We start from the raw sequence: 72,089 nt of genomic DNA on the forward strand, positions 1-72,089 counted from the left end.
GTAAAATAGAGGACACTATAATTGATGCCTAGAAATAATCAATATTTTATGATTTAAGGAAAAAATATTTACAAGAAAGAGTAACAAAAATGGAGAAACCTTTGACTAATTTATAGCTAACAATAGTCAGATTGGATGATAGGATCATTTAGATAGAAAAATTCATGGAAGATGATGAATTCTTGAAGTCTAATAAATTAAAAAATTCTTGTATAGAGTGAAAAAAAGTGAGTTGGTACTAAAAATCAAACCAAGTGAGTCTGAGGAGAAGATTTAAGAATTAGTAGATAAACTATAGGAATATGATCCTAAGACTAGAAACTAAATCCTATAGAGGCCAGAGACCTTGTACAAAGGGGTGGAATGCTTTTAATACCTAGTTGGGATCTTGAGCAAGAATTTATTATGATCAGATTAGAAAATAAGAAAATACAATTTTATATGAGGCATTTGGTGCTGATGGTTTCCAAAGAGGATCAAGTTTTAATATAGACTCTAAGTCCTTGGCAATGTGGAGCATGACACCTAAAATAATTAAGCCAAAGCTAATGGAAATTCATAGCACTACTTAGGGCAACATGATAGTATGGACCATGCAGAATACTTTTGGTAAAGAAATTTGAAAGGCCTTGAAGTATTTTTCATTCATGAATGAGGCCAAGGTTGAAGGAATTGAGACTAGATTAGCCAAGAACTTCCATGATTACATTGAAATTATAAAACTGTATGAGAAAGAGCTCAAAAAGAGCTATGTCTATGGAAAAAAAGTTAGAATCAAAACCCAATGAGCTAGAATCTAAAGTGGCATCTTTTAAAGATCATCTCAAGGTAGCAGAGTAGAGTAGATTAGAAGTCAAGAGTGAGCCTCCAACAAAGATTACTCAAGATACATCAACTTAGACTATAGATCAAGTGTGAAGTGATGCTAAGCCATAAAGAATAAGTATGGATATTGAAGCTCCATAGAAAGGTGAAATAAGAACAATTGTTCTAATGGGTATGATAGGCCACATGATAGACACATTGAAGAAGATCTCTCAATAGGAACATAACCTTTTCATTTCTTTGCAAAGTGTTGAACATATATGCAATGAAGCACTATTATGGCTATCACCTATTTTTAATCAATGGGATCCACAAAATCAATTCATTAAAAGATTAATTTTGTTAATTGAAAATAAGCCAAATCTACTTGATAAAATTTTAATAGTAAAGGAAGGCTTGGAGACAGTAAAAGAGTTAATTGGTTTCTTTACTAGTAAGTTGAAAATAATACAAAATAAAATGAAGACTTTGATTGAGGGAATTGATTCTTATATCCCACCAATTTTGGATGCCAGAAATAATTTAAAATATTGGTAGGAATGGTCAAATTCTTTTGACTAAATATTATCTCTAGAAAGAGTAACAACCATTTTTCATGGTGATATAGATAATGTTGCTTTTAATGATTTGATTGATTCTCTTTTCAAAGTAGAAATTGAGATGAGCTAGTTTTTAAGTAAGTGAAGAGTCATAATAAATGCCAAGTGGAAAAAGGTAGTTAGTGATTTGGATGAAGTTAGAGGCACTGAATTGCATACAAAAAGAAAGATTTATGTGTGGGAAATAGTTGGAGAAATTAAAGATTTTCCCACAAGAAGTAGTTAGGAATCATAGTTGAATAACAAAAGAGACAAAATTCCCAATTCCTCTCTACCTTTAACTGAACCCCAGCCATTAGCAGATGATTAGGTCAAGGAAAGGACCCTCAAGCCTAGAGAAGAGGAAGTTAAGGGTGTCTCACAGAATGGTCTTCAAGAGGATGGTTTGGACCTTCCCCCTAGAGAGGAGCAGTCGGTTCTGGGCACCATGGTGGAGATCAAGGAAATAGATAATAGGGAAATTATCATCTTCCAGGATCCAGAGGAAAACTTGGTCTCCACCAATGATGCACCGACCCAAACAGGAAATAAGGAGGATAAGGAGAAAGATTAGAACCAAAGGGTTGATCTTCACAACACCCCAAGGAATGCTAATAAGGCTTCTAGATCCCTAAAGTTTGCAAAGAAGGAAGAGATACTAAGGAAGAATCAAATCAAAGATTCGACCAAGGCTTCTCTGACAGCGACTAGGAGCAGTTGCAAACCATATGTGGGCTCTACAACCAAAGTAGGCAAGAAATCAAAAAGGGAGTCCAAAGAAGAAGAGACTAGAAGATGTTTTGCGAATAGGTGCCAAAGCACCCTAAAGGACTTTTCTAAGAGTAAAAAATGAAGATCATCTCATGGAATATCAGGGGCCTAAATGGTGCCCATAAACAAGAAATCATTAGGAATTTGATCAGAGACCAGAGACCATATATTTTGATGATCCAAGAAACAAAAATGAAAAAGGATTCTTTGAGAAACATAGAATTTAGTAACATGATGAGCGGAGAGGCTGTGGACTCTGATGGAGCCTCTAGGGGCCTGCTAACTTTATACAAGTCAAATATTTTCAAGGTGGAATCGATTTCCAATGTTGGTAACATTCTATTTTGTAAAGTGTACAATATTCATTCCAATGAATTTTGGTTCTTGCTCAATATTTATGCCCCCAACAACAAGAGAGAAATAAATTCCTACTAGTCCAGCGTAGTAGGGATGGTTCAGAATAGCAACTTGAAAAAAGGCATCATTATTGGAGACTTCAATACCCCTCTTCTGGATAAGAAGAAGAAGGGCGGTCTGCCTCAGGACTGGGATAGAAAGCATGATCTTTCAAACTTTATCAATGAATTGGCCTTTTTAGATCTAGACCTCATGGGTGGTAACTTTACTTGGTCCAATAAATGCTTAGGTAAGGAGTGTATTCAGGTTAGAATGGATAGAGCCCTCATTTCTCCTGATTGGCTGCAATCCTCTTCCTACGAATTAGCTCTTTTGCCTAGAATTGGGTCCAACCACTCCCCCATTTCCCTCTCAATTGTCCCTTTTGACCCCTACAGACCTCCTCCTTTCCATTTGGAGAAAATGTGGACCTCCCACCCTGACCTTCTAGAGAGATTAAAGGGTTGGTGGAGCATAGATGTGGAAGGCACTGCTATGTTCAAGGTAGCAAGGAAACTCAGTAATGTTAAAAGGATGTTAAAAGCATGGAATAAGTTAGATTTTGGTCATTTATTCTTTATGAAAGAGAATCTTTCTTCTAATCTCTCTTCCATCCAAGCCTCCATTCAAGAAAATGGGTATGATGCCTCAAGTAGAGATGCAGAGCTGTCCATCCTATTTGATTTACATGACATCATTAGCAAAGAGGAAAAGTTTTGGAGGCAGAGATCTAGATCAACTGGCTCAAGGAAGGAGACCAGAACACAAAGTTCTTCCATTTATCCACACTTAAACATAGAGCTAACAACATGATTTCTGGCCTGAAAAAAGACCAGGGTGTGTTGACTAAGGAAGATGATATTTCACTTGAAGATGTCTCTTTTTTCTCCTCCCTTCTTTCTTGGGATCCTTTTCTCTCTAAGGTGGACCAGGACGATATTGTCTCTTGCATTCGTCAGATCCTCCAACCGCACCATAATAAAATGATCTAGGCCATTCCTTCTGATTTTGAAGTGAGAGAAGCTCTTTTTTCTCTTCTGGTGGATAAGTTTCCTAGACTTGGTGGTTTTCCTACCTTCTTTTTCCAAATGTACTAGCCTGTCATTATGAAGGATGTTGTTAAGGAAGTTCAAGAGTTCTTTGGAGCCAGATGCATCCTAAAGGAAATCAACTCCACTTTCTTAGTTCTTATTCCCAAAGTGTCAAGGGATGACACTTTGGATAAGTTCAAACCCATCAACTTATGCAACTCATTTTATAAGATCATCTTGAAGGTGCTCACTTTGAGGCTGCTTAAGCTCCTCCCCCTGATCATCTCACAACAACAATCTGGTTTTGTCCCAGGTAGACAGATTTTAGACTCGATTATCATGGTGCATGAAGTGATTCACTCTATGGAAGTTGGTAAGAGAGAAGGGATGTTACTCAAACTTGACATGTCTAAAGCTTATGACCGAGTGGTTTGGTCCTTTTTGGAGTTGGTGTTGAAGGCTTTTGGCTTTGATGTCAAATCTTGCAAGCTAATTTCCCAGCTAGTCACCACCCCCTCGCTAGCTATTTTAGTGAATGGATCCCCCTCTAATTTCTTCAAACCCACTAGAGGCCTTTGTCAGGGAGATCCTCTATCATTGATTCTCTTCATCATCCTGGCGAAATGTATTGGCAAACTCATGGAGAAGAAAAAGAAAGATGGGAGGATCAAAGGCTTTAAACCTTCTTCCAAATGCACTCCCTTCACGCATCAGCAATTTGTTGATGATACCATTATGGGAGGAGAGGTTTTAGTCAGGGAAGCCAAGGCTTTGAAAGACACTTTGGATACCTATTTCAGAGGGTTGGGGCAGTTTATAAATTGGGACAAAAGCTATGTTTTCTTTATCAACACTTCGGTGGGAAGACAACAAAGAATCTCCAAAATCTTGGGTTGTCAAGTGGGGAAGCTTCCTTCTTCCTACCTTGGTCTCCCCTTGGGCATGACCCCTTCTGATTCCTTCTGGAATGACATCTTGGATAGGTTCAATAAGAAGCTGGTTTGCTAGAAAGGATCCTCTCTCAGCCAAGCTAGAAAATGTCAACTGGTTAAATCCATTCTTCAAAACCTGCCTATATATGCCTTGAGCCTTTTCACCATACCTAGAAAATACGTCAAGAGAATGGAGAAAATCCAAAGGGATTTTTTATGGACAGGAACGGATAGGAATAAAAGGTACCCCCTTGTTTCTTGGGACAAAGTTTGTCTCCCTAAAAAGAATGGGGGTCTGGGGATCAGGAAGCTCACTCATATCAACAAGGCCCTCCTAGCAAAGCAAATCTGGTGCATCTTTAGTAGCACGGGGGAATGGAGAGACACTATGGTGAACAAGTATATAAAAAGGGCCTCTTTTCAGTTCACTCTTTTCAGTGAGGATTTACCTAGAGGCTCGGTTGTTTGGAATGGCTTCTTAAAATCTAGGGGTTTGGCTAACTCTAAGGTCTCTTGGAAGATGGGAAATGGGGAGAACATTATTTTTTGGTTAGACAGCTGGCTCTCTCAGGGCCCACTCATTAATAACCCCACCTATGGTGTTTGGGCTAATGATTGCATCAACCTTTTTGGGCACAAAGTCAATAACTATAGGACTGATCAGGGATGGAAGGACCTTTTTATCATCTCAGAGGAACTCAAACCAATTATGATCATGCTTAATTCCTTATCCCTCAACACCAACAAGGATGAACTGGTTTGGAGGGATAATGCCAATGGCCTCTATTCGGTTGCCTCTGGGTACTCTGCTTTATGGAGTACAAATGCATCCCCCCCTTGGTTGAGGGCCTGAATCTTGGGCCTAACGCTAAAAGTCAACATGTTTTTTTGGTTAGCACTTTAGGAAAAAAATCTCACCCAGGAAAATCTCATTAAAAGAGGTCATATCATGCCCAGCAGATGTGTTTTATGCATAGATGAGTCAGAGATAGGAAATCATTTGTTTGTTCTTTGCTCTTACTCAAGAATAGTTTGGGACTTCCTCACCCAAGACCTTGACCATAGCTAGTGCATTCCTTCTAACCTCTTGGAATTCTTTTTCCAATGGAAAGGTATGTTCAATGGGACTGCCTTGAAGGAAATTAGCTCCTGGCTCCTGCCCCATTTTTTTTGGAGCATATGGAAGGAGAGAAATAATCAAATTTTTAGAGACAGGGAGGAGCCGACTTTGGTTGTTGGAAGGAAGATCTTCAGTAACATAAAGGAAAATATTTCTGTGAGAAAGGGGGGAGCTTTTGAGACAGGAGGCAGGAAGAAGGAGAAGGTAAAAGACAAAATGAGAAAAAGATAGGAAGCCAAGTGGCACATCCCCCCTAAAGGCTGGCACAAAGCCAACTTCGATAGAGCCTCCAAGGGCAACCCTAGATCCTCGGGTAGTGGAGGTGTGGTTAGAAATGAAAATGGAGATAGTATTTTGGCTTTTGCTCTTCCATTGGGTTTCCAAAAAAATCATTTTGTTGAACCCAATGCCGCGTGCAATGCAGTTAAGCTAGCTTTTGAAATTGGGGTCACCAATTTATGGTTGGAGGGGGACTTGAGTAACATTATTAAGTGCATTAATGGAAATTCATATCCTTCTTGGACAATTGCAAATCTTATCAATGAGATGAGAGAGACACTTGCCAAATTCAAAAAATTCCATGTCACCCATACTTTCTGGGAAGCAAACCCGGTTGCCGACAGGTTGGAAAATATAGGGGTCGACACAGACCAAAAAATGACATGGCTTCCCGAAACTTCTTTGCCAACAGACGTCAAGTGTCTGATCAACTTGGAGAAAATCTAAGGAAGCATGAAGGATATCAAGTTTTAATTATGAATATGAAAGGGTTAAGATATATGGGTACTTTTCGTAATAGAAAAATGGGAATTCGTAAATGCGAATATTCTACTATGATTAATTGCCATGCTTTATGAGTTCTTCATTGCATTCATTTTAGGGGCAACAACAAAGTTATTTTTCTCTGCTCCTTGCTTAATATTGGTGATCCTTTCCAGTTTCACATTGAAGAGCTTATGAGCAAGGCAGGTGCGCAGAGTGAGGAGATGGTGGGTGAGAGATGCAAAAAGGAGCTAGCGGGGGACTTTGAGAAATGGAGAAGCAGGCCAAAAGTTTGGGAAAAGCTGGAAGAGGATGGGGTAACCAAGTATCTCATGAAGCTACACGGTTATGATCAGGAGGTGACTAATAGTATGGTGGGGTCATGGAAAGAAGGTAGGGTTAAGGTGAATGGCATCAACTTTTGGATAATAGAGGAGGTAATCATGGCTATCACCAAGATCCTTGTTGAGGGTTTCAAATTCTTTAGGGATAAGAAGCTCTCAGCCAATGCGGTAAGGGATTTTGTGGAGAGTGAGAAGGAATTGAAGGCATTAAAAAAGCTCAACACCTACTATATCCCCAACTCCATGAAGAAATGGTGGAGGTATTTTCTGAAAGCTGTTATTGAATATATCACTTTGGACCCAAGGTTTGATAGAGCCTGCACCCACCACTTTGTTATTTTAAATCATTTTCGAAAGAAAGCCAAATTTTCTTTTCCTTTTTATTTGTTAACCTCTATGAGTAAGGTGATGGACAGCATCAAAAAGAAGCCCATTGCAAACCCGGCTCTGCACGAAGGGCTGCTACTTCTTATCCATGAGCACTTCAAAGCCTAGACCATTAGTAATGCCCCCCCCCCCCCCCCCAGACTAAGACTGTGGAGTCACTCCTCTAACTCGAATGAGATTCAGAGCCTCAGTTCTAAGAAAGGAGGAGCCTCCTCATCAGGGAAAGTTGTGACTATTAAAAAATCCCCCTCCCCCATAACCCCAAGCATAAAAAACCCTAGGGATCTCAGGCAGAAGTAGGCTGAGAAGGCTTAGTAGGGAAGCAGTGATGATGAGGATGATCCAGAGTCTGAGGAGGTGGTGAAGGAGATGCAAGAGGAAATAAAGGTCGATAGTGGAAGGAAGAAGTGCAAGAGGGAGAGCTTGGAGGATGTACGCTCTCATTATGAGGAGATGACTATGCTGCCCCTTTCTCCTATCCATCTCCACCCTAAGGATCGGAAAGAGGAGAAAGCTGGGTATGCGGATGTAGACACCTAAATTTGTCCAAAATCAATTTTTTGACCAATTAAATAAATATTTAATATTTATTTAATTCCCCTACCTTAATTAAATAAATTTTCATTTATTTAATTACATTTGCCTTACCTTGATTTAAATAAACTAAGGTTTATTTAAATCCTAACATATTCCCACTTGCATCTAACCCCTTTCACTTTAATAAAGTATGTCATTTACTTAATTAATTCCCTCCTAATCCCCCCTTGGAATTAAATATTGCATTTAATCCTATTTGAGCACATGGCTCCTACTTTTAACCCTTACCTAACCTCACTATCTTAACTAACCCATCATGCTAAACCTACCCACTTCCTAATCATGCTTGCTTTGCATAATCAGCTAGCTAATCTTCTTTTAATCCTAAGTGTGTTCTCACACATGTGTGATGAATCCTCACACATGTGTGAGAGATGCTCACACTTCCCTCATCCTTCATGTCTTGCCTACCTCTTGCACACTTGTCCTCTTGCATGAGAGTCAAGGTGTCTCTCACATGTGTGAGAAGCCATGCCTTCTCACACCTCTTGCAAACTTGTCCTCTTGCATGAGAGTCAAGTTGTCTCACACATGTGTGAGAAGCCATGCTTCTCACACCTCATTGATCATGTCACCATCAAAGGTTTCTCACACATGTGTGAGCATATTTCCCCCTTTGAATGGCCAAAACCATAATCCATGTGGAGTCTACTTGGCCTCCACCTCATTGACACCTCATCGATCCTGAGAGATCCTAGCCCTTCATCTTGCATTCAATCTCAACCATCTGCTGCATCTTTTTTCCTATAAAAGGAGAGCCCTCTCGTCATTTTAAGAGGCACTATCTACCTCATTGTTATACTACTGGATTTATGAGCAACCACAACCCATGAGTGATGAAATCATCTCCACTTGATGGTTTCATGAGGTTTGCATAGTGATATTTTGAATGATTTTATGCTCTTTTTTCACATGTCTTCTTTCATATTTTGAGGTTTTGCATGATAATGTAGGAATGTGCATTAGTTACTTAGTGTTATTCCTTAGTTACATTTTTATGCAACACATTTTGGCATGCCTGGTGGGACCCACTTCACGAGTTCAAACTAACAATCTAATGTGTTTTTGAGTGTTTTGTGAGTGTTCAAGCTTGTAGGTTGAAGACTTGCATTTGGAGGTCAATTTTCATGAGAAGCGTCTAATCAAGCCATAAAGCTCATCATTGCATTTGGAGGACCTAAGGGAAGTTTTTTGACATAAAACACTTTATATTTTGCTTATTGCTTTGTTTTCAAGTTCTATAGTACATATGCATTAAATATTCGTTATTGGAAAAAATTTAAAAGAAATAAAAATTTACTCCTTCTTTGTTCATAGATAAATAGCTTAAAAATAAAAAAAAAAGGGGGGGGGGGGGGGGGGTGGTGTTAATTTATTTTATTAATACTTTGCTTTTATATAGATTGTTTTTCAAAAAAAAAAAAAAAAGGAGGTTAGTTTAATTAAAAATAAAAAATCAAAAAAAAAATTTTTTAAAAAGAAGGAAGGTGGGAGGGGTTTTGTTACCATTTTTATATATATTTAAAAATCAAAATTAAAAAAAAAAAAAAAATTCAAAAACTTTCAAAAATAAATAAATTAAATTTTAAAAAAATTGTTTAACTTTGTTGTTTTTGTTTGGCCGCAAGTCGGCCACCGTGCCACCTACAGGCAGTGCCCATGAGTGGCGCAACTACCATGGCGCCCCCCCACTCCCCTTCTCGCCACCCACAACAGGGTTGCGACCGCTTCCTAGCCTTCTCTGTCTATGCGACACCGCCACCTCCTCCGTTTGCAGCGCCTGCCGCTAGTTTCCTCCCCGCACTATCCCCTCTACCTTGCACTCACATTCCTCCCCTACGCCCACTAAAACCCCGATGCCACCATGATCCCCACCACCCACCGCCGCTGACACCAAACCCTCACCTCTCCACCTCCGCCTGCGGCCTGTTCCACCGCACCGTCGTTACCTCCCCGCTTCCTCATTACACCACTACTGCCTGCTATGTCGAAACTCATGGCTGCTGCTTCACCCACCTCTGCCACTGCTACCATCCCCTCTCCACTGCTACGTACTCACGCTGCAGCCCGAAACCCCTGCTCCCCCACCTCCACTCAGCCCTACCGCAACTCACAACCCTGCCTCCCATGCGCTTCCTGCCGTAACCTCCTGCAACCTTCCTCCCCACTTCGCCCTTGTAAAACACCTCTCCGCCTCCTGTGCAGTCCTCTGCCGCCTTACTCCCCTCCACCACCCGCGGCCATAATCCCACTTCCACCCTGCAAAACCTCCGCCTGTTTCCCTTTCTTTTTAAAAATAATAATAAATAAATTTAATATTTTTTTTTATTTGTTATTTTTTTTTAATGTTAAAAATACAAAAGCAAAATAAATTTTTTTTTTTTTTTTTAAATTTCTTTTCCATTTTTTCAAATAAGATTTATCTTTTTTATTTAAGCATCTATAACTTTTTTAGCAAAAAAGTTCAAAAAACAAAAAAAAATTTGCTTGACATTCTTTTAATCGTCAAATTTTTGCTTGCAGGTCGCTGATGTCAGCACTGCATTAGCATTCCATGCTCTTCTAAACCATAAGGAGTAACCTTCCATTTTTTGCTCATAACTTGAGCATACGGGCTCCGTTTTTTAAAAACAAAATATCACTAGAAAGCTAATTTGGTTTCATGAGATTTTGATGTTGTTTATGTCTCTATTTTTTCTGTCAAAATCTAAACTTTGTGTTATCACTTTCCTTGCAAGGTTTTTGATGCACTAACTTGTGGTTTTGTAGGGATATTTTCTCACTAACCATATTGCTTGTAGGTTTTTGCCTTAATTTTATTTTGGAATGAACTTGTATGGTTAAACTCTCGTCTTTGAATGCATGGTTAAATGCTAAAACAATCAAATTCAATCTTGAATGCCTTAAGGGAATGGACATGTATGCTTAGGTTAGCAAACATTTGAAATTGGTGCTTAAAATGAACTCACACAATCTTAAATGCCTTAAGGGAAATTAATTTCATTTTCAGCATTTTATTTATACACATGCTCAATTTACTTTCTTGTTGACAAATCCACTTTTTCATTTACATTGGTGACATTTCAAGTTGGAAAGAACATTGTATGTTATAAACACATGTGTCTTCAAGTAGATTACAAAACCTAAAGTTTCATTGGGAACAAACGCTATCTTTTTGAACCCCAAGGCCACTTACGTATTCTCTCCCCTCGCGCCTTCGGGTGATCTTGGGTGCAAAAGAAATAAGTGGTCTTGTTTTTCATTTTTAGGAGGCCTACTTGGGGATTTCATCACCCCTTGGCATGACCTCAACTCCAGTTTTCTGGCAGAGTATAAAAATCGGGAGGTGAATCGAAAGACACCTTTCTTGGAAGAAAAATATTGTCACTCTTGGCTAAGCCCCAAAGAACTTTATACATTTGGAAAGTGAAGGAGGAGATTTGGGTTACCATCTCCCCTCGATTGTATGGCATTATTTTCTTTCATCTATAGATTTGGGCCTCATGTACCTTGCATATATCGAGGACACCCTCTAGTTGATCTTTGTACAGCCTAGTTGCAACCTTATAGGTTTGTTGGTGTGTTTGATGTTCTTGAGTGTTTGAAACACACTTGCCTTGTACATATTTCATTGTATATATTTTGCATCTTAAAACATAAAATCCAAAAAAATCATAAAACTTCAAAAATCCAAAAAAATCAAAAACAATTTCAAAAACTACAAAAACAAGTCTTGGTTTAAGACCTCTTAGTCAAGTTTTCCACATCACTTCCATGTCACATCTTCTTTACATCCAAGTCATCACCCTCATCCATCTATTCTTCATCATTCAAACCATTTCCTTGACGTCTTAATCATCTCCATTTGTTCACATCATTTCCTTGTCATTCAATCTAATTCCTAATCTTCATTCTAGCCATGCTTCATCATCATCTAGATTCAATTTCCTCTGTCAATCTCATCATGCATTCTTAATTCAATCCTCCACATCATCATCCTTCTCATCCAATCCCTTGTCAAATTCATTCTTTTCTAATCAATTCTTAATTCGATTCATCTATATATTCCTCCATAATCAATCTTTCTAATCTCATTTCATTCAAGTCTGCATCACATCTTCTACTTTGGTCATAGGAGCATTTTCACAAACATTGGACTTTAATTCAAATCCAACATTCACTTGTTTGCAATATCATAGGGTTTTTATTACATCAAATCAAACTCTAATCAAATCAAATCCAACCAATTTTGAATCTAATCTATTTCAAGTCAAATCAAATCAAGTCAAAGTCTAAGGCTCCTAGTCCTAAGTTCATATCAAATCTTTCATCACTCTTCTTCTAACATCTATGGATCCAAGTTGGCTTAATCAAATGGTTGACAATCTTCAAAGACAATATGGAGTTATACCTCTCGTTCAACCTGCATATCAAATCCATCCTCCACCCTTCATATCCAACTCTCATCCATCTCATGTTCATTATTCCTCTACCTTTGACAAGGGAAATCCACCTTCTTATCCTTAAACTCCATACAATTCCATTCCTAGCTCATACACTTCCTCAAACACAAATGCCCTTGCCATGGAAATGGAACAATTAAAGAATTATCTCTTAAAAATTCAACAAAAAGAGTCCAACTTCCATGCCATGTGTCCTCTTCCCCCATGTTCCGAAGATCCTAGTCCTCATGTCCCATCCAAACCCAACCCTCCATGCAATCCCCTACCCATAGTTCAACCTTCACGTAATCCTAATCCTCCAAAAACATCATCCCCACCAAACAATCAGTTTTTCTCACTTAAATTCTTGGCTAAATGTACAATACAAAATGAAGAGAGCCAATCACCCAAAGTTCTTCCTCCAAAGCATGTCACTATAGATTCCTCTTCTCCTCTAGATTTGAGCATTTCTCCATCCCCTTGTTCCCCTATCCCTCAAGATCCATTTATCCCTCCTAGTCCATCTCATGACCCCCTTCCTAACCAAGATCAAGACATTCCATGTACCATGCACATTATTGCTTCTACTCCATCTCACAAGTTAGCATCCATAGATCCTCCACTTCATACAGAAGTTCCTTCTACTCCATCCACTAATCCTCCTCCATGTCAAGATCAAATACCTCCATCTCATGATCTTATTCCATCTCATGATCCACTCATTCTACTTCATGATCCCCTTCTAAGTCAAGATCAAAGTACCCCTTTATTTTCCTTTCATGATCCCACTACATCCCAAGATCTTATTATCCCTCATAATCCTCCACATGATCCTATCATACCTATCCAATCCACTCATGAACCCCATACACCTGGACTCACATCTTGTCTTGAAAATGATAAGTATCCCATTGCAGAAATACGGTCTCAAGATGTTGGTACACCTTCCACTCCTTCCAAACCTAAAACTTCCTATCATTCCTCTTCCAAATCCATTTTAGGACCTTATATCCATATTCCCATTCCTTCCTCACTTCCGTCCATTCTAGGTCCTTATATTCCACTGCCAAACCCTTCATCCCTTCCTTCCATTTTGGGTCCTTACAAACATCCATCCACCCTATCCATGTTTTCCCCTTCATCCGCTCATGCTCCTACTAAAGATCAACAAAGGCACACATCCTTGAATTCCTTCCAACGTTCACAATCCATAAGCTCTCCATCTCATTTACCTTCATGCACCCATACCATAGCCAATGGAAGCAAATTAGATGCTACAGAAAAAGAAAATAATGCCAAAAATCCACAAAAATCCAAGGATCAACATGTCACCTCTAAAAGACATGTTCAAGAAAATAAAAATCTGATCCAAAGCAAAATCGCAAGGCCGCAAAGGCTGAAAATCAAAAATGCAAAAATTTTGTGGATACCAAAGCTACTTAATGTAGCAATGAATCTCAAAGAAAGATTCAAAATGACATCAAATTTGGCTAATCCAAAGGCTTCCACATCCATTTTGGGTCCTTATATACCCAAATACACCATCCTAAATCCATCATCTCCTTCCTCCATTTTGGGTCCCTAGATCCCAAAATCTAAACTTTCTCCTCCCTATCCTCCACAATTTCCTCCTTTCCACCACCCTTCAAGGTGTGTGCCACTAACAATCTTTCCACCTCCTTCATCCATTCATTCACAAGTCTTCCAACCTAGCATCCATCAACCATGTCTTCCTCCCACCCACACCACCCTATTAATCCAAACCTTTTCATAAGTCAGTGTCCTCCATTCCCCAATCCACCTCATCCTTCTTTTCTCTATCCTACCAACATCTATGAGAAAATAATAAAAATTCCTTGAAAATAAAAGAAAAAAGAAAAATAATAGGAAAATATATCAAGGGATACCATCCATGTATATAGATGCTTGAGTCCTCCCTTCATTTTCCTATCATGTATTTATTGCCTTCCTATTCCACTTATCCATCCATTCACTTTTCCTCTTCCACTTGCACTCTACACGGGGGGCAAGCTTCATCCATACCATTTTCCCTTACATATCTTCCATACTTCCATTTACCATTCCTTATCCTTTTCCATCTTTGATCTTGACTTTCATTTTCCTTCTATCCATTCATGCTCACTTTCCATGTCCCTTTCTCATTATCCATACATTATCCTACATACGTCCATAATGCTTCCATATATTTGATCTTGACATGTTGTCCATATCTTGGATCCCATCGTCCTTATCATTCATCCATTTTCCATCCATACTGCTACATGCTTACATCCCTCTTTCATATGTCCTTGATCTTGCTTATTCCTACCATTCCTCCACTTCATATCCCACATGTCATCCACACTCTTCATCTCATTATCCCTTTTCCATCCCTCCCTCCCATATCCCATATTCATTCTACTTGCATTCCAATGTTTGTGATCAATACGAGAGGCACACTATCAAAATGTTTATACCTGCTTTGGAAGAGCACATGCCTTCTTTTCCTCAATATGCTATCTTTTGCACCATATCTCCTTCCATTTTCATGCATCCTTTCCCACCACATTTTCTTCCATTTTCCTATCCTTGGTATGGGGCATTTGGACTCCTTCGAAACATGATCCTTGGCCCTACATTTTTTTTGCCACCATATCATTTGGCCCCTCATATCCTTTAACTATTCCTTGCGTCCACCAACATCACGTTGCTTTTCCTCCATTTACCATACGTTGACCCTCCCTTGTCATTGGTTCCATTCTATTCATTCTATCTCACATACATTCAATCAATTCATTTTATCCATTCTCTCATGTTCATTCAATCAATTCATTTCTATCCATTCTATTCATTCATATCACATTCAATCTAGTTCTTCCACTCAATTCAATCAAATTCATACTTCAATCAAATTTCCGTTCTTCTAATTCTTTCACATCACATCTATTCTACTCTCATCATTTTTCATCTTATCAATATCTATTCTTCCAATCTCATCCACGTTCATTCTTCTATCCACCATAAAATCAAAAAACATATCAACTATGCAATCAATACTAATTCAATCAATCTAATCTTGCAATCTTGAACATCAATCCTTAATCAATTCATCAATTTGACCTGATCAGCTAATAATCCATTGATCATATTCAAACATCATTATCATGGGATGAATCCTTCCCAATCCTTGGATGTGTATTATGCTTACCATTAGCTTTGCCATCCTTAATCAATCATCATTAATCAGTCCATTCATGGATTTTCAGCTTGACTAGGGGCAAAATGGTGGTTTGTTTTTGGTCTTTTGTGCATGGTTGCTTGATTACTTGTATGCATTAGCATTTTTTGCATGTATCATGGTCTTTGCATCCTATTTTCCTAGGAATCATGGTCTTCCATATCATGGTTTCATAAGGCATATGGTTGTATTAGACCCCTATTTTTACGTACTTACCACATTTTCATCTTGGTTCCTCATACCTTGATGCATAGTGTTGAGTACAATATGAAACTTAGGTTGTTCACACCATTGCAGCATAACTCCCTTCCATTTCGAGAGAACATCCGTGTTCTCCTAACCTGCATGTCCTCTCGAGGGGGCATACCTTTCCACCCTATTCATCCTTCCTCATCCTTTCATGACTGGGGCATCATGCTACTAATCTTATCCTCCTAGCCACTATATTTTATTCTTCTTTGATATAACATTACTAATGCTATATCAAAGAGGGGCAAAATGTAGACACCTAAATTTGTCCAAAATCCATTTCCTGACCAATTAAATAAATATTTAATATTTATTTAATTCCCCTACCTTAATTAAATAAATTTGCATTTATTTAATTACATTTGCCTTACCTTGATTTAAATAAACTAAGGTTTATTTAAATCCTAACCTATTCCCTCTTGCATCTAACCCCTTTCACTTTAATTAAGTATGTCATTTACTTAATTAATTCCCTCCTAGTCCCCCCTTGGAATTAAATATTGCATTTAATCCTATTTGAGCACATGGCTCCTACTTTTAACCCTCACCTAACCTCACTATCCTAACTAACCCATCATGCTAAACCTACCCACTTCCTAATCATGCTTGCTTTGCATAATCAGCTAGCTAATCTCCTTTTAATCCTAAGTGTGTTCTCACACATGTGTGATGAATCCTCACACATGTGTGAGAGATGCTCACACTTCCCTCATCCCTCATGTCTTGCATGCCTCTTGCACACTTTTCCTCTTGCATGAGAGTCGAGGTGTCTCTCACATGTGTGAGAAGCCATGCCTTCTCACACCTCTTGCACACTTGTCCTCTTGCATGAAAGTCAAGTTGTCTCACACATGTGTGAGAAGCCATGCTTCTCACACCTCATTGATCATGTCACCATCAAAGGTTGCTCACAAATGTGTGAGCATATTGCCACCTTTGAATGGTGAAAACCCTAATCCATGTGGAGTCTTCTTGGCCTCCACCTCATTGACACCTCATCAATCCTAAGAGATCCTAGCCCTTCATCTTGCATTCAATATCAACCATCCATTGCATCCTTTTTCCTATAAAAGGAGAGCCTTCTCCTCATTTTAAGAGGCACTATCTACCTCATTGTTATGCTGCTAGATTTGTGAGCAACCACATCCCATGAGTGATGAAATCATCTCCACTTGATGGTTTAATGAGATTTGCATAGTGATATTTTGAATGCTTTTATGCTCTTTTTTGTTTCATGTTGTTTATTCACATGTCTTCTTTCATATTTTGAGGTTTTGCATGATAATGTAGGAATGTGCATTAGTTGCTTAGTGTTATTCCTTAGTTACATTTTTATGCAACACAACAGAAGGGGAAGTGCAAACCAATAATAGGAGGAAAGTGTGGATTAATTTCAATGTCAAGACCGCCAAGATGGGAATCTTTAGGAAGGCCATAAATCCCCAAATCCTAGTGGATAATCAAGAAGAGCAGCGGCTAGAAGAATTAATTGATCCAATGATTGTGGCTATTTCGGACAGAGCCAGGGAGACAGGGATGAATCTCTTAAATAATGCTTGCAACATCATGATTAATAATTTTAGATCAATCAAATGGCTCTTCCATGAGCTTGAGGAGGTTAAAGACCAGGTGAAACACATTGAGGCAACAAAGGAAGGTATGGATGCCAATAGGAAGACTGATTTGGCTGATAGGCTCACTCTGGTGGAATAGAGGATACACAATCTAGAAAAATACAATCACAACCTTGCCAACTAGATGTTTTCCTTGTTAAGCTCCATCAACAAAAACATCATCTCTCTCATGGGTTGGATCAAAGATAGAGAAATGCACTAGGATGAGGATGGAAATGACAGAGATGAGGCTAGAACAAATGACAACCCTACAAAGGACAACTCCACTCCTGTACAGGACCAAGGGAATCAAAGAGGGAAACAAATGGAAATGGAGGAGAATCAACAAGCCTTTGAGGCTACTCAGGTGATGCAGGATCTGGAGCGAAAGAACAAGGAATAACTCTTGCCTGTTCCTTTGTTTTTCACTGTCTTTTGGCTTTTAGTGCTGGCTTTTGGCCATGGCTTTGTCTATTTCCTTTTCTTGGTCTTTTCTCAGTAATTTTTCCTTTAGCTAGGCTTAATGCTTATTATCAACCTTTGAACTTAAACTTTTCTGGTTGGGTTGTCAGGCTTATTATCAGCCTTCTTATGTACTAACTTTCAAGTTTCAAGTTCCCTGTAAAACCTATTTATCTAATCAAAAACAAAAGAGACAAAATTGAGAAAAGACATTAATTTTGATAGGTTGATAAAGTTGTACACATGCTATCTTGGAGACACCTTAAGAGAGATCACCACCTGCCAGTTTTATAGTTGCTTCCTATATTTTTTCCAAGTACAATGAATGTTTTGCAAGAGAAAAGTATATGAGGTCTTTGTATTTGTTTTCTAATCAAATTTTGACAAGTGTCCTCCCATCTGAAGCTTGATTCAATCCTTGTCTGAAAAAAGGATTTCCAAGATGTGGAGTAAGGGTCCAAATTCTATTTTCTTTTAGTGCTAATGTTATTTATCATCGGTCCAAATTTTGTAAAAATTGTATGTTGTTTCAAATCAATATTTCAAGAACAAAGTGAAGAATAAATGAAATACTTGATATATTCTCAATTATATTTTGATTCTTGTATTAGATAAATGTATAATTCTGAAGGAGATTAATAAAAAGAGAGGAACTACTAAGTACCGGTGTCCTAATTTTTTGTCTCCTTTTTCATATTCTTGTTATTCTAAGACTAAATGAGCAAAGTTCATTTTAGTTTAATATAGCTTGGATATGTTGTATATCAATTCATTATTTCTTTTAATTCAATCAATTAAGTAAATGCTTCTATGAATTTATAGGATTTCTAAGTATATGGGAGGGATATCATAAGAATGAGATTTAGGGTTAACAACTAATATATTTGGTTGTAATTTAATTGAATAGATCAAAATTTACTGATATGACTCTATGTAAACAATGGATAAGGCACTAGTCATTAATTGAGATACAAATTAAGGTAGTCATTGAGTTGCATAATTCACATTTAAAATTAAATCAATTATCCTAAAGTGTGTGAAAATGAATTACATATTGATCATTCACTTATTGTAATAGCTTTTGAGTTTATAGTTGGTTGTTGTAAATCGATAGTTACTTTTAATTCCAAGATGATTAAGAGACTATTTTCTATTGTAAGGGATTAATAATAAGTAAAGAGAGTTAATAAATGATATAATCCCTAGGTATACCCACCTTGGCTTGCAAATCCTAAAGTGTAGAAAGCCCATGTTCTTTGTTAAGTTGGTCTAGATCCAAACAAGTTTTGCTAAAGATGGGAAATTTCTAACCCATAGGTATATAGCTTTGTTTTGTACTATGGTGTAATGTTAAGGTCTGTTGTTTTAAAACACCAACATATTCCATTCAAAAATGCATATTTGACATCCATTTGATATACTATGAAACCTTTGTAAGAAACATATGAAAGTAATATTCTTACTCCTTCCCAATTTGCAACTAGGGAAAATGTCTCTCCATAATAAATTTCTTCCTCTTGTGAACATCCCTTACAAACCAATCTTATTTTTTTCCTTGTGACTTTACCTTTTTGATTCAGCTTGTTTCTAAATACGTATTTTTTTCCAATTGCATTTTTATCCTTTTTCCTTGGTACCAATGTCCATGTTTTGTTCTTTTGTATTTGATCAATTTCCTTATTGATTTTTTTAGTCCAATATTCATTCTCTAATACATATTTGACTATTCTTGGCTCAAACACATATATTAAACATGTATCATTCTTCAATTCATTTCTTCTCATGATTCCTAAATATTTATCTCCAATGATTTGATCTAGTGTGTGGTGTCTTCTCACATTTTTTGCTAAAATAGGTTTAGATCTTCTTTCTCCTTGAGGTAGCTCATTTGATTCATCTTTCTCATCTTCTCTAGTTGTTTCATATTATAACTCATCATTGTCTATTTTTTTTTTGGTCTCCTCTCTCTATGACTTGGCTCATACAACCTAATGGTCGACAACTTGGGCTCAAAAGAGCTTCTTTGCTGATACTCAATAGTGCCTATCTGTTGATGCTCAACAATATCTTTCCCTCATTTAGGTAAGGTACTTGATTCTCCTTCAAAGATATATACAAAGTTTATGCAATGTTTAAGTTCCTACTTTCAAACTACTTCATTCTTTTCTAAAAATTCATCAACTCTAACATTTGTACCTTCCATAATTTTGTTGGTGTTAGAATTAAAACAATTATATCCTTTCTTTTAGTGGAATATCCTAAAAATATACCTTCATCACTTTTTGCATCAAGTTTTCCTTTCCTTACATCTTTCAATATATAACACTTGCTTCCAAAAACTTTGAAATATTTTACATTAGGTGCATAACCAATATATCATAGTTCAAAAGGGTTTTTTTTGGTACATTTCTTGACTTGAACTCAGTTCAGTGTGTAAACAATAATACTTACAATTTCTCTCCAATACTTTTGTGAAATATTCTTCTCCCTCATTACTATTCTTGCACAGTCCATGATTGATCTATTCCTTCTTTTAGCTATTCCATTTTGTGGTGGGGTTCTTTGTGCTAACATTTTCCTTTTGATTCCTTTTTCATTGAAGAATATATTGAACTCCACAAATATGAATTCATCTCCTATATCTAGTTTCAAGAATTTGAGAATTTTATCTATTTCCTTTTCAACTCTATATAAATACCACTAAAACATTTGAAAAACATCATATTTTTCTTTTAGAAACATCACAAACATCATTATAAAGAAATAATCAATAAATTTTTGGAAATCTAATAGGGAAAGTAAGATGTTGAAAGAGGGGGGGTCAATCAAGATCTATAAAAATCTTTACTTCAAACATGAATCACATTCAAACTTAATTCACCACATATCTCATCCTTAACCTTAATCATCCATTATATATCAACATGTAATATTAGATCTAACATATAATAACATGAATGACACATAAACACAAAATCAACACATAACACCATATGCGGTAATGTAGAAACCCTCCAAGGTGAAGGTAAAAATGTGGTGGTGATAAAACCCATAAAATCTTCACTACTTGAGCAATAAAGTGTGCATGTTAGGGCTAAAATTTTTGATCACTTCTTATTATCTACTCTATGAGTGGTCTTCTCTACTAAGATCTTAAAATACTATTAAGCCTACCTTGATAGAAGTATTTTTACATCATAATAAAGTGAACACTCTATTATGATATGTATAATAGGCTTGTTGGGACCACTCTATTTAGACATTCACATAATATAATGGTTAGAATTTAATTAGTACCATGATCATTTGGTTTTCACTTTATTATTGATAACATATCTCCTCTTTCCAATAATATTTAATCACCTTTATGCGATAGATATATTTTATCTCCTCTCTGCACTCCTTGGTTGCATTAGTCCTTCAACCTTTGATTCACCTTAAAATATGTAATCCTCTTTCTAAAAACTTCAACTCCTTGAAATTAGGTCCAAACTCAAATACAAAAAAACTATGTTACTTAGCTCATATAGTTTTTGGCACTCGTCTTTACTTGTTCTTTCATGTTTTGTCTTGCAACTAGGCTTAGTCAATTTTCTCATTTGACATTGTTTGCCTATCACTTTATCAAGTTTTCTCAATCTTGGTAGTCCTCTTACTCTTTCCATTTTTCTAATGTTTACCAAATTATCAGATCTCACATGACATAAAATCTTATGCCATAACCAAACATCTTCAAATTGTGAAAATGATCATGTATTTTTAGACATGTCTAGATAGAACAAGTGACCTATTTTTTTCTCTCCATTTCCAATCAATTCACCAATAGCATCATAGATTTTTTCCTTCTTGTTTTGAAATTTAACTTGGTAGCCTAAACAATTCAAGTTTTCCACATTCAACATATTAGATTTCAATCCATCAACCCAATATGCAATGTCACATCTAATCTTATCATTCAATATAACTGATCATTTACTTTTCACATAACATGGTGCATTATTTCCAAACTTAACACAACTTCCATTATATTTTTCTATAATTGTTCATCATGTTCATCAAAATCACTATCAAAACCATCTTATTCAGAAATGTAACAAGATTTCTTACCTTTTCTCTTGTAGTCTTTGTTACCTTGGTTGTCTTTATTGTCTCTTCTTCCTCCATTTTTTCATCTTTCCTTTCCTCCTTGTCATCTTTGTGAGGACATGTTGAAAAATATGGCCAAATTTTTTATAGTTAAAAAAATATATATGGAGTTCACCTTTGTATCTTTCTTTTCCTCTTGTTATCCTTCTTTCCAATAATGCTTATATATCGTAAAGACCATCATCTAATTTACTATCACTATCCACAAGCATATTCTTTGAACTTCTCTTTCTTTTGTATCCATCAAGAGTTAATTGAGACTTGAAAGCATATTTGGCACTAAAAGGTGTATAATTATAAAATTTTGACAATTCAAATGTAGTGAGTCTACCAATAAGATAAATTTCATATTATTACTAGGTGTACATATTAGTTATTGTATTACAGATACTCTAATGGCATAAATAAGAAGTAAATTTAGTAACACCTTTTTTATCATAGTCTCTTCAAATATGTCTACTCCAGCTCCTCTAATTGCATTTACCACCTCTTTGATTTGGCCATAATATTGTGCAATAATTTCTCCTTCTTTCATTCTCATGTCATCAAACATGTCTCTCAAACTTTCATCTTTAGCCCTTAATGCATTTTTATCTCCTCCATGAATTTGTGCCAACTTATCCCACATTTTCTTTGTTATAGTGCAATCCTTTACATCATCAAACTCAACAAAATTTAGTAAAGATGTCATATCTATCATCAATTGATTGTGCTCATGTTTCTCTTTTATTTTTTCAATTATTGTGGGTCTAGGAACTTCAATGTACTCATTATCCAAATAGTATAGTGCAAAATATCAAATTCTAGATAGATGCAATCTTATCAGATGTTTCCATAATAAGAAGTTCTCTTTCTTTAGCTTGGATACCTCTCTCTTGTACATCTTGATATTTAGCTCAAGTTCCTTCAAACTTTCCTTAAAAGCACCTAGTTCTTTGATACTAATTGTTAGACTGATAAGAATAACTAAGAGGGGTAAAATCAGTTATTCTCAAATCTAGATGTATCAATTCAACATTTAACAACTTTAAACAACTTATTCAAACTCATAAATCCACTCAAACAATATATCAATTCATCAATAATCCAACTTTTTCATCTCACACTTAGCTCTCTATTTAGTATATGTTGAATAATAGAAACATATAACAATAAATAGAATGAAGCATGAAAACAACATTCACACAAACATGACACTAGGATTTAACATGGAAACCCAATTTAGGAAAAACCACCAAGTAACATTCTACCACTTTTTCACACTTCTAACGTGAGCTTGGTTAAGAGCCAACCTTATTAAAGGTTACAAAAAACACTGATAGGTGTGACCCTATTAAAGGATTTAACCACCTTATTAGGAATGACCTTTTTAGAGGACTTTAGAATATTCCATGAGAATGTCACCTTGATTAAATGATTTACAATATGACTATTAGGTCAACTTTGATTAAAGGATTTTACAACCACAATAGTTAGAAAGTAACAACTAGGTTGATCTAATAAAATACAACTCACTTTGCAGATTTAGATCTCCATTTGGTTCATTCTTGGTTCATTGACTAGGCTTCATCACACTCTCTATCTTTGGTCTACTTGGCAATTCTTCAAGCAATCTAGCATTCACCAACTTCTCACTTTTCCTCTAGAACTATGTTCTTCACTTTTTCTCAAATGTTCTAGCCAACAACACAAGTAAATCATCTTATATGTATCCTTAAATAGAAAACTTAATCTTTTTCCACTTTAAACATAACCATAGTATTTGGATTTGATTAGATTCATTGAATATGTTCATCATTTTTTCCTTGTACTCCTTTCTTCATAATTATATAACCTTCTCATTAAAACATTACATAACCTTTGCATTAAAACATTACATTAGATCTCACAAAAAACTCAATTCTCTAATAATCCTTGCTCAAATCTGATCACCTATTGCCTTATTTGTTACTTTTAAACAGTTCTACAATTACTATGCAAGCAACAACTAAGAGAATATGAAACATCTATAGCCAATAAATCTTTACAAGATTTGAATATAAAACTAATATTTGTAACAATATACTAATTTTTCCTCATCCAATACAATGCCAATTTTCAAACCCAAGACTCTTATGAATGAATACTTAAAAAATGACAAGACCTCCACCTACAGTAGTAGCATATAACATACATGAATAAATAAGGGAAACTTGGTTATGTTGCAGCCTCCTTAAAGTAATGAAACCCTAATTAAACCCTAATAGCATGTTCCTATAGCAAACCCCCAGCTTATTTTTCTTCTTCTTCACACCTAGCCCTTGGCCACAAATTTAGCACAATGAAATGACTAAAATATCACCTCCAACCTGTAATAATTCGGGTGATGTTTCACACCCTCAAAATTACTATCATTGGGGGTTTTCATTCCCAAAAACAAATTGATTATCTACAAGCTCTTGGCTCCACAAATACATAGGAAAATGTCAATACAAATCTGGATGTCTTCCCATGAGGCTCTCTCCTTTATTTATATTATTCCTACCTCCACTTCTAGAAGAATCATATGTGTTATCTTATCGCACTATTCTAGAAGCTTCCTCCTTTCCAACAATAGATGAGTTGTGCTTCTCAACGATTCCCTAATATTAAATTAATTAAATCTAAAGTCATCTCTTTTAATTTATTTAATGACTTTATAATAAATCAATTTAATTATTTCCACTTAGCTTTCAAAGGAAGAAAGGATAAGAAATCAATTGAGAGGCTAAAGAGATGGGAACATTACAGTCTGCCCCTCTGGAAATTGCTTATCCCCAAGAAAACTCAACTCTGGATGTTGGAGAATCTCTTCACTCTCCCATGTAGCATCTTCAATAGGTAGGTTCTTCCATTTAATCAAATATTCTCTAATGACACAACTTCTCAATCTCTTCTCTCTAAAATCTAGTATAGCCTCTTGTATCAAAATCAACTTACCCTCATCATCTAAGGGTGGTAGAACTACAGAAGGAGCCACATGATGTCCCAATACCTTCTTGAGGCATGATACATGAAAAATATTATGCACTTTGCTGTCCGCTGGCAACTCTAGCTCGTAAGCCAATTCACCCACATGCCTAATGACCTAGAAGGGTTCATAGTATCGTGGCTTGAGCTTCTCTGCAATACTCCTCTTGAGAGTAGACTATCTATAGGGATACATGATTAAATACACCATGTCTCCAACCTCAAAGTATCATTCCACTCTCTTTTGATCTACATATTTTTTTTGTTGGTTTTGTGCATTCTGGATGTTTTCACGAAGAGCCCTCATGATATCCTAGTTTTCTTGTAACATGTCTCTAACACTAGGCACTCTACTATCACTTATCAACAAATCAAGAAAGCTAGGAGCCTCATAACCATACAAGTCCATGAATGGTGTCATCTTAATAGAAATATGGTAAGTGGTGTTGTAGCAATACTCACAAAGGTATATCCACTTAACCCATTCTTTTTGTTGCCCAACAATATAATTTTTGAGGTATCCTTCCACCCATTTGTTGACTATCTTTGTCTGTCCATTTGTTTGAGGGTGTTAACTAGTACTTAGAGAAAGCTTAGTCCCACACAATCTAAAAAGCTCCTTCTAAAAATTTCTCATAAATCAACTATCTCAGTCACTAACAATGTTTTGTGGTAATCCATGCAATCTAAACACCTCACAAAAAAATAGTTCAGCAACCTGTGTGGCTGAAAATGAAATAGTGACTGGGAAAAAATGTGCAAACTTGGTCAAGCAATCAACCACCACATAAACACAATCCTTGCCTTGCACTTTTGGCAACCCTGTGATGAAGTCGATAGATATACATTCCCACTTCTTGTTTGGAATTGGAAGTTATTGTAATAAACTAGTAGGATATGTATGATTTTGTTTGTTCTGCTAACAAACAACACATTCTCTAACATATCATAGAACATTATATTTTAGACCCTTCCAAGTGAACCTCTCCCAAATTTATTGATAATTTTTTAAATACCAGGGATGACCTACCAATGGTGAATCATGAAAGGACCTTAATACTATGTTCTTCACTTTGGATCCTAGAGTCAAGAAAATCCTCCCCTTGTAAATGATAAGATCATTCACCACCATGTACCTATTATCATGTAGTGACCCATCAATAATACTTAAAGACCAAAAATCCTTAGCATATTTGGCCACTATCAAATGACTCTAATCCTCTGAAACCTCAACCATAGAGCTCAAATGTGGTTGGTGAGACAAGGCATTAGCAACTATATTCTGTGAACCTTTGACAAAAGAAATATTAAAATCATAAGATTGCAACTTGTTTACCCACTTTTGCTGATGGTCATTAAGATCTTTCTACCCAAGAAAATATCACAAGCTATTATGGTCTATTTTAACAGTGAACTTACTGTCCACTAAGTATTGCCTGAACTTAGCCAATGCATGCATAATGGCCAACATTTCCTTGTCATATATATTGTAGCTCCTCTCAGGGCCACTCAACTTCATGCTTTCATATGCAATTTGATGTTTGTCTTGCATAAGGATAGCTCCAATCCCCTCACTTGAAGCTTCACACTACAACTCAAAGGGTTTAGTAAAATCGAGAAATGTAAGCACTGGGAAGGTAGTCATAAGTTGTTTGAACATCTCAAAGAATTCTCATGCCTCATGAGTCCAAAAAAAAGCCCCTTTCTTAGTCAAATCTGTAAGTGGTGCTACATGGTGAGAATACCCATTGACAAATCTATGATAGAATCCACATAAACCCAAAAATCCTCTAAGTTGTGTTAGATTCGTCGGAGTAGGCCACTTAATAATTGCCTTAACCTTATCTAGATCCATTTGAACTCCTTTTTCACTAATGATATGACCCAAATACAATAATTCTACCATGCCCAAGTCACATTTAGATTCCTTTGTGTATAGAGATTCCTTACCAAGAATACCCAAAACTATGTCAAGATGTGCAAGATGCTCTTCCCATGTCCGACTATAAACCAAGATATCATCAAAGAAGACTAACACAAATCGCCTCAACTGTGAATGAAATACCCTATTCATAGTAGACTAGAATGTAGTAGGGGCATTGGTTAGCCCAAATGGCATAACCACAAACTCAAAATGTCCACAATGGCAATGAAAAGTTGTTTTCTCAATAGCTTCTTCTCTCACACGAATTTGGTGGTAATTTGATCTTAGATCAATTTTGGAGAAGTACTTGGCACCATGCAATTCATAAATCAATTCATAAATCCTTGGAATGGGGTAGTGGTTCTTGATTTTTCTCTTGTTAAGCATCTTATAATCAATACACATCCTTAGAGTACCATCCTTCTTTTTAACCAATACTACTGATGAAGCAAAAGGTGACTTACTTGGTCTAATATGCCACATAGCTAGCAACTCCTTGATAGTTTTATCTATCTCATCTTTAAGTTGCTTAGGGTGCCAATAAGGAGTGACTATAATAGGCTTAGCACCCTCCTCCAATTCAATAATGTGTTCATTCCCTCTATCTAGAGGTCTACTAGGTGGAATCTCACTAAAGACCTTGTCATGCTTGATCCTCAACTCTTGTATATCAGGATGATAAATTGATTTTTTCGGCTCTTTTTGTGTTGTCTTCAAAAAACAACCTATTTCCCATTCAACCATGTCATGACACAAGAGATGTTCCATTTTTCTAAGGGAAATAGTCTTGCAACTAGTGTCTCTAAGTTCTTTCAACACATGAGTTTTTTCATCCATCTCAAATCTCATTTCTATCTCATGGAGGTTGAGGGTGAATATTTCTATGTCATGTAACCATGTCATTCCCAAAACCATATATGTGTCTCCCATGTTCACCACATAATTTTTTTTCTTGAACTCATAGTTATTCAAGCACATGGGCAATTTTGAAATCATTTTGTCACACCTAAGAGTGAAACCATCAACAACCTTAACTCGAATTCCCTCAAACTTCTTAGTCTATATACCCCGCTTCTCAACAAGCCTAGTATTAATAAAATTGTGTGTCACACCTATATCAAGAAGAGTAATAATCTTTTGTCCAGAAAGAACCCCTCACATCTTAAAAGACCCTTCTCACTGAATACTTGTGAGACAATCCTCTTTAAGCTTCACTTCTTCCTCTAATTCTTCATCATGTTCTAATTTTTTTTATTCTAAATCATTAATTTCAGATTGCTGGTTTGAATCAAAATCTTCAATTAGTACCCACATTGCATGATTTGACTTCCCCTTAGGTTTCATAGGGTAGTCATGGTTAATATCATATGGTCCCTTACAATAGAAGCATAGTTTCTTCTTCCTCAAATCATTAAGAGTCTCACTGTCAAGTGGAAAAGTAGACTTATCTTTGGCTTTTTCCTCCTTCTGAGGAAGCTTCTTGCTATCATGACTGGAAAATGTTCCCTTTGATGTAAACTTTCTGGTAGGGGCAACAAACTCCATGCTTTGTGCCTTCTTCATTGCTTTCTGTAGTGAGGGAGGATCGAAAGCTTTCAACCAACCCTTCAATGGCTCCATCAATCCTTCCATGAATAAGACCACGAATCTTCTTTTACTGATGTTAGGAACCATGATCGATAACTGTTGGAAGTCATTCACATAAGCATCAAGAGAACCATTTTTTTTAAGCTATGCCAGTTCACAAAAAGTCACCTCAAGATCTTTGACATCAAACCTTTCAATCAACCTATTAGTAAACTCCTCATATGTAGTGATAAGGTTATGTCCAAGAGTGACTAACCCATGATAACACTACTCGTGAGCGGCTCCTTCAAGATGTAGTGTGGTAAATCTTATGGCATCCTCTTCAATCATTGGACTCAAAGAAAGATAATTATCAAGCTTTTGAACCCAAGACCTAGTTGTGCATTTGTTACTTCCATCATAGTAAGGCATGGAAATCTTACCAAGTGTTTGTTGATAGTCATTTCTTGGAGCATAGTGATCATTCCTTCCTCCTCTCCTATTCCTTTGATTCTGAAATTGATCAAATGTCCATATTTCTCTTATATCAAGAGGAAGATTGGTATACTCCAAGTAAGCCTGTCTACCTTCATCTCCAAAAGAAATAGCCAGACTAGCATGTGGTTGTTCTTCTCTTGGTATAAAGGTGGGAAAAAGAGGCCTAGAGGCTGATCCTCTAGTTTCTTCAGCACGATGTATAGACCTTCCCTCATTATTTCCACTATGTTCAGCTGTGTTTTGATTTTGAGTGGTTGTGTTCTGATTTTGAGTGACTTGCTGATCCATTTTTGCTAATAAGCATGACAACATATCAAGCATGGTATCAAATTTCTTTTCAGCTCTTGCATCCCTATTTTTTTCTTCTGCCATATTTCGAACTATTTTGTTGGTATCTCTTTCTCTTAAAGCTTTTGAGGATGTATTCCCTTCAACCTATGCATTTTGATATTTTTGTTTCCATTGTTCCCTATTATAACATCTGATTTGTCTCTCACTCATCTACTATTTGACTATTCATAGGATGGCAGGATGAAAGGCTTTGATACCACTATAATGAGCCTTGCTCAAATATGATCACCTATTGCCTTATTTGTTACTTTTAAATAGTTCTACAATTACTATGCAAGCAACAACTAAGAGAATATGAAACATCTACAGCCAATAAATCTTTACAAGATCTGAATATAAAACTAATATTTGTAACAATCTACTAATTTTTCCTCATCCAATACAATGCCAATTTTCAAACCCAAGACTCTGGTAATATATATATGAATGAATGCTTAAAAATTGACAAGACCTCCACCTATAGTAGTAGCATATAACATACATGAATAAATAAGGGAAACTTGGTTATATTGCAACCTCCTTAAAGTATTTGATTCTTCAAAATGAGGTTTCCGAACAACTCCAAATGATGTGCCCTAAATGAAACCCTAATGACAAGTAATAGCATGTTCCTGCAATAGGTGCCCATAGCAAACCCCCAGCTTATTTTATTTTTTCTTCACGCTTAGCCCTTGGCCACAAATTTAGCACAATGAAGTGACTAAAATATCACCTCCAACCTACAATAATTTGGGTGATGTTTCACACCCTCAAAATTGCTATCATTGGGAGTTTTCATTCCCAAAGACCAATTGATTATATGCAAGCTCTTGGCTCCACAAATACATAGGCAAATGTCAATACAAATCCAAATGCCTTCCCATGAGGCTCTCTCCTTTATTTATATTATTCCTACCCCCACTTCTAGAAGAATCATATGTGTTATCTTATTGCACTATTCTGGAAGCTTCCTCCTTTCCAACAATAGATGAGTTGTGCTTCTCAACGATTCCCTAATATTAAATTCATTAAATCTAAAGTCATCCTTTTAAATTTATTTAATGACTTTATAAGAAATCAATTTAATTATTTCCACTTAGCCTTCGAAGGATGAAAGGCTAAGAAATCTATTGAGAGGCTAAAGAGATGGGGACATTAAAAATTCATGCATTGATGCATTACATACTCTAGCTCATTAAACCTCATTATTTACACATTTTGACCAACTCACAAATTCAACTATGTCAGCCTGAAATATTGATACTTTCATAAATGATTTATTTTGTTCACACTTAGTTGTCACTATGCTCATCAACTTGATCAATACTAGGTAGCTCAATCTCTACTATTTTGTCTGACTTAGCTTACACTTTCTCGCTTGACCTTCACTATGCTTAGTGATAACTATAGTTTACCTTCATCTTTCTTAGCCATTACTATCACTTAGCTAAGACTATTTTTCTTTGCTATTACTTAAGTTCCTTAATCTTCTAATTCATCTTCTTCATTGACCTTGTAAATTATCACTCAATCAAGCTTAGTTTTTTACTCTCCTTTTCTTTCATCAATCATCTCTTCTATAGTTTGAACTTAGCTTTGTTTTCACTTAATACAATGATCAAACAATAGATTATCTTGTCAACTACTAGCTGATCAAGTGTTCATTGTAATTACATCATACTTACTCCTCTTTTACTGAACAACTCTATTGGTTCATCTTGTTATATCTTATTTTCAAGTCCTATTCATCAATCAACTGATATGGCACTCTACACCATTAGTAAATGTCTTACCAATAAGGTTTGACATCAAGGAAAACATAACAATTGTTCTAATTATAATTTCCAATAGAGGTGCTTAATCCTAATAGATCCTTGACATGGCTAAGAGATTGAAACACTACACTTTTGCCAAAGGATAAAAAAGGATATTACATTACTCAAAAAGTATAATTGCACCATCACGAATGAAAATAAGACCATAAATAATTAGGCTACAAATTTCACATAGTATGGAGAAACATAATAGGAACATAAATGTTATTAAAAATAAACATAATCAAAATAAAACTCATTATTATATGTTACATAATACAAAAACTGATGCAGGAGCATCCAGAGGTATAAGGGAAATCTTGTGTCACCCAAAAAATGTACTTAGACTTAGTTTTTGTTTCATGTGTTTTCATTTTTGGGACCCATTTGGGTCAAATAAAGGTTCCAACTCTCACAGTTCAACTATCAGTGTGCTAGAAAATCTCGAAAAAATAGGAGCATGCAATTTGACGATCATTTTGGTGACCTAGAAGGTGTAAATTTGCTAGATGAATGTAATTATAATTTAGAGTATTCCAGAAAAGGAATCAGGTCAAAAGGCCCCACGGTTTGAAAGTTATTGCAGTTTTTCAAGTTTTGGAGACCTCTTAAGAATACTTCAAAGTCAGGTTAGGGGCATTAAATGACCTCAAAAAGGGCCAAAAAATGTAGGACAAGTGAAGCTAGTCCATAGGGCTATAGAGCGCTTTGAGAGCTTTCCAAAAATGTAAACGGTTCGTCAATCGGAGCTACGGTTCAAAAGTTATGCCTCCCGGAAGTTCGGTTACCATTTCTGGATTCTTCTAGATTTGCACTAACTTCTAATGCAGCTTTTGGAACCTTCTATTTGGTCGGTGGATGCCTACTAGCACTTTCTAGAATGTACTCCTACTCCTTAACCCTCTGGGGTCTATTTAAGGAGATTTTTGGCATTGTAAAAGGCAGCTCGGAGTGGAGTTTGAGAGGAGGTACTGAAAGGAGAAATTATCTCCAGATTTATGCTATTGTAAGCCCTTAGGGCATATTTTGAAGTTTATTTTCTCTGTACTATTTGTACTAGCTTATTTTCTCATTTAATACAATTTCCCTTTTCTGTTGTGTCCATTCTATTCTTGGGTTGTGTCCCCATCAAGTGGTATCAAAGCAGGTTTTCCTGAGTGTGTAGACAGAGTACCGACTATGAGGCAGTTTGCACCAGGACTGTGCGGTTGTGGGTTCGAGTTAGAATATGCCTCCATGAAGAGAGCATGGTGGAAGGGCCAGAACTATTAATCTTGAGGAGGTTAGAGCCCTCCAAAGGTAGGTACAGGCATTGCAAGAGGAGCTCCGTAGAGGAGCAAATGTTGCCGCAGGTGACGATAGTGAGGATGAAAATGAAGACGAAGTAATGGAACCAAAAGGGGAATTTGATGGGGAAGTTCTGATTCATGTAGAGGAAAGGCTTTTTAGGGCCATTACTAAGTTTGGAAAAAGACCCACAATTGAAGTGGGTGTATTTTCAGGAAATCTAAAACCAGATGAGTTGATCGATTGGATCAATGAACTGGAAGAATACTTTGAGTATGAGGATATCAGGGACCCAGATAGGGTTAAGTTTGCAAAGGCCAAACTGAAAGGCCATGCCAAAATCTAGTGGCAAGAGGTTCAATTGGAAAGAAACAGAAGAAGAAAGGAGAAGATCACAAGGTGGGATCGCATGGTAGACAAATTGAAGAAGCAGTTCATTCTTGTGGACTATGAGCTTGATTTGTTTAAGAAGATGCACGGGTTAAAGCAAGCAAGAAGATCAGTCCAAGAATATACAGAGGAATTTTACCGACTCTTGATTAGAGTGAGACATGCAAAAGAAAATAAGGAGAAGGTTGCTTGTTATATCAGTGGGTTGCGACCTAGCATCTAGGAGGAATTAAGTCTGGTAAGAATGACCAGCATTGAAGAGGCATACCAGTTTTCCCTATGAGTTGAAGAGAAGCTGAATAAAAGGTTTGAAGGAAGACAAAGAGGGAATGGTCAAGGAGGAAGGGGAAGTGGTAGATCATCTGGAGGCCGCAATGAAACCCAAAAGAAAAATGAAGATGAGGGTACTAGCCAAAACCAGAGGAATGAGGGTTTCAACCGCTCCCGTGACCAAGACTTTGGAAATCAGAGAGGAAGAGGTAGAGGACATGGACAAGGAAGAGGAGGCTTCTGTGGTACCTATTTCCATTGCAATGAAGAAGGTCATCGTGCCTTTGAATGCCCTCAACGACAAGGAAGGACAGATAGGAGAGCTGAGGGCCAAGCTAGGGTTGCTCATGTGGATGAGGATGCACAATCATCACATTCAGAGGATGCAGAAAGAGGAGAGACCTTGGTAAATGAAAGTCCTACTAAGTGGTGAGATTGAACCAGGACAACGGAGGAGTTTGTTTCGTACCAGATGTAAGTGTGAGGATAAATGTTGTGATGTGATTATTGATGGTGCTAGCACTGATAACTTGGTATCAAAAGAGATGGTCTCTAAGCTAAAGCTCAAGAGGGAGAAACATCCCCAGCCCTATCAAATTTCTTGGGTAAAAGATGATCATAAGGTCTTGGTAAGTGAACAATGTTTAGTAAAATTCAAAATTGGGAGTTACCATGATGAAGTTCTTTGTGATGTTATTTCGATGGATGTTTGCCATCTATTGTTGGGTAGACCATGGTAGTTTGATAGACATGTAGTACATGATGGACATGAAAACACATACTCTTTGACAAAGGATGGAGTTTGCCACAAATTGAAGCCCATGAAAAAGGAAGGGGAAAAGGTATGTAGCAGTGCTAGGATTTGTCTTGTTGATGAAAGGAAGTTTTTAGATGGCATGAAACATCAGCATATGTGCTATGCTTTGATTCCTAGGAAAGATAAAGAAGGTAGTAGTGAAATACCACTTGAAGTTTCAAATTTACTAGGGGAATTTGGAGATATTATTTCTAATAATGTTCTAGATGGATTGCCACCAGTAAGGCAAATCAGTCATCAGATAGATCTGATTCCAGGAGCTAGTTTGCCTAACAAGGCTACCCATAGGATGACTCCTACTAAAACAGAAGAGCTAAATAGACAGGTTCAGGAGTTGTTGAGAAAGGGCTTGATTTGAGAGAGCTTGAGTCCATGTGTAGTACTTGCACCAAAGAAGGATGGAGAGTGGAGGATGTGTACAGATTCTCGAGCTATAAATAGGATCACCATCAAGTACTAGTTTCCTTTGCCAAGGATGGATGATATTATGGACTGCTTGAGTGGATCTCAGTACTTCACAAAGATAGATCTGAAGAGTGGTTATCATCAGATACGGATTTGAGAAGGAGATGAGTGGAAAACAGCCTTCAAGACCAAGGAGGGTCTTTATGAGTGGTTAGGCATGCCCTTTGGATTGACAAACGCCCCAAGCACCTTCATGCGGCTCATGAATGAGGTACTTAAGAAGTTCTTGGGAAAATTTGTTATTGTTTATTTGGATGATATTTTAATTTTTAGTAAGACTTTGGAAGAACATTTATTGCATATTTGTAGTTTCCTTGAAAGGCTAAGGGAAGAGAAACTATTAATTAATCTGAAGAAGTGTAAATTTGCAAAAAGGGAGTTAGTCTATTTGGGGTTTGTTATATCACTTGAAGGTCTCCAAATGGATCCGAAGAAGGTAAAAGCCATCTTGGAATGGCCTACTCCAAGGTTTTCTACTGAGGTAAGATCATTTCATGGTATGGTTAGTTTTTATAGGAAGTTTATTAAGAATTTTAGTGGCATATGTGCACCCCTAACTAATACAATAAGAGGGGATAGAAAAGAGTTCAAATGGACTGTAGCAGCTGTAAGAAGTTTTGAATTGCTGAAGAAGGTAATAGAATAGCCTGTGTTGGCACTTCCAAATTTTAGAAAGGTTTTCTAGGTGGATTGTGATGCCAGTGGCAACGCTATTGGGGCTGTATTAAGCCAAGAAGGTAAGCCTATTGCATATTTTAGTGAAAAATTGAATGATGCAAAGAAGAAGTATTATGTTTATGATCAAGAGTTCTATGCAATAGTTCAGGCCTTAAAGAAATGGAGGCATTATTTATTGCCAAAGGAATTTTTTTTGTATACTGATCATCAGGCATTACAGTACCTAAATAGCCAAGGTAAATTGAATCAGAGGCATATGAAGTGGGTAGAGTTCTTGCAGAGTTATACATTTGTGTTGAAGCATAGAAGTGGAAAATCTAACAAGGTTGCAGATGCACTAAGTAGGAGACAGTTGTTGCTTACAGTAATGTAGGTTGAAGTAGTTGGGTTTGATGAACTCAAGAATTTGTACCCTGAGGATCCTGATTTTGCTAAAGCCTGGAAAGCTTGTAAAGAACCTGTTGCTGTAGATAGAACCAAGTGGTTAGACTATTTGATTCAGGATGGCATGTTGTTCAAAGGTAGTCAATTGTGCATTCCAAGGAGTTCCATGAGGGAAAATCTAATTAAGGAGAAACACAGTGGAGGGATGGCAGGACATTTTGGTCAAGATAAGACCATTGCCATTCTTAGAGAACATTATTTTTGGCCTCAAATTTCACAAGATGTGAAGAAGTTTGTATAGAGTTGCCAGGTTTTTCAAGTTGCCAAGGGGTTTAGTCACAATACTGGCCTATATCAGCCACTGCATGTTCCATCAAGGCCATGGGAGGACATAAGTATGGATTTTGTTCTTGGATTGCCAAGGACCCAAAGGGGTAATGACTCAGTATTCATGGTGGTTGATAGGTTCTCCAAAATGGCACATTTCATTCCATGCCACAAAACTCATGATGCTGTCCATATTGCAGACTTGTTTTTCAAAGAGGTGGTAAGACTACATGGTCTTCCAAGGAGTATAGTTTCTGACAGAGATACTAAATTTGTGGGTTATTTCTGGAGGACATTGTGGAAAAAGTTGAGAACAGACTTGAAATTAAGTTCCACGCATCACCCACAAACTGGCAGCAAACAAAAGTGGTAAATAGAAGTCTGGGCAATTTGCTGAGATGTTTAGTTGGGGATAAGCCCAAGGGATGGGATTTGATTCTACCACAGGCAAAGTTTGCTTATAATAACTCTATAAATAGGAGTACTAGAAAATCACCATTTCAAATTGTATATGGGAATAGCCCAAGGACTGCACCACAATTGAGGAAGATAGAGCAAGGGGAGAGGACAAGTGTTGAAGCTAAGGAATTTGCTAAACATATCAAGCATCTACATGAGGAGGTTCAAGCACACATTACCAAGATGAATCAAGAGTATAAAGCTAGGGCTGATCAAAGGAGAAGACGTAAGGAATTCCAAGTAGGGGATCTAGTCATGGTGCACTTACACAAAGAAAGATTTCCATCTGGTACTTACAACAAGCTAAAAATGAAGAAATTTGGCCCCTACAAAATTTTGAAGAAACATGACTCAAGAAATGCATATGAAGTGGAGCTGCCAGATGGTATTCACATTTCTCCCATTTTCAACATTGCAGATTTAATAGAGTATCATGATGATGGTGCAGATGAGGAGCAAGTGTTAAAGCCATGTCTGATTCCTGCTTCTAAGAAGGAGGAGACAGAAGACATTCTAGATCATCATTTGGGTAGGAGTACCAGAAATAGGTAGTATGAAGAGTATCTGGTGAAGTGGAAAGGATGGTCGATCGAGGACTCAACTTGGATTTCAGCAGCTGAGGTTTCCCACTTGGGATTTTCTCTACCATTCATAAAGTGACAAGGTCACTTTTCAATCTACCCTGGGTCTCTGATGCAGGAGCATCCAGAGGTATAAGGGCAATCCTATGTCACCCAAAAAATGTACTTAGACTTAGTTTTTGTTTCATGTGTTTTCATTTTTGGGCACCCATTTGGGTCAAATAAAAGTTCCAACTCTCACAGTTCAACTATCAGTGTGCTAGAAAATCCCAAAAAAATAGGAGCATGCAATTTGACCATCATTTTGGTGACCTAGAAGGTGTAAATTGGCTAGATGAATGTAATTGTAATTTAGAGTATTCCAGAAAAAGAATCAGGTCAAAAAGCCCCACGGTTTGAAAGTTATTGCAATTTTTTGGGTTTTTGGAGACCTCCTAAGAATGCTTCAAAGTCAGGTTAGGGGCATTAAATGACTTCAAAAAGGGACAAAAAAGGGGGATGAGCTAAGCTGGTCCATAGGGCTATAGAGCGCTTTGAGAGCTTTTCAAAAATATAAACGGTTCGTCAATTGGAGCTATGGTTCAAAATTTATGCCTCCCGGAAGTTCGATTACCATTTTTGGATTCTTCTAGATTTGCACTGACTTCTAACGTAGCTTCTGGAACCTTCTATTTGGTCTGTGGATGCCTAATAGCACTTTCTAGAATGTACTCCTAGTCCTTAACCCTCCGGAGTCTATTTAAGGAGATTTCTAGCATTGTAAAAGGCAGTTCGGAGTGGAGTTTGAGAGGAGGTACTAAAAGGAGAAATTATCTCTAGATTTATGCTATTGTAAGCCCTTAGGGCATGTTTTGAAGTTTATTTTCTCTGTACTATTTGTACTAGCTTATTTTCTTAGTTAATACAATTTCCCTTTTCTGTTGTGTCCATTCTATTCTTGGGTTGTGTCCCCATCAAAAATCAATCTATTTTTTAATTTAATAATGCAAAGCATGATATTAATTAGTAGAATTTTAATGATATTAGTGATACATACAAAAGGGATGATTAACAAGATCTTTCATATATTTCTTCTTTTTTGGGGTGAGCTAATCATTTAGGATTGAATATTAGACAAGTTGCCATTTTTATTAAAATAATGCATAAAACAAGTATTAAATAGTAAGGGAGGGAAGGTAAACATGTTGGCATTATGTCATATTTGTCATTAGTGACAACACTTATTCAATTTTGAATTTTTACTAAGCTCATCAATCAGTCTATATTTTATACCAAGCATTTAGCGGCTACCTTGTAAGCTTAGTAGTTAAGCAATTCACACTGAGCATTCCCAAAGCTACCGAGTGAATGTACAATTCAACTATGTTTACTAAGCTTACAGTATTCACCAAAAAAATAATGGTTACCGAGCTTTATAGTATCTACCAAGTTATCAGTTTGCATAACATGAAGTTAGTTTCTGCCAAGCAATGAATGTGTAGTGTTTACTGAGTGAAGCAAGGTAAACTCAGTGTGCAGTATCTACCATGTGACACTACATCTACCGAGTCACCAATGGTCACTGAGTTTAGAATTACTCTAAGTGATTAGTATGGACTAAGCCTTCACTTCTACTGAGTGCATGATGATGTTGTGTAATGCAGTGGATGCTAAGTATCAGAAGGTCACCGAGTCAGTCCAGTGAACTTGAGTTATTTACTATTAGGCCGACTTTATAATGTGTTGTTCACTTGTGTTTTGGTTGACCTTGTAGTTTTGTAAATTTGAAAGGTGTATTGTAAGATATCATTTGTCTGAAGAAATAGAGAAGTAATGTGAAGTATTTTTGAGAAGTACATGTGAAGGATTATCAGCAGCAGTTCAAGGAATACAACAAGGTCAATATAGAGGTAGAAAAGCTATAGCCATCACATAAGGTGATTAATGCATAAAGGATCTTATCAGCAACTAGTTGTAAGTAGATCCACTACTTAATCTTAACAGGTGAATTAGTTTCTAAATCCTCTAACAAAGTAGACTTAATAGTCTTTGTATAAATCTCTTAGCAGAGTGCATACTTCATTGTATGTTTGTAAATCCTCTAACAAAGTCGACCTAGCAGTCCTTTGTGCTCCTAACAGGGCAGATCACCAGAAGTGGTTAATGTAAGCCTTAACAAGCCAACTTTATGCTATAGTAGTGAATTTTTGTGGGTATCATCCCCAACCTAGTTTGACTTTCTATTTGGAAGGTTTCTAGGCCACCAAAATATTGTGTTCTTTTGTGTGATGAATGTTTTATCTTTTAGTATTAATGCATGTAGTAGCATAGATTGCTTTGTTATAAAAGAAATATTTTTAAAGTTATTGATTCACCCCTCCTGTCTCGGTAAATTGTCATATCTTGAATATTTCCAAAAATTAGTATTAGAGCATTGTGGTTCTCAGGATAAAAGTTTGATAGCTTGAGCAAAGATCTAAGGACAAATGGAGATATTCAAACTTGATAGCAAAGGAGCATCTTTCCCAATCCCTAAAAAGAAGGAAGGAACTTGCAAGAAAAATGAATGAAAATCAATATGTTGAAGAAAATATTGAAGACTTTTTCCCATCAAGTAGCTTAGATGAAGCTAATGAGGCAATCAAAGGACTCCTAGCAAAGAATGGCTCTCCACAAGAAGAAGTAAGGAAACTCAAAAGAGAACAAGAAATTCAATCAATCAAGCTATGTGAAATTTTGGAACAAAGGAATAAGGAAAATGAAGATTTGAAGGCAAGAAACAATGAAGAACAAAACCAATCAAATTAGCATGAAGACCTCATTGATCAAATCACTGGAGCAAATGAAGAAATTAGGATTCTCAAAGCACGGAATGAAAGAATAAGAAGTGCTCTAAACTATGAAAGGGAAATTAATGAAAGAATAATGAGAGAATTGAGATGTGAAAAGAAAATCGTTGAAAATTTTAAGAATGACCTAAATGTTGAAAAACAAATCAATGAAAGAATGATGAAATCACAAGAAGACATGAATCAATTAAATCAGCAAAATGAGTAGAATCTTCATGGATAAAAAAGTAAAGCAGGAGTTAGATATAATGAAGAAGAAGGTGAATCTTCCAAGAAAGGTCCAAAAAGGAATCAAAACCCCTCATGCAATCATTGTGGGAAAATTGGTCATACATCAAACAAATGTTGGACCAATGGAAAAGAAAAATTTAATGGAAAATGCTACAACTACAATCAACATGGTCACAAAGCTAACAAATGCAAGGAGAAACCAAAATTTGACAGGTAAATGTCACAAATGTAAAAAGCATGGTCACAAGGCATTTCAATGCAAATCCAAATCATTCAATCTAGTTGAACAACTCATAAAGGCAATATTTAGATGAGACCACAATACCTAGTGTAGATGTCATTATTATGGAGAATATGGACACACCGGCATAAATTGTGGAAGGAATCACCTAAGAAAGAAGGATACTACTATAAGGTGTTAAATATGCATTAAACTCGATCATATAGCTAAAAACTACATGAATATAGGCAAAGTTGAAGATGAAAAGAAAGCAAGGGCTGACAACATAAGGAAACAAATGAGGTAGTAACAGATTCCTAAATCTATTGAGAATACAAGCTCAAATCATGAAAGTGAAGTCACTCAAGAAGTGGGTGACTCCATCCCCTCAAACTAAATTCCTAAGAATGTGTTGGAGCTATACTTAGCTAGAAAATCATAAGCAGTTTCGAGAAATTTTAGAAATGCAAATGATCCAATCATTATTCCAAATACAAAATGATCACACAAAGGTTATCTTTTGCTGAGTTGCATTAGACTCCACCGAGAAAAGTTGGTTGAAGATCTTACCAAGCATGGTCGAGAGTAAAAGGAATTTGGTTTGTCTACCAAGTTGATACTCTTATCGAGTTAGGTTAGTGGATGATAGTCTATCACGCACTACATCAGTATGGTACCTAGCATCAAAGGCAAATTTTCATCAAAAAGGGTAGAATTTGACTTCATTTTTTCATCGTGTCTTTAGTATTCTCAAAGAAAAGAGATTTCTAGTTGCACTCAAGCGATTCCAAGTGATTTTGAGAAAATTTGCAGCTAAGGAATTTGTTTGAAAATCTCTTTCACTTACCAAGTATCAATGGCATCCAAAAGCACCAGTAGTAGCAAGGTGAAAAGGGGATCAGAGATGTTGGTCAAGGGTATAGAGTGGAAAGCACCAAATTTCAAGATAGTTCCAGCAATGGTAGAGGTACTCGACCCTAATGGTGTGCAATCACAAATTCCACAAAAGGTACTTCTAATTAATGACATCCACACTCATTTTAAGTGTTCAATTCAAGAAATAGGAACCTTAGAAATGGATAGTGCTTTAGAAGAAATGTATGTTGATGGCTCATTGAAACCCGAGCACAAGCACTTGGAAACAAAAGGATTAACACACATATCACACCTGCCAAGAAGCTTTTAGATAAAATGGATTAGATATATTCTTAGCTGCATACACAATGGTCAGTTATGGTTGGAGCAGCCCATATTGATCACCAAAAAGATGATTCACAAGATTACTAGCCTTCCCATTCTAACCAAAGAAAAAACCACCAAAACCCTAGGTTAGGATGAACTCTAGAAGAAAACCATAGTCAAGTGGGGTGGTAGAGGTTTGAAAATTAGCACCATTATTGATGTGGAGTTGAGGTTTGAAATTCATGTAATTTCCCACAAAATTTACAGTTCTAGTCATTTAAATAGTGTGCCATGTGAGACAGTGAACTTAGCATTCAAAGTCATGAAGAAAAACATGGAATTTGACCTGTCAGAGCTACTACTGAAGCAACTAAACAAGAATATGGACAGCATCAAGTCATCAAAGAACAATCCTTGCAAATTTGGTTCTTTGTTGATGTGTCTTTTCTCTTATGTGCAAAAATTCTTACAATCCAAAGGTTCTATCATATGGAGAAAGGATGTTCCCATTTTGTATTAGATAAATGAGTTTATTGTAGAAATGGGTGTAAACTTTGATAGTATAATGGACAATTATTTTGAAGACTTCAAAGAAAGAATGAAAAATAGGTTTAGGATTCCTCCTAAACTTGTTGAGGATTATAAAGATGATGTATGTTTCATGGTAGACTATGATAGTGTATACATTCAGGCAGTCAGGCCTCGAGTTGCATGGGTGAAACCTCTCCCTTATGAGGTCAATATTGATGAAGCTAGGGACATCATTGAAGCACTAGTAAATGAGCCTATAGATCCCAAGAAACCAGTCTTTAGCACATATGATAAGGCAAAAGCCAGAATTGAATTGGAAATCAAGCTACCTCAAGAAATCAGCAAAGGCAAGAGGAAGATTGCAAAGATGAAAACTGCCACTAGTTCTTTAATGCTTACCAAGGGAAAAGGAGAGGATCAAGAAAAAGAAGATGAAGAGAAAGAATTAGAAAAGGAGGTAGAGACAGCTAAGAAGAAAGGGAGGGTTATCATTACTAAACCTCCAAAGGCCTCCATAATTGTTTTCACTAGGAGAGGCAAAGGCAAAGATAAAGGTGAAGTAATGTTCAGCAAGCCCCAACTTACCTTCCAAGAAAGGCTAAAATAGATGGAAGAGGGAGTTGGAATCACAAAGTTCAAGGCTTTAAAGTTTGAAACTAAAACTAATTCCAAGAAGATGCAGATTGAGGAACTGGTACTCACCAAAATGGGAAAGTGGAAGTATTCCCCAGACCAGATTACTCCTCAGATCTCAAAAGAATTGTTAGTAAGATTGTAGTCAAGATGGAAGTTAGTTGCATAGACAACCAAGGACATTTATGAACAATCCTTGAGGAAACTATTGCCAAATCTTATTGATATAGAAGTAAAGGTAGACATGAAGGATAATGAAGGTAAAATGATGATCAAAATCCACACGTGTTTGATTTTAATCAAGGACATTGAGCATGTTATAAGAGATGCAACAAACATGTGGAAGAATATCTATCATCTGCATAAGCCTAGTGATGATCTAGTTGAGATCAAGGATGATGATGGTGATAGTGATGATGAAGAAGATGATAGCACTCCATGTGCTACTGTTGATGTTGAAGACTATCAACCACTAAGGGTTGATGATCAAGAGAAAGAAGCTAAAAAGGAAGACAAGGAGGAAGTGAATGAAGAAGATGATCCAATGAAGATTGCAGTAGAATCCATTGCTTCCCTTCCTCACTCTCCACCTAAGCCAAAAAAATCATCAAAGTTGGAATCAACTTTAGCAAGGTTGACTGCATCTACATCAGAAATATCATTTGCTCCTGCCACCTCACAACTCCAGGTATCTTCAATGGAAGTATCAATTACTTCATCTACTAAGTTGTAGCCCTCTTCATCAGAACTCAAGCAATCCATCACAAGAATGTGCAAAACTATCAATTCCACAATTGCATCAACTTCTTTAGCACCATGTACAGTAAGTCTATTAGTTCATTCTAATATTTTGTCCACCACAGCTCTAACTGCACCAATTTTTGTTCCAGTTAGTTCTTCAATTGTTAATATTCTAGCTTGTACATTACCTATTGGTACATCATTTTTGGGAGGCAAATCAATTTTGGATACAGTTGGTACTTCTCTCAATTTTCCTCTAGTTGGATCAATTCAAGTATTTTTTGCTAGTCCATCTACATCAACTATTGTTTTTGTTTCTAAATCCAAGGAAGTAAGCATTGAAGTAAAACCAAAGACTCCTCTAAAACTTCTTCTTACTGGTAAGGCAATTGATGAAGATATAGACTTGGATAAAGAAATTATTATCCCTAAGATAGATTTAGGCACTGTCTCAACCAACAAAATGAGATTGGTCAGTCAGCTTTTAGAGTAAAAGGCAAGGCAGAAGTAGCTAAGAGAAGAGAGGGACAAAAAATTCACAATAATTGAGAATGCCAAAAACATAATTACTGAAGCTATAGGTGTTGATGTTGATCCATCTCAACACATTTTGTTACAATTAGAAGAGGTTGTAAATAAGTTCAATGAGGACACTTCTAGCCAAGAGAAGCTCATTGAAAATGTAGAGAATAAATTTGACAATAAGGTGCTTGAGCGCATTGCTCAACACATTGCAATAAAGTAGGTAGAATTATCCACAATTTTGAGCAACCTTGAATAATCCTTTACATATGTAACATTACTTTTTGGAAAAATTTGTGATGTTATTGAGTATACCAAGGATATTAAGGAAAAGTGAAATAAGATTGATGTGGACATTGAAGGCTAGTGCTCAAAAGTTGCAGCTTGACCCTAGTTTAAGCTCATCACATCACATGAAGGTGAAATTTTTGTCAAAAATTTAGGTAGAGCTACTCAAAGAGGAAGCCAGGATTAGGTCTACACTAATTGACATCCAGAATATGATCCTTCTAGTTATGGACCAAACGCAAAAACATATTGCTCATTCAAAAACATTGATCCAAGACAACAATTTTTCAATAGCAAATCATATGATTGAATTTTCTGTAGAAGTTCAAGTGGCACTCTCCACCTCCAAAAGTTTTCAAGATAATTGGGATAAGACATTGTCTCTTATTCTCAAGGTACACCCCAAGTTTCTCTCACATTTTAGGGTCTCTATTTGAATTTATTGTATATACTCTTTGGCATTATTGTCAAAAACAGGGAGTATGAGATGAACAAGGGAAGAGAATAGGGGGAGTAAAGAGACTTGTGGAGAAATAAGGAAGAAAATAAATTGATATATGTAAAAATAAAAGCTATGTATATATCATGCCATATTTATGGGGGATATATGTAAGATATGTATATACAATAGCTTTAAAAAGATTAATTTTTAAAAATCAAAATTAGAATGTCAATGAACATAAGTTTTGGCTCATAAGTGTTTTTGTCACTAATGCCAAAGAGGGAGATTGTTGGCATTATGTCATATTTTTCATTAGTGACAACACTTATTTGATTCTAAATGTTTACCAAGCTCATCACTTAGTCTATAGTTTATATTGAGCATTCAGTGGTTATATTGCAAGCTTAGCAGTTAAGAAGTTCACACCGAGCATTCCTAAAGCTATTAAGTTAATGTATAGTTCAACTATGTTTACCAAGCTTACAGTGTTCATCAAAAAAATAATAGTTACCAAGCTTCACAATATCTACCGATTTATTAGTTTGCATGACATGAAGTCAGTTTCTACCGAGAAATGAATGTGTAGTGTTTACCGAGTGAAGCAAGGTAAACTCAGTGTGCAATATCTACCATGTGACACTACATCTACCGAGTCACCAGTGGTCATCAAGTTCAAAACTACTTCAAGTGCTTAGTATGGAGCGAGCCTTCACTTCTACTAAGTGCATGATGATTCCATGTAATGTAGTGGATGCTGAGTGTCAAAAGGTCATTGAGTCAGTTCAGTGAACCTGAGTTATTTACTATGGGGCCAACTTTGTAATGTGTTGTTCACTAGTGTTTTGGCCGACCTTGCAATTTTGTAAATTTGAAAGGTATATATGTAAGGTGTATTGTAAGATATCATTTGTATAAAGCAATAGAGAAGTAATGTGAATTTTTTTTTAGAAGTACATGCGAAGGATTATCAACAACAGTTCAAGGAATACAGCAAGGTCAATATAGAGGTAGAAAAGTTATATCCATCACATAAGGTGATCAATGCATAAAGAATCTTATTAGAAATCAGTTGTAAATAGATCCATTGCTTCGTCTTAAAAGGTGAATCAATTTCTAAATCCTTTAACAAGGTAGACTTAATAGTCTTTGTATAAACCTCTTAACAGAGTGCATACTTCATTGTATGTTTGCAAATCCTCTAACAAGGTGGACCTAGCAGTCCTTTGTGCTCCTAATAGGGTAGATCACCAGAAGTGGTCAATGTAAGACTTAACAGGCCAACTTTATCTTGCAATAGTGAAGTTTTGTGGGTATCATCCTCACCCCAGTTTTACTTTCTATTTGGAAGGTTTTTGGGTCACCAAAATATTGTGTTCTTTTGTGTGATGAATGTTTTATCTTTCAATATTAATGCATGTAGTATCATAGATTCCTTTGTGATAAAATAAAGAATTTTAAAGTTACTGATTCACCCCTCCCCTCTTAGTAGCTTGTAATATCTTGAATGTTTCCAACAAAAAAAGGATGAGGTTAAACAACCAAACCTTTCAAAGGAAAGTGTCATGTATGCTTCTCGTGAATTTATATGCCTTGTCACATACATCCTAACCATAATCAAGATTAGGTGTTAAAATAATGGAAGATGTTTGTAAAATATGTGACACTTTAGGCCCTTTTGAAAATATAATGTTAAGTTTAGGAACTTTATATTCACCCAAAAAAGATGGCATCATTACCAATTTTCACATCCAACTCAAATTGGTAGAGTTGGTTAGTTGAAAAACTAAGTAAAGGTACATTTGATTCACTTTAAAACCTTAAGTTTTATTTAAGTGTTTGATCTAAAAAGAATAATATAATTTTTTTTTTAAAATTCATTTTGGTTATGAAAGATTATTATGTTCAATATGAAAAGGTGTTTACTAAAATAGAATTTCAAGTACATGTTGTAATCAAAGTTATTAACTCTAATTTACAAATGAAGAGAAATATAAATGATTCCACATAATCCATGGAGAGCTCTCAAAAATAATGTAGAAGAGAACATATGAGCACCTAAAGAGAAGAAAAATGGTTTGTATTCACCATTGCCTATGGTAATGACAGATTGAAATACATCCAAGTGTAGCCTCTAGAAGTGCTCTTGTGTCCTTAATGTACTTACAAGATTGGTAAATAATTATAGTCTAAGGACCGAGCTATAATGCCCCACCTAGAGATCCTTGAAAAAAAGGATAAACACAAATAAAAAAATAAAAAAAGATAAAGCAAAGATACAAGAAGCTAAAAACATTAAAAAATAATGCAATGGAAGACTTAACTAACCATCTTGTTGATTGATGGAGGAGTAAACTAGAAACTAAGAGGGATGGGGGGTGAATCAAATATATAACACTTTCTATCTTTTTAAAAATTCATCCACATCCAATAATAACTTGTGCATGTAATATAATAAATGTAAACTTGTTGTAACATGTAAATCAATCCAATCAAATGCATGAAAGTAATAACACATAACATAGTATTTGTTACCCAAAAACCCTTCAAGGTGAAGGTAAAATTGGGGTGGGTATGACACCCACAAATATTCACTACTATAGTAATAAAGTTAACTAGTGTTACCCAAACATTTTACAGCTAGATTTAGTTGTATTAATTAATCAGAGAGAGAGAGAGAGAGAGATTAGTTTTAAAAAAATTTAAACTTTCTCTCTCCCCGTACTTTTCTCTCTCCACGTACTAAAAATTTTAGAGAGAAGTATAGGGTTAGGGTTAGAGTTTCACTCCTCTTTTTTCTCTCTCTCCATGTACTTTTCTCTCTCCCCATACTCCAACCTTTAGAGAGAAGTACGGGTTTTGGTTTTGGGTTTGGGTTTTCACTCTCTCTCTTCCAACCTTACTAGCCACACTCTCTCTCCTCGTACTCCAACTTTTTAACCTAATTCTAACCCAAACCTCCTAACCTAAACTTCAACTTGAAGGTAACTGCCAACTGGAGATAAAGTTCACAGATGTTTGGAATAATTTAGGTATGTTGTTTCATTGGAAGCCAGTTTGAAGAAACCCCGAAATTGCAAGAACCCAAACTCCTGTATTTCCTAGAAAGTGAAATGGCATTTATAATGTTCGTGCAAATGAGGATGAGGATGTAATCTACAATGGAGTAAAATTATTAATATCATTAGCAATGGAAGGTGGTGGCTTCTTGAATGACAAAAAATAATTCACATCAAAGTTGTCTTGTGAGTTACCAGAGTATGTGTGCAAATTTTAAACTAACATTGCCATCATGTTGGTGTCTTTGTCGCAAAGATACTACATGGTCTTCATAATGATAATAGACCATATTATATGCGAATAGGTTTAATTGAAAGCTAGGCTGCAAAAAACCAATACCATCCTTATTTGTGACATCAAAAAAATAGAATCAAAATGCATAAAGCTGAGACGAAAAACCAAGAGGTGTAATGTACCATGTCTTGAAGCTTGCTTAGGCTGATATCAAGCACTTAGAAAGAAATGAGGCAAACATAGAATGTGATGATTGAAGTGACCATAAGCAAGGCATGGGAATTGTTTGACAAAATACTTCATCTCCAAGTTGTGGTACAGTGTGTAGTATTAAGCATGGGAAGACTGTGAACGAAAATGAGTGCGCTATTTGATGTACACATTGCTCAACCATCCCATGCAGATCAAGAATCATGATCTATTTAGAAAAGCCACCCCTAACAAAGCATGTGCATTGTTAAATGAAAATCACAAGAAGATGCTCCAAGACACTCGATACTATCAAAGACAATAGTATTCTGAACCTGTCAAAGCATAACAATGATGTTATTATACTCTCAAGCCGCATTAGCACTGGTGTTTGGAGTTGAAAAACTCACAATGGATTTGAATACCAAGTTTAGAATCATATATGGAAATACAAAGGCAGTGGGTTTGAATTGTTTGATGGAATGCACATTTAGAATATAACTGAAATGTTTGACAGAATTCTTCAATCTCCAACACTCAGGTAACCTCCAACTTTTCCCCCCCACAGTATCCATAGAAAGAATTTCATGTCACTAATTAGTTCAAAGAGTTGGCAAAATAATGGAGTGAATACATTCAAAGTCAGTGTGCTCATATGGTCTAACCAAATATCATCAATTGATTAGAATGAGCACAGCTTATGAAAAGACATATGGGCAGATATGCATGGACAGTATAAAAGCATAGACAAGCACGTGAGCGGGACATTTGAAGATATTTTGAAGACCAAGAAAAAGCAGGCAATCCCACCATCAAGAAGAAGTGCATATTTTTAAAGGTGCCTACTATCCATTTGAAAAAATGAGCAACCTCAAATGCCAACAAAAGCACTTCTAAACTACCACACAAGAATACATAGAACAGTCACAAAGAAAGCTCTTAAAGAGGTTTGTTCTTCTCAGGCAAGTCAATGAATGTAATAAGAAAGATTAGGTAGCAGGTGTGAAATTTTCAAATTTATCAAAGCTGCTATTACCGATCACCATTCTCATCACTGTAATCTGATGCAAAGTGATTTGTGACCAAATGGGAGCAACACCATATATCTTTTAGGTGAATTGTTTGATGAAATTCTTCTGTCACACATGAGAGTTGGATTCTTCAAAGTGAAGTAAAGATTTTCATGAAGTTTTATCATTATTTGAAGAAAATACAACACCAAGTGTAATACAAAGCACATGACCATTGACTTAGCATTATCATCAAAATAGCCCTTGACAGGTGATAATATGAGGTATAATTTTTAGGGTAAAGAACCTCCTGTGATACTAAAAAGTATGCTCCCCAAAATATCTGACACAAAGATGAGACATTTATAAATTGTAGACTTCTGGAAGATGATGAGAAATGAAGATAAATCTCCCCTGGCACGTCGAATGCTGGAAAGTGGTATGGCCCATGCAAGAGGACATCCACTCACAGTTCAATGTGTGGAATTGGTTTTAGAATGTATCAAGGCATATGATCAAAATTTGAGGGACATTAAGACTACAAGAGGTAATGTCGTAGCAAGGTTGGACCCAATATCTATATCCATCACTTTCAAATTGCCATTAAGAGAGGAGTTCATAGAAATTTCTGAAGAAGGTGCCAAGGGTTATTTCCATCAAAATAAGAAAACATGTCTCAATGTTATTGCTAAAAGTTGGCTCGATCAACCCAGGCGAGGACAATCACAGTTGCCAAGAATGTTATGCAAGAATATCTTTAATGAAGACATTTTTGATATGATAGTTCTTCTCAATAGAGTGGTGGGAAATCAGACAGCTAAAGATTTTCAAGATTGGATGTTTTTGTATACTAATACCATCACTACTGGGAAACAATTTATAGATTGGGGGAAAATGATTAGCGATGCTCTCCATTACTAGTTGACAGGATTCAATGCAAATCAAGGATTTTACATGTCCTCATATCTAATGTATGCAATTGCAAGTATGAAGTCATGGCCTAGTCTAAATCCTAATGGGGAGTATAGCTTAACCACTCAAATTTATAACTATTACCCCCAGTTGCAGTTAAAACAGAGCAATGCACACTTTCGCAGGGTGAATGATGCTTTTTCTATGCTCACTACCAGGGAACTACAAGGAGACATAGGACTTTGAATTTCTCCTAAAGCGGCCAGTCTCATTAGTATTTATGGTAGCTTCTTCATACAATACCCTTGATTCACTTACATCGGCATCGGAGGTTTCCAAGATTGTCCTCTCATGTTGCCTTGCTTCATAGATGACAGGTTGGTACTTTCAAAAGTTTGTAGGCAAATTGGTCAAGTAAACAAAAAGTGCAAAAACAAAAGATTAATCCCTTTCCCAATTGGCATTGGACATTACAGTTGTTTATCTTCTTCAGATGCTCAAAATATTGAGAGATCCATGGTGAACATAACTCTACACTCTTTCTACAGTCGCTTTTCATTTGATGGTAGTGCATATGTTAAAAATAACTTGGCACTTGGACCTGGCTATCTCCATTTCCCCACATTGGAAGATTATTGGGCAAATTGTGAGAATGATTTTGAAGTTAGAAAAAGGGATTGGATAAGATTTACAATACAAAAAATCATTGATTACAAAATGGGATGGGATGTGACAAGCATAACAGAGGATGGGCCAGACTTGATTGATCCTTACTTCTTTGAGTGGATATAATTACTAGAATTGCCATATACCAATTGGTCGCTGCCAGAACTGAAAGACCTCAAGGAAAGGACTTTCTTTGTGATTCAACAAACTAAGACTTGGTTAAAGAATAAAGTCAAAGAAGCCACTACTACTAAGTCAACAGGAAGAAGTAGTGTAAATAATAATAATATTTCTCAAGAAGGAACATTAGTTCCAGCCATTCTGTCTTCTATTCCTACATCCTCAGGCTCTTTGCATAGCACACAAGGGGGAGATGATGATGAAGATCCAGATAAATGAGTTAACCTAGTTTCAGCATGTGAACTCAATGTGATCACCAAGAAGAAGAGATCAAAACCCAAGGAGAAGACCTTAAAGCCAATTCAACAAATGATTGATGAAGCTCCTGAGATGAATGCTTTACCCTCATTTGTAGATGAGATGATTCAATCCATAGCATCTCCTGCATGCTCATTGTCTCCTGAAAGCATAGAAGAAATCCAAGAGGAGCCAGTTGTAGAAAATGCGCATAACTTGAACTTATCATCTACAGTCTTATAGGTTCCTTTACTAATCAGCCCATCTGCTAGTATTTCAAAATCTTGGTTACAACAAAGTTTAGAGAGAAAGAAGAAAAGGATGATTCAATTGGAAGCACCCAATCTATATGTTCTAGTTGACTTAATGCACAGAAGTAAAAAGATAAAGAAGACTAAAATGGATTATAGACTAGCAGTGAACCCTACTTCAGGTAATTTATCTATTGAAATTGCACAACCAGTCACAGAGAAGGACATAAATGAGACAAATGAATCTGATTTGAGCATCACTAAAGTGGATCTAGGCCGAACTACCCGTGAAGGGAAAGAACGCAATTTTGAAGTGTCAGCTGGTATCCTAATAGAATAATCAAGGAGAGATAAGCAAGTTAAGAATCAACTCAAGTGTCAAGTCCAAGCTCTTTCTTCTTGCATCAAATTGATGGTTGGTGACTCCTTTCTAGATCCTAGTTCATCCATAGAAAGTACAGAAGATCTGAAGAAGATGTTTGATGAAGAAACCATTCAAAACATAGGAGAATGTCAAACGTATGGTAAGATGGTGAAAGCATGGGTACAAAGCATGAAAGAACAGGCATCAAGCTTATTTCAAGATGTTCAAGGTACATTTACCAAAGCGGATCATATACAACAAAGCATTCAAAAAGAATTGGCAACTCTCAAGGAACAACAAACATTCTAGAGAGAAATTGATGCCAATTTAGTAGAGATTAAAGGCATGGACATCAATATAGTCAAGTCACTAAAGTTAATCAGCACTGGAGAAGAAGAGAAAATTGATATATGGCTGGAAAACATTTGATGGAAGAATGATAGTATGAATGAACAATTGAGTGAAGGAGAACAATTCTTAAACTCATGCAAGTTACTGAAAAAGAAGGCCTTGGGGGAAATACCAATGATCGTAGAAGGTATTCCTATTAGTGAACATACTCAAAATCTAGACATATCTTCCATCTTGAAATTCATAGAAACAAAAATCAACACCGAACTTGACAGTAAAAAAAGTTCAGATGCTAGTGTTATGATGAGATTGAGCAGTCTCTCAGTAGCATTGAACTCCTATGCTCAAAACTTGTCAGGTTGTGTCATAGAATTGGATGAAATTAGAAAGAGACATGAGTTGTGTAAGCTAAAGATGCAGAGTTTAATCATCATTAAGAACAAAACTTTGGCTCAAGTCATCAAATCATTCAGAGCGTACAAGGAAAACTTGACTCAGTTGCTGGTAACACCTACAGATCAAAGAATGAGTTCAAAGAATTAAAAGTTAGAAGTATTTCTGTCTAAAGTTGTCTTAGAATTTTATTGATGTATTTTGTAAAAAGGTCAACTTTAGAATTAACTCTAGTTTTCATTTTTCTAACTGTAGTTAAGCTTCAAGGGTTAGAGTTGGTTATGAATCATCTTCAAGTAGTCCAAACTCTAACTTTTTGGGTAGTTATGAACCCAAAAAGTTGGTTATTCTAGATTGGCTATAAATTCCTGGAAATCAATGTAATAACGGACTTTTTGGACTTGGATACAAGGGAACACTTATGCTTTGATCATAAATCAATTTTTGGAAAGTGTGTACAATTGTTGTTTTTGTGTAATCAGTTATTTCTTTCTTTCTTGGTGCAATAAATAAAAGGAAGTACATTTAGCGTTCTCTTTCCAAGGAATCTAGATTGTTAAAGTGTTGATTCATCTATGATTACTTTCATGGTATGATGTGAGTATTTGTGGATGGTTGAATTAGCATTATGTTGGTGAAAGTTCTCGAGCGTAGTCCTTGATAGCTCTCATTAATACTTTACATCATTTTTATGGAAACGTTGAAGGCGTGTGGTGCATTCGTTGTCAATGGTTTTCCTTCCTATTTTCTAAGTTCTTCTTATCTTTATTGAAAAATCTAAAATTTCATCTTACGAGGGAGCTGCCCCTCTAAATGTAGAGGAAGGTCGGATATCAAGGGCCTATCCAACTGTTGTGAATGATTTTCCACATACACTCCATTGGGAAAAATTTTACAGTGACAAATCTGTTTACCAACAACCAGTTAAGGTTATAATACTTGACCATAATATATAATCTACTCTATGAGGAATCTATCCTATTAAAAACATAAGAAATTCTTAGGTTTCACCTAGTAAGAGGATTTAACACTTACAACTAAGTAAGGACTCTATTAGTGTAGTGCCTACCCCTAGTTAGCTTTTCTAATTTTATTTCCAAACTCTTTTAGGCCAATTTATGTTTATCATGCTTGATGATCAGTAGCATTGATTTCTAGATTATTGGATGTTTTCATACTCAATTGATTTTATGATGTGACTACTTTGGTACTAGTTACTTCATGTAAGCATGATTATACCTTGATAATGATTATTTACAATGATTTCAATTATTTAGTAATGTTAGTTAGATGGATTATTTGTACATGTTTTCTATGGATACTTACCTCATACTTGCATGTGTATGGTGTGCGTGTATATTTTCTTTATGTATGATGTTTCTCATGTGGTTAAGGAAGGGAGTTCTAGTCACTTGCTAGTTGGGATCTACACAATGCACCACTTCCTGCCATTACCTATTAATTTTAGAATATGTGTTTGAACATGCATGGATTTTATGCAAATTGCAAGTACCGGGTATCAACTTCCTTGAATTGCCAAGATGAGCATACCCTATTGCAATATCTCAATGCTAAGAGAGGGGAGATAAATTCTAGAGTCCAAATCCTAGCCTTTAAACCAATTTTCCTAGAAAATTAGGATAGGTTTCTAAAATGATTACCCTTTTGAATTCGTCATAGGACGTAAATTCTTGATTATAATGCTTGAGTTTAATTTTGTGTGTTATATTTTATGATGGATTTTCATATTTCGTCTTGTACATCTTTGATGATTTTCCTATTAATTAAGTCAAATTAAAAGATTAATTAATGATTTAATTTAATGGAAATTTATTAAAATAATTTCAATATTTAATTAATTGAGAAATTAATTAAATAAAAAGAATTAAATTTAAAGAGAAAATTATAGTCTAATCTGAGAGTATAATAATATTTATTTAATTTAATAATAATATATTTAGGAGATCATTTTTAAATAAATGCTAAATATTATTATTACTTAAATTAATTAAATTTTTATCAAAAAATGCTTCAAAATTTAATTAAAGAGTGAAAGAGAAATTAATTTATTAAAGATATTTTAATTTGCAAAAAGTGTCCATGGATATTCAAAAAGGTAAATAAAGAGTTAAAAGTTAGTGATCAACAAGTTTCCTCACGTGATCACACAATCAATGCCCCAAATTTAGGAGAGAACTTCATATCGAAGATTGAGTGTTCTTTTCACAGGGATTGGGATTTTTGGAGAAGGGATTTTTCAGAGAGAAAGTTTTGAGAGAAGAGAATTCTCTCACAATCTTTGGGTGGTTGCGTATTAGCATCAAAACCAAGTAGACCCTTGTGTTTTGTTCACCCAATGAATTATGTATTTTAATATTCCTATCTACATCATGTTTGTTAATCTATTTTTCCAAAAAAAAATTGTGATGAATCTTTCAATCTTTCATTGTGAATTGTTGTTATTCATATCTAATTCTTCTGTATATGAGGATTGAAAATTAGGAAACCCTTGTTCTATGAATTGAATAGTCATTATTTTATTCAGAATTATTTTAGATTGAAAATTTGACTAGTTTATCTAGGTTTCCCTATCAGACTAAATTCGCAATGTTTATGATATTATATATATATATATATATATATATATAAGAATATGATCTAGGAGGGGTTGTTTTGGAAATGTTTTATATAAAAACATATATTAAAAAAAAATTAAAGAGGAGGTGGGGCCACCAGACCCCCACCTACCTTTATTCTATCTTGCAGCCTTTATTCTCCCCACAGTGTCTATGCGTGTGCAAACATTCTACCCCATGTAGCAAGAGTAATATTACTACTACCTATGACAGTAGTTTGTCTACGACCACATGGTAGCCTTTAATGGTTGGTTGGTGGGCCTAAAATACATTATAGTATGCATTGATTTTAAATTATTTTTAATTAAATTTTTTATAAAATTTAAATTATTAATTATTAATAATTTTATTAATAAACTTTGTTAATTATTAATTAATTAATGATTAATATATTTTAATATAGTTTTGGTTTTTAAAAATTATTAATTAATTTAATTAAATTTAGTTTAATTAATTTTAATTAATAATTATTATTATCTAATGAAGTTTTAAATTTATTTATTTTATTATTATTATTGATTTTAATTTTACTAAAATTTTAATTATTTTATTTGAAAATTTATAATTATTATTTTAATAATTTAATAAATAATTACCTTTAAATCATTTTAGGATATTTAATTATAATTCTTGTGATCTCATAAGATAACGACAATTGTGCATTAAGTTCAAATATGGGAAAAGGGTTAAGTGGTCAGGGTAAAACTATAAATCTTATATATTCAAAAACTTAAAATGAAAATAAAACTTAGACTTTACTATTAACTTAGACTATGTGTTTTCAAAATCAAACAAAACTATGAAATTGCATTGTTATCTGTATGTTGTCTTATATTTTGGGTTTGGGTTGACTAGAGTGTTGACTAGTCTTAGGACGTTTACCAGAGGCTCAGTAGTTCTATTTTTTTGATATTATGATGATACTTTGATCTTGATCTTTTAAACTCAACCATGGTAATGTGTCTGGTATACTTTATGATGAGTTTGTATCTATTGTTCATTATTGCTTTCAGTTATTCTTTCATGTGGATGTGTTATTTATTGGACTCGATATTATTTAAATTTAAATGTGACTCAACATCTTGGGATCCTTAAGGAATGTAATCTGTTATGTTTGCTTATGTATGATTATAAATTACTGCTTTTGCTACTTTATGATTGTTGTACATGTTATTCTTTAAAAAAAAATGTTTGCAAACTTAGCAAAACTTTAGGTTAGTTCTTTTGGATCCCTTGGCAGGGCATTACATCTAGTATTAGAGCCCAAATTTCTACATTGGGAGCTCTGGGTATATTGGAACGCCACTATTTGATAACTAGTTTAACTAAAACAAAACTTAAACTATTAGTTATACATTCTAAGTGGAGTCATATCCTCCTATTGGGGGAAAGGGTCCAATGGGACCCGCACATTGAGTTCTAGTTTTACCTTTCTTGTAGGTTCTAGGAGTAATCCTAAGTCTAGGGGATGTGGATGTAGTGCCTACCCCTAGTTAGCTTTTCTGATTTTATACTCTTTTAGGCCAGTTTATGTTTGATGATTAGTCGCATTATTTTCCAAATTATTAGATGTTATTTTCATACTTAGTTGATTTTATGATGAGATTACTTTGCTACTGGTTACTTCATGTATTCACTATTATACCTTGATGACGATTATTTACAGTGACTTTAGTTATTTAATGATGTTAGTTAGATGGATTATTTGTACTTGTTTTATATGGATACTTACCCCATACTTGCATGTTTATGGTGTGTGTGTGTATGTTTTCTTTATGTATGAGGTTTTTGATGTGGTTAAGGAAGGAAGCTGTAGTCACCTACTAATTGGGATCTATATGATGCACTACTTCTTACCATTTCCTATTTAGTTTAGAATATATGTATTTGTACATGCATGGATTTTATGAAGATTGTAGGTATCGAGTATCGACTTCCCTATATTGCGAAGATGAGCATACCCTATCGAAATATCTCAATGGTAAGAGAGGGGAGATAAATTCTTGAGTCCAAATCTTAAACTTTAAACCAATTGTCCTAGAAAATTAGGACAAGTTTATGAAATGATTAGCCTTTTGAATTTTTCATAGGACATAAATTCATGATTATAACCCTTGAGTTTGATTTATGTGTTATATTTTATGATGGGTTTTCATATTTAATCTTGTAGGTCTTTGATGATTTTTCTATTGATTAAGTCAAATTAAAAGATTAATTAATAATTTAATATAATGGAAAATTATTAAGATAATTTCAATATTTAATTAATTAGGAAATTAATTAAATTAAACGAATTAAATTTAAAGAGAAAATTATAGACTAATTTGAGAGCATAATAATATTTATTTAATTTAATAATAATATATTTAGGAGATCGTTTTTAAATAAGTGCTAAATATTATTATTACTTAATATATATTTTATCAAAAAAGACTTCGAAAATTAATTAAAGAGTGAAAGAGAAATTAATTTATTAAAGATATTTTAATTTTCTAAAAGTGTGCATGGATATTCAAAAAGGTTAATAAAGAGTTAAAAGATTGTGATCAATGAGTTCCCTCACGTGATCACATAATTAGTGTCCCAAATTTAGGAGAGAACTCCATATCAGAGATTGAGAGTTCTTTTTATAGGGATCGAGATTTTCGGAGAAGGGATATTTCTGAGAGAAGGTTTGAGAGAAGAGAATTCTCTCACAATCTTCGGGTGGTTGTATATTAGCATCAGAACTAGGTAGAGCCTTGTGTTTTGTATACCCAATGAATTATACAATTTAATATTCCTATCTGCATCATGTTTGTTAATTTTTTTTTCCAAATTTTGTTGTAATGAATCTTTCAATCTTTCATTATGAATTACTATTATTCATATTGAATTCTTCTATATATGAGGATTAAAAATTAGGAAACCCTTGTTCTATGAATTGAATAGTCATTATTTTATTCAGAATTAGTTTTGAAAAAAAATCAATTTTAGATTGAAAATTTGACTGGTTTATCTAGGTTTCCCTATCAGACTAAATTCACAATTTTTAAAATATATATATATATATATATATATATATATTTAAATTTAAATTTTTTTATTTTTTTAGTTTTTTTATTTTTAAATGATTTAGGAGGGGCTATTTTGAAATATATATATATATATATATATATATATATATATATATATAACATTTTAAAAATATAAATTGGAGAGGAGGTAGGGCCACCAAACCCCTACCTCCCTTTATTCTCCCCTGCAATCTTTATTCTCCCTGCAACATCCGTGTGTGCACATATGTACCGCTACATGCAATAGAAATGTTGTGGTTCACAATGTATGCCCCATTTCATCCAGAAATGGGAACCCCCTAGTTTATTTTTGGCTTTTCGGATCCTTGGTCTAGGGTCTAAGTCTTTTTTAAGGTTTTTTTTGGTCAAGTTCGAGTCCTAACTAGAAAGCATAGTTGTAAAAAATTAGAGTTTTCTGGATGGAGAATGTTTTTTTATTACAAAAAAGGGGGCGCATTGATGCACCTAATCAGGTGCGCTAGTGTGCCAGAACTCAAAATAGAAGCATTTCACCTTTGGTGATGCACAGATACACAACTACACACATACACACCTATGTAGCACCAAAGATTCTTGGGCCTATAAAGCACCCTACCCTTTCTCCTCACCATCTTCTTTTTATTCATCATCTCTAGTTCCATCGTGTCACACCCCTGCACCAGTTGAGGTGTGCCTTCCACCGCATCTCCTCCTATATAGGATAAACACACAAACATTAAGTAAACTCGTAAAAAGGTACACATCAACACACCTTTTTTGCATCAAAAATCTCTAAAAAACCTTTAACAACACTAAGTTAAAAACTCATTTAAGGTGCACAATAGCGCACCTGATGAGGTGTGCTACTATGCACCTTAAAAATAGCAATCTAAATTGGCCTAAGTCTAAACATGAGTTGCATATCAACACACCTCATGAGGTCTGTTGATGCACAAAAAATGAAAAAATCTACTCATAAAAAAGGGGGTGCATCAGGCACATCTTTCAAGTGTGCCTAGTGCACCAATTTTTATTTTTGCATTTTAAGTGTCCAAATCAAGTTTTTTGTATTTTTGAGCAATTCAATTTGAATTTTCTTTTGCAATTTGGTTTTAGGGGGTCATTAATCCATTTTTATTCAATTTTTAACTAATGAACATGCTTTTGTGTAGATACAATGGTGTCTTCATCATTCTCTCTTACTAAGAAAATGGCACCAAAATCAGTAGTGTTCAAGTTTCAGGGCATTCCTACAAAGTCATAGTTTTAGGATGAAGTCTTAGAGATTCAAGATACTAATTTAGGTCACACAAATTTGAGAAAGTTCCTAAAACTGTGCAATAGACCAACTAAGAGGTCTTACATGATATCTGCATTGATCCAATCAAAGCTTGTCAGTGCAACATCACACCCAGTGTCAATATAGTCCTCAAAATTAATCATGACACTCACAAAGCATTTTGTTCCTAAAGAAAGGGTATTCAAGAGCATTATGGGATAGATAATTCTTGATCTTTGACCCAAGAACATTGAAAAATTGTTACATCTCCTAAAGGTAGATCAATTCATTAGACTAACCTATGAGCAAGTAGAGAGATGGTATAGGGAACATATTAATGAAGCTTCTAAAATCATCTAGTCTTCATACCTTATAGAGAAGACTCCTCTAGGAAAGAAAGTAGGAAAAGTAGACATGATAAGAGGATACATGAAGGAAGATATTTGATATTCAATCATACTCTTGAGTACAGTTATGGGTTTGCTAGCATTCGGACACCTAAATATTTTAATGGTGCATTTTATTGAGACAATAAAGAAAGGAAAGATGCCACTTGATTGGGCTTCTTTTCTTAGTCAAAATTTGGGTAAGCAGCTGGTTGTGGTGAAGAAATATAGGAAATTTTACATGACATCGTACTTGGTGTACTTGTTAGCAACAAGGGCAAGGGATTATCTAGGTCTCTATAAGAGGGGTAACATGTAGGATGCAAACACATGGCCTTATATTGTATATCCTCAACTAGTAAAGAAGAGGATTTCAAAGAAAAGAAAATAATATAGGAATGTAAATGACACTTTCATATTCATAATAATCCAATTTATAGAAGGGGATTATGCAAAGAGAATATCACGGGAGACAGTTGCACAGATATCACTAGTTAGAGCTTATTATATCTAGTTTCAAACATTTACATTTTTTTAAGGTAGTAGGTTCAATTATCCCTAAGAAGCTCCCTAGGTATCCCAGTGACAAACTTATTCTCCTGGAGATCTCCTAACAGCTCATGTCTACATATGACATAGTTAGAAAGCAATACAAAATATGTTGAACATGTCCTATGACAATAGGACCTTTCTATGTGGACCAAATGAAAGATATTCCATCTTTTGAGTGTGAATGGGATTAGTATCCCTTGGATGAGTATAATTCTCCTTGGCCCTATTTTGATAAAATTGGGATAGTACAACACTTAGCTGGTAAAATATTTCAACATGAAGATGCCCTTGAAGATCACTAGATGAATGCAACAAATGACTATGATGTCTGCATAAGGGATTATTGTAGGATGACTTTGTATCTGGTAGAGAAGACTTTGAAGATAAAGATTCCATTGAAGATTGTGCAACAAGACATGGATGAGTTGCTTGATCCATTATTTGATAGGGATAATATTGGTGACCGACCTATCATGAATGCTAAGATTGACAAAGAAGAGAATTTGAACATTAACCATAGGGCAAGGCACATCATCAAGTTGACAAATGATTGGATCAAGAGACCTTTCAAACTTGATCCAATTCTTGAGATAGTGATCTTCCACGCTCAATCATGTCTATCTAAAGGTAGAGGAGAAAAGGTTAGAGTGACTACATTTACAACCCAGTCACTAGTAAGACCAGAAATGGTTCACTAACTTGATAGACTAGTTGGGTATTATCAGGCTCAAAAGAGTAAAGGTAAGGACAAAGGGAAGAGGAATTCTCCTCAAAAAGCTAAACTAGAAGAGGGAGAAATTCAACCAACTAAACAAACTAGAGAAGAAAATGTGCAAGGGTTAGAAAATGTGGAAGCTAAAGAGACCCAAGACAATCCTCAAGTGCCACTAGCAGAACAAGAACAAGGAGGAGATGAAATGGAAGTCCAAGAAGTACCTCAATAGTAGGTACAAGCCTCCCCTTTTGCACCCAAAAATAGAAGAAATATTAAGACTCTGGTAAAGAGGAGGCAAAAGGTGATCAAGAAAGTGATTCCTTTCCCATCAGTCCTTGAATCTATTCTAGAAGAAGCTAAAGAAGAGGATAATGAGGATGAAGAAGATAATTTACCTTTGAACAAAAGGACTTGTCTTGCAAGAGCTACAGAGTTGGAAAGGAGAAGAAGCTCCACTACAATCACACTACCACCTATTCTTGAGCAACCCATTCAGACTACATCATTACAAGACGAGATGCAATAGTGGATAGATGAGTAGGATGTGGAGGGCACTAATTCTTTCAAATGTTAGATTTTGACTTTATCCTTATAGGTACTAAGTTGGTCAAAGACAAAATTAGGGATACTCCAACCAGTCAACCTCAATATGAGGAGTGGAGTCAGATGCCACCTAAATCACAAGGGCCTAAGGTAGTTCTATCATCCTACGTACAAGTCACATTTTGTGTTGATAAAGGTTTAGTTACTCCCCTTCCTCTGAACAATGAAGAATAACAAGTTCAAGAAAAATAGGAGGAAGAGCCAAAACAAGTATGTGTTGAGAATGTGTTGGAAGAAGGGAAGATAAATGAACAACCTTAGAAAACTTCACAAGACATCGAGGTGAGGATTGTAGAATCTACTAATACAAAAATTCTTGATGTGGATCTCTCATAGAAGGAGAAAAATCCAAAAAGGAGTGATAAGGGAAAGAGTATAGTTGAGCAAACTCCTTCATCCTCGAAAGGTAAATCCCTAGTACAACATATCCCAAGGTGGCTGAGAAAAGAGGTAATAAGAAATAAAAAGTAGCAATTCACCACTAAAGAGGAGGATAGAATGGAATAAATTGAAGTTTTGAGGAACCCTAAATCACCTCCAAAAGATGCATGGGAATTAGCCTTCATCACAAGTGATCAGAACTAGGACTTGTTTTCTCATGTGGCTATCTCTCCTCTACATTTGAATGTTGAAGAATTGACTCCACAAGATTATCAGATTAGGAAGGTCATGCTTGGAAAATGTACCTTGGATACCACAAAGCTAATGGTTATAACAGGGATGAAGGAGGTATTCAGGAGCTTGAAGTAGGATGGGACAAAAAAAATAACACTCTAGAGACAAAATGAAATCCTAAAGGGATATCTAAGTTAAGTGGTTGGTCTCTTAGACCTTGAGCATCTAGAGGAGACTTCGAATATAGAAATTGAGAGGAGAGATAGGGGTACAACCCAATTGGATCCATTTTTGAGAGCTTTTCAATAGTGGAGACAAAGTTTTGAGGAGAAAGGTGTACTAATTATATAAGGAAATCTAAATCTATTACACATCATGAAAGATAATGTGGATAGGCTAGTATCCATTTTGAATCAAGGTTTTGGTCTGATGGATGTGGTACATACCTAGGGCAAGGATTTGTAGTCATTACATGTAATTAAAGGCCAAAGGTATTGAATGTTGATGGATGTTTATATAGTTAAAGAATTATACAAAATAGATGAATGGATAGAGAAGATTGTGAATAGAAAGAAAGTAATGGATACATTTCATGCAGATATTCATAGGCTCAAGGACCAAGCCCAAGAGAAAAATTTGGAAGCTAAGAAACATTATAGTGATGCATGTTTGGACATTTTTGAGGATGATACACAAGAGAAGTTAGTACCAGTAGAGGTAGTAGTTGAGAAAATTTTAAAGAGTTCTAAAGAATCTTCTAATGATGAAGATATTAGGTAGACATTTAGAATGGAAAATACTTTATTAAAGATTGATGTAAAACTCAGAGATTTTGTAGAAACTTGCATAGTAGTGAGGAACTATAGGCAGAAAGTGAAAGATAAATATAACACCTTAGATTTTCCAAATGTGGTTCAAGTCACTAATATAATCAAGAAATTCAATGGAAACTACCTAGACCTAGCTCTAGTATAAAGGGGAACAAAACCCAGAAGCCAAAATTTCAACTTTGACACTTAGTGAAATTTTGCATTTTTTGGAGCTTGCTTCTGAGGTGCACTAGTGCACAGGTGTGTAGGTGTCCTAGGTGCATTGGTGCATAGGTGTACTTTTTCACTAGTGTCATGGAGGATTTTGAGGAATTTAGAAGTGCACTAACAGTTAACTACCAGTTCTAAATTTAGAGCTTTCAATACATCAGAATGCATTCTGACGATAGTTTAACTCCTATGAACACTTGGTGAAGATGGAGCTTCTATTTTTGCCACTTCCAGTCACTTCTATATCATTTGAAGGATCTCTTTCTTATTCTTTCATGCTTTCTTTATTTTATGACATGTAAAGGCTCATGCATCCAATTAATGATATAAAATGGATGGAATCCTACTTAGCACCAATTAGATAGTTAGTTTGTACACAAATAGATTTGTTTTATTAGTTTAGAAGCATATGATTTCATAAAGATATCTCTCACTTTCAACACAAATTGAGGAGAATATTTCTTATAAATATGGGAATATAATATGTAATCAAGGCTGTCATTATTTTACAATAATATATGCTTTTGGTGCTCGCATTTGGAGTGTAGTGATTCTTGCCTAAGTGTGTTATATTTTGTGGATGTATGTTCATGGAATGTAATTAAAGAAAAATTTTATTGTGTTATTTTTGGTTGAGCAATCTTTTAATTCTAGTGTTTTCTATAGGTTTACAAATTCCATTAATGTACTTAGCTCGAGAAGAGATCATCATATTGTTTTTGCATAGCTTTTCATCTTGTATGAGCACACTTTCTGTGGCCTTGCAATTTGATGAAAAGTAAAACATATTATAGTTATTGAATTCCCATCAATGATTTCATCAGTGGAATTAAGGAAGCACTACTCCTATTTTCATTGGTTACCCACCAATCTTTTCAAAAGCTTAACTTGCAGATGTGTTATTACTATGCTTTATGTCCATTAGGATTTACTTTCATGTTATTTGCTTAAATTTCTTGTCACCTTATCTTTTTTATTTGCTTTGCTAACCCCTTGCTTAAATTAGGAATTCATATAGTTGCATTGTTAAATTGCATTCATCCTAAAATAGAAAAATACAAAAATGTATTTCTTTCTCGTGCAAGCAGATCATACATCTTTTCCAAATCATTTCAGAACTAGCAAAGGCCTTCTCATGAACATTCACATTTATCTTCAACTGAGGGAATTCTAGTAGGTTGCAAGATCACCCAGAACCTTGGAGTTGATCCTCAGACTAGCTTTTCAAGAGAGGAATTTGAAAGGATTCCTGTCGTTAAGCATCGTAAAAAGTGACAGCTCAACAAGCAATAATATTGCTACTCCCTATGGTAGCAGTGTGTCTATGGTTGTATGAAAAACTTTAATGGCTTATCAGTGGGCCTAAAATGCATTACAATATGTGTTGTTTTTAAATTATTTTTAAATTAAAAAATTTTATTAAATTTTAATTATTAATTATTATTAATTTTATTAATAAACTTTGTTAATTATTAATTAATTAATGATTAATATATTTTTAATATAATTTTGGTTTTTAATAATTATTAATTAATAATAAATATTATTTGATAAATTTTTTAATTTATTTATTTTATTAGTAATGATTTTTATTTTAATAAAATTGTAATTATTTTATTTGAAAATCAATAATTATTATTTTAATAGTTTAATAAATAATTACCTTTAAATTATTTTAGGATATTTAATTATAATCCTTGTATTCTCATAAGATAAGGGCAATTGTGCTTTATGTTCAAATACGGGAAATGGGTTAAGTGGTAAGGGTAAAAATGTAAAATCTTATATATTTAAAAACTTACAATGAAACAAAAACTTAAACTTTACTGTTATCTTAGACTGTGTGTTTTCAAAATTTTCAAAACCAAACAAAACTATAAAATTACATTGTTATTTGTATGTCGTCTTATGTTTTAGGTTTGGGTTGACTAGAGTGTTGACCAATATTAGGACATTTACTAGAGGCTCGAGAGTTCTATTTTTGTGATATTATGATGATACTTTGATCTTGATCTTTTAAACTCAAACATGGTAATGTGTTTGGTATGCTTTATGATGAGTTTGGATCTATTATTTGTTATTGATTTTAGTTATTCTTTCATGTGGATGTGTTATCTATTGGACTTAGTATTATTTAAATTTAAATGTGACTTAACATCTTGGGATCCATAAGGAATGTAATCTATTATGTTTTCTTATGTTTGATTGTATATTATTGCTTCCACTACTTTATGATTTTTTTACATGTTATTCTTTAAAAAAAATGTTTAGCAAACTTAGTAAAACTTTAGGTTAGTTCTTTTGGATCACTTTTGAGGCATTACAGTTAGGAGATCTATAAAGATATGTTAAGACCACTCTGTTAAGAGATTTAGCCTAATTCAAGTCTGTTAAAACTATCTCAGTACCTGACTCGAGCTGATTTCAAGTCTTCTCCTTACTAATCGATCCTCTCCTTTGATCCAATATTCTTGTCTTTCCCTTCCACTTTCACTACTTATAAATAAGTCACTTGTTCTATTAGATTGATAACAGAACCCTTGAATGGCTTCTGATCTTCTCCTCTCTAATCTTCACATGCATGCACATGATCACTTTCTTAGCTCTTAGTTACATTTGAACTAGGTCAAGATCAACACTTTATAAATATTCCATGAAGAGTCTTCTAGATTGTTCCATGTTTTGCATCTTCATTTGAATCATTGAACATACACATGGAGATATCTGATCCACCCCACTTAAATATTTTGTAACAATCTCAACAATTATTAAATGTTCTATAACAAGCTCTTCAAAACTTAAATAAACATTCCAAGTTGGCCTGATAATCCTTTTGCCTAAAAATTTGTTCCATTCCTGAATTTTATATAAACTTTTCATTTTTTGGCCTCCATTGTTACTGGTGCTTGACATTGTTGTTGCTTAGCCTTTATTAAGTTACTAATGCTTGGCATATACTATAACACTCGGTACTTAAATACTTGGAATTATACTTGGTTGCTAATAAAGTCCTTAGTTACTGAATGAGCTCAGTCTATATAGAAAATTTCTCTATGACCATACTTTACTCAACTTCTATACAATTACTCGATACTTAATATCTTATGTACATATATTGGCCTATGTAGAGTAGCTTGATCATAGTGATGACCATCTAATTCTACCTTGTAAATGACTAAGTGATTAACACTAATAAATAATAAAGGTTAGAGATACCAACACATCCAACCAAAGATCCCCAAGTGTTCATCACTTACTAATGCATTCATTTCCATATATATGAATTAATAATATAAGGTTAATCTCAAGATATAATCTAACATTATAATTGAGGTTCATTTTAAATCCCAAATCTAAAGTTCCTAAATGATTAATCCAAATAAGTTCATTTGTTGGTTTAAAACATATTCATTGAAAAATATGACACGCTCAAATCTAAAAACATCCAATAAGAAAAATTTTAAGCTCCTAGAAGATGCAAGACCCAAAATGGTATCTAAAAGTAAAATTTCTTCTTCTCAAATTATGTAAAAATGCTCACTATTTTCCATGTGATAAAAATAGCTTGAATTCTTGTGCTAGCCAAGATTGGCTCTCATGTAAGCATTCCCCATGAACGATGCACATTACCTTTCTAATCTCATATGAGATAACAAAGTCTCATACGATACCATGCAATACCATGCAAGTGTTGCATGTCTCATATGATAATTTTCTCTTTCATACAAGATAATTTATTCCCCATGTGACATCACACTGTTAGTAGTACAAAAATACATAAAAACAAAGCACAAAAAGATGAAATCTCTACTCTAGGGAATACCAGAACCTCCAAAATCAAGGAGAAAACATTTGAGAGCATCAAGAAGCATAAAGAGGAGAAACATACCTCACATAAATTCATACTACTCTAATCCATTATAATCAACAGCCTCATAAAATAATGTATACATAAGAAACATCACAACAAAGGGAGAGAAAAAGAAAAAGATGCAACTAAATTAAATCAACCATAATCATTCCCTCCCAACCTTAGTGGACTCATGAGACCTCAAGAATCCTAACCATACCTCTGAGCATGAAATCTCAATTTATTGGTGTTACTTCATGAGTTATACCTTACCAATAACCATCCTATATACCATCAATGAAACATGAAACGTCCAACATGGTAGTCTACCAATCACATTATTAATCCATACTAGTGGTAAGAAATCATCAACTAAGCAATAAGACCTAACATCATGATAAGGAATGTCAAAATTAAACATACTAAGCATAATCTAAAAAATGATATCAATGAATCTAAGGTGAAACATAAATCACAAGGAACATACTCCAAATACATTGAAGCACCAAGTGAACATTAGCTCTAACCTCAAGGCTAGAAGAAGACTATCTTTGTACACTAGTCCCTAGGAGTCGTATAGGTAGCTATGCCTCTCACCAATAGGGCATCCATAGACCCACACCCACCATGCTGATGGAGATAATAACCTAAAAAAAATCACATAAGATAAACACCCATGGCTAACACATACATAGCTCCAAAATGATACCAACATCTATATGCTCATGAAGATTGTAGTGCCTGCCCTCATTTACATCTTCTCTGGACATTGTTGTTATTATCAGACTATGTTAGACTAGCTTTATGTTGATGGATTAGTGGTATTGTTTTGAGACTATCAGACATTATGTTATGGATTTAGTTGGTATATGATGAGATCATTTAGACTTTACATTTCATGTATGCATGATGATCATTACATTGCTTTCAGTTATTGATGATGATTAGTTAGATGGTTTATTATCTCATGTGTTTTATTATGGATACTTACCCCATACTTGCATGTTTATGGTGTGTGTTTTTTCCTATTGTATGGTGTTTCTAATGTGGTTAAGGAAGGGAGTCATAGTCACCTGCTAGTCAGGATCTACACGATGCACCACTTCCTACCATTGCCTGTTTAGCTTAGCATTATATATATTGGATGTACATGCATGGTTTTTATGCAAGTTGTAGGTACCAGGTATTGACTTCCTTGAATTTCCAAGATGAGCGTACCCTATTATACTATCTCAATGATAAGAGAAGGGAGATAAATTCTCAAGTCCAAATCCCAAACCCTTAAACCATTTGTCCTAGTGAGGTAGGACAAGTATCTGGATATTTTACCCACCGAATGTGTCGGATGACATATTTTGTGATTTTTAACCCTTTAGACTGATTTTGTGTGAATTGTTCTATGATGGGTTTTCATATTTTATCTTGGAGGTCTATGATGAATTTTCTATTAATTAAGTCTTCATAAATAGATTTAATTAATAAATTAATTATTTGAGAAAAGTAATATAAAATATCATGATTTTTGATATTTTGATTATAATTAATTAAATGAGAATTAATTGAGGAAAAAGAATTAAATAAAAGAAAATTAGAAATTAAAAAAATTAATAATAATTATAAAATAATAATAAAGTAATAAATAAATAATAATAATAAAAGTTATAAAAATTTAATAGAAATTATATAAAAAGTAAATTAGAGTTATAAGCTTGCATAGGAGTTAACGCACCTTTTCTATTTCTCTTATGTCAACAACACGGGGGTTAGTGCATCAATTAAGCACATGGTGTCTACAACTTTATGATTTATCTAGAAGGTTGGAAAAGAAACATGCTTAGTTGGTGAAACCTTCCAGCTGTTTCTAGAGACATTCTAGGTGTTTCCTGAGAGCTCTTTATATTCAGGCATTCCTAGAAGCTTAGGCATAGTGTTTGGAGAGCATTTGGAGCATTGGAGGACTCGAAAACTCTGAAGAAGGGAGGAGCTTGCTCTGCGGGTTTTCTGAGGAAGAGAGAATTAGCATCAGAATTCGGGTTGATTCTTGTGATTTTATTTATGCTATTTCCGCATCTTGCATTCCCTATCTTCTTCATGTCTTCCATATGTCTTCTGAGGTTTTTCCTATTTTAATTGTATGCATTCTCAATATGGGTAGTTAAAATTTATTTGAGAATCTTATATGCATAGATCTGAAAAGAACACGAGGGTAGGGTTTAAATTGTAGCCAAATCCATTAGAAAATTATTGAGAAAATTTAGAGAGTAAATATTTTATAGAAAACTCATAAAATGTGTGTGTGTGTGTGTGTGTGTGTGTGTGTGTGTGTGTGTGTGTGTGTGTGTGTATTCCTTGTGAATATATATATATATATATATATATATATATATATATATATATATATATATAGTTTCAGACCTTCATAAACTTACATTTTCATATATATATTTAAATATATATGTTTATAAATTTTGCACACACACACACACACACACACACACACATATATACATATATATATTGATGTATATATATATATATATATACATACTTATGTATATATATATATATATACATACATATGTATATATATATTTTTATTGAATTGAAAAGTCGAATGACATATATATGTCGCAGCGAGCAAATGTTTAAAAAATGCATTGCGATTTACATTGGAGGGAAGCATTTTTTTAAATGCTATATAAAAAAAAAAATTAATATGTGAGGCAAGCAGAATACCCCACCCCTAGTCGTCACACATTGCAGGACTGCGGGCGCAGAGTACATGCACGATCACAGTATACCTACGACTTGCAGAGTACCTACGGTCCGCAAGCTGCCAGCAATAATAGCGGCACGACTTATAATAAAGTCACTTTTGGTAAGTTAAACACCATTGACTGTTGCGTTTGGATATGTTATTAAATTTGAATGAAAATGTATATAATTATATTCGATTTTTATATAAACTGTTATTATTATTTTATATATATATATATATATATGTATGTATGTATGTATGTATGTATGTATGTATGTATGTATGTATGTATGTATGTATGTATGTATGTATGTATATTTATGTATGTATGTATATATATATATATATATGTATGTATGTATATGTATATGTATATGTGTATATATATAAGTGTATATGTATATATATATTATTAATCATAAATTATTATTATATTTCAAAGATTGAATTAATGGATCATTTTTTTTTAAAGATAAATGATTTAAAGTACTAATAAAAGTTTGCCGATTATTATTTAAAATAGAAAGACATTAAGAATTAACTTAATTAAACTTAGCTTAATTAAGGTTAATTATTAGAATGTGTTATAAGTCAAAGTTTTGAAATATGCAAAGTTTATTTCATAATATTAGATTCATTGGGAATGATAAATGATTATTGGAATTCGATAAGGGTCATCCTTCAAACAATGTTTATATAAACAAAATATTATTAGATCAATTAGGAAATTGAGTCTAATGGTTTTGGGGAGAAACTTTTATCTATCAAACAAATACATGGGTTAGGTAAAACATGAAATTTCTCCACTTGATATCTAGATTGGAAAACACATTTAATTCAAGTTTGTAAAACCAAAACATGTGTTTGCATTGTGTATTCTTTATGCTATTGTTTTGGGTTTTGGGTTGACTAGTGTTGACCAGTTATAGGACGTCTACCAGAGGCTTGGGGGTGATGTGATTGTGATGTCATGATGATGTTTTAATCTCGATCTTTATAAACCCAACCATGGATATGTGATGGAATGCTCTATGTAATGTTGGTATTTACTATTTGTTATAGTTGAGACTCTTATGTATCTGAGACACTTGACTTAACCATTTTTGGTTCATCGATCAGTTATCCTTGGCTATTTTCTAGTCACCATGATGGGACTAAAATGTGGATTTATTCTTGATGATGTCATGTTGTGACATGTTTTGACTCAACCATTTTGTAGTCTTCGATCAGTATAATTGAGATATATTTTGGTTATTGAGAACCAATGGATACTTTTGATTATTAGTGATACTTCAGTTGCCAATAGAGAGCTGTTGTGAACATGATTTTCTATGGATGCTTGCTCATGGAGATTTGATGCTTTTATGCATATTTGATGATTTTATTATGGATTATTTTTTGTGATTTTGAGATTTATGATTCCATGAGCTTAGGGTAGGATATCTACATGTAGTGTTGGGAAGTGGCTTGCAATGGGGGTCGGGGCCCTAAGAGGCTGCCAGGGTAATTCATTGTAAGTTGGTTAAAAAAGAGAAAACATTTACACCTAATACTAACTAAATGAACCTATAAAGATAAGTGTTTTGTTCTCACCCATGCCTCGAGTGCTTGTACAGACTAGGATGGGAGTAGAGAGAATGCATGGTTACGACCTTGCATTCCATAGTATGCCTCATCAGTATGAGAGGATACTAGTGACCGCATGAGATCAGTATGGACCCATGGAGTTTAGCTAACTGCTAGGGTAACTTGTACATGATATATGCGATGACACTTTCCTACTTGCATAGTAGGTTCCTACATGTCTTTGTGTGCCTTTGGGATTAGATGTCAGTTTTGTGATGGAACCTTTGAGTTAGTATACTTTTAGGATTCTTGGACTTATAGAGTTTTATGCTATGTGATTTTGGATAGCCTGTTTGGGACTTGAGATTATCTCCTTAGCACGGTGGGAGTGGACCACTTAGGTACCATGCGGTCAGGTGGTAGTGTTTTTTCCACTCTTATCATTTGAGATTCATTGAGACATCATGGCCGATGCATCCTTCGTGATGGTGGATATGTATCCTTTCATTGATGATTAGCATATGTTAGATGATGTTATCTTATGCTTATATTTGCATGTTAGATTACTTTCTGCATAAGATATAGTATATGTTAGGAGTGACATTCCTACTATGTTGATACCGATGATCTCTTTGATGACTTGGAATGTTATGCACGGAGGGATGGCTAGGGCCCACGATGGTCTAATGATGCTATTAATGGTTGGGAGAAACTATGCACTTAGTTTATTATGCTTGATCTTTTATGATGGATGTTTATATCTTCTATGATGATGTATCATGTGTATCATGTGATAATCTTTACTTTGATGTATCATGGATTAGAATAGGATGATGTACTCACATATGTATATTCGTTTAAGCTTTTCATACCCTGTGACATGTACAGTGAATGATTGAGCATTTAGAAATGTAATGTATA

Source organism: Cupressus sempervirens, chromosome 6, assembly GCF_028749045.1.
Source record: "Cupressus sempervirens isolate cs-2001-9-10 chromosome 6, ASM2874904v1, whole genome shotgun sequence".
In the NCBI taxonomy this organism is placed as follows: domain Eukaryota; kingdom Viridiplantae; phylum Streptophyta; class Pinopsida; order Cupressales; family Cupressaceae; genus Cupressus; species Cupressus sempervirens.